This window comes from Phaethon lepturus, unplaced genomic scaffold (genome assembly GCF_000687285.1).
Source record: "Phaethon lepturus isolate BGI_N335 unplaced genomic scaffold, ASM68728v1 scaffold6712, whole genome shotgun sequence".
Classification (NCBI taxonomy): domain Eukaryota; kingdom Metazoa; phylum Chordata; class Aves; order Phaethontiformes; family Phaethontidae; genus Phaethon; species Phaethon lepturus.
The window spans coordinates 1-64331 of NW_010522505.1; the positions used below are offsets into that span (position 1 = coordinate 1).

General features: G+C 39.7%; 2 protein-coding genes across 2 annotated transcripts; one reads left to right on the forward strand and one right to left on the reverse strand.

Annotated features, from left to right (window-relative positions):
* The first annotated feature begins 11195 nt into the window (after nt 1–11195).
* Nucleotides 11196–11984, forward strand: SOD3 (superoxide dismutase 3, extracellular). Its single transcript, XM_010281819.1, has one exon. The coding sequence runs from the start codon at nt 11210–11212 to the stop codon at nt 11933–11935; it is 726 nt and encodes a 241-aa protein (XP_010280121.1). The 5' UTR covers nt 11196–11209; the 3' UTR covers nt 11936–11984.
* Nucleotides 11985–16478: 4494 nt separating this feature from the next.
* CCDC149 (coiled-coil domain containing 149) lies at nt 16479–55523 on the reverse strand (the record flags this gene model as incomplete). The annotated part of the gene is made up of 11 exons (XM_010281820.1): nt 16479–17062; nt 21581–21703; nt 26776–26852; nt 32504–32648; nt 33947–34031; nt 35329–35401; nt 36883–37055; nt 38530–38646; nt 44139–44246; nt 54781–54819; nt 55362–55523. Coding segments are annotated over 11 exons (1686 nt in total), but the record flags the coding sequence as incomplete, so codon positions are not given.
* Nucleotides 55524–64331: the final 8808 nt, after the last annotated feature.

Sequence of the window (64331 nt, forward strand, 5' to 3'; positions counted from 1 at the left end):
GATAAAGATATTGAAGAAGACCGGATGGTGGCTCTAAGGTCAGATTTTTTTTTAGCGTTGATGTTGTCCTCCGATTTCTTGCTTTAGGCTCACTAGCTTCAGTTAGTCCTTCACTCACAAAGACACCAATATATTGATGTTAAGAGAGTTATAAGGCATGAGATTATGATGACCTTAAGAGCAATAAGATTGCTTAAGTGCCTACTTCTGTGTACTAGGTTAATGCAAGTAATAAAAAGCTATGAGAAGTATTAGATATTCTAACAATATTTAAAACTAACACTGAAGCACATACTTCATATGCTTATTTTATTTTGTTGCCTATAAAGTGTTCCAGCAGTGGAAAAGGAATGTGAAAAAGACATTGGGATATTTGGCATTCTGTGGTAGGGGAGATACTTTCTGCCAAGACCACTACACTTTTTGCAGTGAAACCATTATACATCATTTGCAATCATCTAGCTTTACACATCACAAACATGACTGTCCACGGCACGGTTAGAGAACTGGGCCTGGCAAAGGTGCAGCTCTGTATCTGCTATGGGACCAGATGTTTCATAATGAGCATGGCAGAGCTTCCAGTGGGGTTATTCAGGCACACTCCTATTAACAAAATTTGGTAATCCTCTAATAAAAACATCCAATCTGTATCTGGCTTCTACCACGTACTACATAACCTTATAATCCCCAGTTTTAATAACATCTGCAGGTTTTGAGAATAAAATCTTGCAAATGACAAAACAGCTGACAGCTCATGGGAGGAAAACACAGAGGCTGAAGATGGAAGGTAGGTTTGTAACAAAAGGACAAAGAAAACAGATTATTCTCTTTGGTTTTTGTTTGTTGTTCCCCCCCCCTGCATCTATTAGAACAATTTCTGATACATTTGAAGGATTGCTTTCCCTTCAGCAAGGCCACAGTGAAATATTTCTGTGTTTTTATTCTTTTTTTTGCAGGCATCCCAATGCCAAGAGTAGGAACAAAAACCAATCCAAGGATTTCTCCACATGCCCTGGAAAACAGCTGGTTATCCTATTTAACTGGAACTGAAAGACTCCACATTCATAAAACAGGCCAGCAGGAGCCTTATTTTGTGCAAATGTGTACTAACTTCATGGGGGAAATCTGCACCAGCACACCTCATTATATCTAATGGAATACTATTAAGAACTCCATGCCCCGCGAGTTGAAAACCTTTCTGTAAGCAGGTGGCATTCTCAGTCTTGCTTATTAATGCGTACATTGGAGCCGGTAAAAACATAGTCACTTCACGTGTTTCGCCTCCTATCTATTCCCTGTTTTTCCAGAGCCAAACACCTGGCTTCAGAGAAGCTCAAGTCCTTCGTGCTGCTGGGTTGGAACTAATGGGATTCACCTGGTCCGAATCCGAATCTGCAGAACCACGCTGCATCTCTGCAGAGATCCTAAAACCTGACACCATTTGGGGAAACTTTGTTCCACAGCACAGTTGGGGGCGGGGGGGTGGAAGGAAAAAAAATTAAAAAGAGGAATGCAAATGCCAATATAAACAATACTGAGACTCTCTTCAGCTAGAAGTGACCATTCCTCCTGGCTTTAGTTTTTCACTTAGGTGGGAAATAATCTGCCCTGGGGGAGAATTCAGGTGCAAATATCTACCTCAGATAAAAACTTCAGAGTGTGCCAAATAATGATGTTAGAATTCTTACAAGTGAGTCATTTGGAAATTAAAATGTTTTTATTTGATTTTCCTAAAAATGCTTCACCCATATTGTGGCCCATTTGACAGTCCAAGAAAACAACCTTAATGACTTACACTAAAATGTCAAAATGATTTTAAACAAGGTAGAAAACCTCTTGTGTTCCTAATCCCTGAACATCAGATCTCCAAAACCATTCTCCACAGGGGAACTTAAAATATGTGCACAGGCTTACAAAAGCTGCATGAAACTAAGAGATGTTAAGGTCAGATGAGGGGCCTGGAACCTCTGAAATTTCAGATTATAAATAGGATTTAGGATCCCGTGTTTTCACTGAGACAACAAAAGTGGATATAATTAACACACACTGTTAAACTTCATTAGTCTCCCAGGGTTTCAGTTATGCTTACAAAAATCAACTCACTAGAATAAATATGGCTAAAAAGGTGGGGAGCCACTTTACCATGAAAACAATTTTTACTCTACAGAAAAACACATGGGTGTTCTCTTTCTGCTGTTCTAAAAGATACAAATACAATGGCTTTTACCCCAAACTGCTTTGAAAAGTACTTAGAGATTCAGGCCCTGAACTGCTCCTCACAATTTTCAAAGGAGGTGGGCATCCAACAGTAAGCCCTGCCTTTTTTTTTTTTTTTTAAAGAGTAATATACCACAACATCTGTGGTGAAATACCTGCTTTGTGAAAACCTCCAGGACCTCAACCTGCCGTCCCGTAGCGTTCAAGGATGAGGAACCACCCCAGGAACCTCCCAGGTGCTGCTGAGTGTTGCCTTCAGCGGCCAGCAAGAGCTGGCGCCTTCCGTAGCCGCTGGTCGGCAGGACCCGCACGCAACGCTTGCAGCTGGGCTCCTATCAGAGCGGGCACAGCTGTCTGCCTTCAAAGCCAGGTGGGCTTTTGCCTTCGTAAAACATGATTGCCCTCAGCTTCTGCTGAGCTCTAGCTTGCCCTTGTGCAAAGCAGTGCCAGCAAGAATTTAAATCGTAAGGAGAGGCTTCATGTCTGTGGTATGGGAGCACCAGGATCCTGCTGAGTTTGTAAATAAAACCTCGTAATTTTTCACTTTATTTTAGTAACTTGACATGCACATATGATTCTGCATTAAAATGCAAACTTAGGAATGGGCGTAGCTTTCCTGGTGTTGGTGAGTTGTGCCTTACTCTACTGGCAATCATCATGAAGGTGGTAGGGAATGTGGACACACTGGGAGACTTTTACAGAATCACAGAATCATTAAGGTTGGAAAAGATCTTTAAGGTCATCAAGTCCAACCATCAACCCAACATCACTAAACCATGTCCTAAAGTGTCACATCCACACGTTTTTTGAACACTTCCAGTGATGGTGACTCCACCACCCCCCTGGGCAGCCTGTTCCAATGCTTGACCACTCTCTCGGTGAGAGCTATTTTCCTAATATCCAATCTAAACCTCCCCTGGCGCAACTTGAGGCCATTTCCTCTCCCATTGCTGGTTACTTGGGAGAAGACACCAACACCCACCTCACCACAACGCCCTTTCAGGTAGTTGTAGAGGGTGATAAAGTCTCCCCTCAGCAAAACAGCTGCTGCTTGCAAGAAGGAAAAGGGTCAGAAATGTGAACCTTTGTAAATGTACTTTGTCTACTTAGCATGAGTTAACGTCATTTTTGCTTCCATAGCTGATGGGACCCGTTGTATTTTAGTGTTACATCGACTGTTTTTGGCAAAGGGAGATAGCAGTGTGGGGGTGTGCACATAAAAGGTGGCTTTTCATTAGTTTTTGGATGCCTAAGGTTTCAGGCACCACTTAGGGTCAGGCAGCACTTCAAAGACACTTTGCCTCTCCCAGGGGAATAATGGTAATCCAGATACATTGAGATAGGACCAGTAACTGATTTTGGTCCCTATGAAGCCTGAGGATTCAGGGAGGATTGGTGAAGCTCAATCCAGGAGTCACAGCCAGAGAAAAGCCACTAAAAGACGCAAACTTTCTGTATTCACCTGAAAGCCTGAAAGGGAAATAAATAAAAGTCATCAGGAACTTTTTATTCTCTATGAGAGAATAACAAGTCTTGCATATAGAGAAGTAGATGTTTATCTTAACTTTGCTTACTTTACTAAATACCTTAACTATTATCCCACACGACATACTTACACACAAGCTAGGGGAAAAAATGGTCTTGATCACACTCCTATAAAGCAGGTACAGAGACGACGGGAACCTGCACCCAGTCCGGTAACCAGTCAGTTCCCAATGGGGAGGACAGCCTGCCTCGGGTGCAGAAGTTTGTCTGTGATTTGGTTTTATTCAGCCCTTCTGTTAACGACTTGGATGATGGAACAAAAAGTAAACTGATTAAATTCACAGCTGACACCAAGCTGGAAGGGCTGTAAATACACCATGGGGAAGGATTAGAATTGAAAATGTTTGTGACAAGCTGGAGAAACAATAAGGGGTGGGAGAAATAAAAAAAAAGGAGGTAACTCAATTAAGACAAAGGTAAAATCCTACGCTTGGCAGGAATAGCCAACTAACGAAATATAAAATGGAAACAATTGCTCAGACAGCAGCTCTGCAGGAAAGGATCAGGCGGAGATGGCACCACGATAGAGAGTAATACAATCTGCAAGACAAGAGCAGTAGTAGTCCACGCTGGTGGGCTGACGCGCTGTGGTGTTCGTGCGCTTCTCCTCCAGAAAGAGGTGTACGGTCCACAGGCAAAGGCGGTCTACTCGACACAGGAGCCTACAAAATTCAGGAGGAAAGCTGAAAAGAATTGAGACTGTTTAGCTGAAAGAGGGAAGGGCCATTGGTGCGGAGTTAAAGTCTCAAGTTTGCACAAGGCTGTTGCAAAGAAGAGAAGACTCCGTCCCCCATGTCTGTAGTGGATACAGCCAAGCCAACGGGTTTAACCTGCAGCGAGAACCAGGCGAGAGAGTGGAAGACCCGTAAGGGAAAGGATAGTCAAGCCATGGGTGATGGTAGATTCTTCATCAGTGATGAGTTTTAAGAACAGGATAGACAAGCTTAAGTCATGATTTACGTTGGTACGGCTGGGTACGCTGTCTCTAAACCCCTTTCAGGCCTTAGCACAAATACAAAGCAAGGGGTCATGAGTGAACACACCACCGCTTTCCCAGCATTCTTTAAAACAAGTTGTATTTCTTTACACAGTTTGTTTTACACCTAGTCTTTAACTGCCTTGGGTATCCATGATAGTCCATATCCCTTCAAATAAATTTTGGAGGTTATTTAAAGAGGACTCTGGGTTATATTTTGTTGCAGTACAGCAAAGTGTATCTGTATTGCAATACATAAATCAAAAGAGTTTAAACTCTCTTATTTGAAATACCGTCTGCTCCTTAAGTGAAACTGGCCCAATCCTTTACAGATAAACGTAACAGAAGTTAAACTGATGTGAAGAAGGATCAGGCCAGTTTTAGGACTCTTAAACTTCCCGCCTGCAGACGTATCTGTAATCCTTCCTTTCCTGCCTGCTTCCATCCCTGCTTCGTGCAGCGGCTCTTACCTGCCCTCTCGCACTTTGCTGGCACGCTCCTGAGGACAGGGGCGAGCCTGGGCCAGGACCAAGCTTGTTCCTGTGGAAGGGACTCAGCTTCCCATTTTTGGTCCTGGAAAGTCCTGGTGCCTCCTACTCAAGTAGGAGGCCTCAAGCCTACCACTCCCAGAAGGACCTGGCCGCTGTCGGTACCCAGAAACCCATCTCCTGCCCCAGTGGTGACGTCAAAAGCATCGCCGCATACTCAAGCAGAAGGCAGGGATTAACCTGTTATCAATGGTTGTGTCTCTTCAGTACACTAGGATAGAAAGATCTGAAAATCACGGTCAGATGTTTAACCTGAAACTACACACAGTGTTGAAGTTGTGCAAATACACACAATGTAAATGTACACACAAGAAAAACCCCAAGATAATTCCATTTATGGCTATTGGTCGCTGAACTTGAAAAGAATCTTGTGTTTATTTCTTGTCTTCTGTCAAACAGCAAACCCCTCTCCAGATTAATGCTACGCAACAGAAAGGATAAACATTTAATAAAGGATCAGGGAATTAATGCAAACACTAATAATAACCTAAATTATCTAGTAGTTGGGTTCCATGCCTACTTTTTACATTATATATTTACATTTTATATCCACATTTGAAGATGAAGTTCTGTTAGGTTGACAGACCTAAAATGAGTTTCTGAAAGCAGCTTTTTCAAAAAGCTTACTTACAGTTCATCTCTCCCTCACTCTTATAAAATGATTTCTTCTCAAGCTATTGAAGAGGAAGAATTTCAAGAATTTTTCAAATTGGCTGATGTAGAGTAGTTTGACAGTTGCATGATCTTCTATTTTCAAGAGAAATTAGTCCCCAGAGAGAACAGCGTTCTTTCCCTTTTGTATATTTATTCAACTTGATTTTTTTATGGGTAATGCCCTGAAAAGCTGGAAATGCATATAGCTCTTTTGCAAGAATATTATAAATGGATGCTTATCTCAGGCAGTAAATATCTTTATTTCTTTAAATAGAAACACCAAGTCAAGGAACAGGAATAAACAGGAAGAGTAAGACTAGGCCAGCGACAGATTTTCCATTGGCTACAGCAAGATTTTTCATTTTCTTTTCTTCTTTTTTCTCCTTACAGCAATTGCAGACGAGTTCCTCCACCTTGATTTCTGCAGGACGAGGTGCCACTTGCAGTCCAGCGCCAGCCCTGTGCTGGCTAACGCCGCTCTCGTGTGCACCGGGGCTCCGCTAGACATCAACAAGCTGTGTCGGACAACACAACGGGCAGTAAATAGCCGAAGTCACTGCATCTTTCTGGACACCCTGACAGCATTTCTGCTTTCTAAATCCTGCCTGACTCGGCAGCACTGCTCATAGCTCTACAGATGAAAATCAGCACTGCTGGCTTTGCCCGCAGACCCACAGGCAGGTACCGGGACATGCCAGGCATCACGCGGGGCTGGTGCTGTGCTCACAGGCAAGTGCGGCGTGGAGCACGTGCGATACCACACCAAATTCAACGCATGGAAGGTCTTGGTGCCCCGCAGTCTCTATACAGCAAGCGGGTAACTCCCACAACACCAACAAAAGCCAGACACGCCTGCAGCTGCCTGATGCCCCACCAGTGTAACTGGCTTCCAGGCTGGGACCGTAACTCAGAAATGGCAGAAAGTGCCCTGAACCGAAGGAGCAGATTAGGTTCCCAAAGATCTTGACTCTGCTTCCCTCGGGCTACAAAATCTCCCTTCTTTTAGTGGCACCAGCCTCAGCAGTACATGTAGAAAAGCAGTCAGCTCCATCACAGAATCACAGAATCACTAGGTTGGAAAGGACCTTCAAGATCATCAAGTCCAACCATTAATCCAGCGCCACCATGTCCCCTAAACCATGTCCTGAAGTGCCACATCCACACGTTTCTTGAACACTTCCAGAGATGGCGACTCCACCACCTCCCTGGGCAGCCTGTTCCAATGCCTGACCACCCTCTCAGTGAAGAAATTTTTCCTAATATCCAATATAAACCTCCCCTGGCACAACTTGAGGCCATTTCCTCTTGTCCTATCACTAGTTACTTGGGAGAAGAGGTCAACACCCTCGTCGCCACAACCCCCTTTCAGGTAGTTGTAGAGAGCGGTAAGGTCTCCCCTCAGTCTCCTCTTCTCCAGACTAAACAAGCCCAGTTCCCTCAGCCGCTCTTCATAAGACTTGTGCTCCAGATCCCTCACCAGTTTTGTTGCCCTTCTCTGGACACACTCCAGCACCTCAACGTCCTTCTTGTAGTGAGGGGCCCAAAACTGAACACAGTATTCAAGGTGCGGCCTCACCAGTGCCGAGTACAGGGGCACAAGCACTTCCCTACTCCTGCTGGCCACACTATTTCTGATACAGGTCAGGATGCTGTTGGCCATCTTGACACCCGGACACACTGCCAGCTCATGTTCAGCCGGCTGTCAACCAGCACCCCCAACCGCAGAAGCATCACCTACCGCAGAAGATGAAAAACCTGCCTTCTCTGGGTGTAACTTTTATGGAGAAGTCCATAAAACCACTGAGAGCAGATTCAAGTGCTGGAGACACAAAACAAAGCAACAAAACAAGACACAAAACAAATCAAATGATGTTAAGTAAGTCAAACAGCAGGGTGATGCAATAGGATGATGTCACTGCAAAACAAACCCACCGACAACCCAGAAGGTCATAGCGTGGATTGAGAGTTTGTGAGCAGAGCCTGGTATAAAGACCATTGTAAAGCCCATGAGTAAAGCCAAGTCTATTCTTGCTATGCGGTCTGGAGAGCCTTGCAGAAGTTGTTTTTACGACTCTGTCTTGTACAGCCCAGGAGACTCTGGGACATTGCATGAAATTCATGATATGACAGATCCTGTACAACTGGGACAAAAGCAGAGCTCTATTTAAAAAATAGGGATTGTAACACAAGCACAAGTGCATGGTCAGGTCACTGTGGGCTTTCCTCCCATTAACCGCTGTCTGCTTTAAAGGCTGTTAGCCCATTATTCAGCATCTCTCTTTAAACCAGAAAACTAAAACATAGGCAGTGGGTAACAATAGACTTTAATGATATACCTGGTTAGTACTTAGCGACTTCCATCTTTCAGACCCAGACTGAATGCCAAATCACCCTGGCAATTGCATTTCTTGCAGTTATGAGCCCTTCTCCTTTTTAAAATACATCTTTCTGACAGCAGCCCACAGCTAGCATTTCCTTTTCATTCTCTGAAGTGCAGAGCACTACAAATACATCATTTAGCTTTGCTGCAGTCCTTTCTGTCCCTTTGATCATCTCCTTTACATCCTTCTGCATCTCTGCTTCATTCCCGCATGTGCAGTACATCAAAAAAGAGCTTTGCAGCAAGTACCTTGGGCTCTTTGGGGCAGGTTTTTTCAGGGACAGAATCCCAGCTGGTGTAAAATGGCACAAACGCCACTGAAGTCAGCAGCATTACTGTATTTAAACTAGCTAAAATTCTGACTCTAGTTCTTATTTCAAAATGCCTTATAATTCAACTAAAGCTTTAAAATTATTTTCTTAGAGCGCTGACTGCTGGCTCGGAAATTTCCTCGTTGAACTGTTGAACTCAGTTGGAGTCCACTACTTTGGCACTCAAGGAGTAAACCATGAACGATGCTCCCTTCTTCCTTCCGTTCATCGTGTCCCCTTAAAAATGGTTTATGATGCTAAGAAATAGTTTTTCTAATAGAAAAGCATCTAGACTGGACGCTTGCTTCTTGCATTTTACAAACTTAAGTCATTCCCCTTTGCATTTGGCTAATTGTTAGCTGAACATTTTTTGCATATATTTATAAAACTTCATTATAAAACATTTCACTTCTTTCACATGCTTTAAAACCAAGCAGTTTCATAGTATTACCATATCACAAGTATGGCTTTCCCCAGCTCAGAGACTGCCAGTGAATGAACCTGGGAAAAGGCTATGAAGGAGGTAGCGTAAGGCCTGGGGTGACGGGCAATCCTGGCTCTACGCCTTAGAGTTCAGCTTCCGCTGAACACTGCATGGTTCCCACGAGCACAGTAATCTGAACCAACTCATGAACACCCTGAAGAAAGGAGTGCTAGTTGCCCTATTTCACAGATTAGATTCATTGGACGGGTTCTGGGCAGCCTGATCTAGTTGAAGATGTCCCTGTTCATTGCAGGGGGTTGGACTAGATGGTCTTTAAAGGTCCCTTCCAACCCAAACTATTCTATGATGCTATGATTGGGAACCGGAGCCCAGGGCTAAAGTAACACCTCCAATATCCCAAGCAGAAGTGAACTCTGTATTCCAGTCCCTGGCTAATGATCCCCTTTAGCTCTACTCTTCCTTATACAGAAAGGAAAAAAAAAAATCAGCTCTCAGATAACTGAGTATCTCAGATCTGATGTAGAATATGGTAGTAGTAAGATGAACACATAGAATTTTACCGTTCCAGAAGCTGACAGTCACATTCCTTACCCAGCTGACAGTAGACATGAACCGGGAAAAAAAGATTTTCTTTTCAGTTTTCTTGCACTGAGAATTGCTCCTGAGTAACAAGAGCTACTCTTTTCTCTCTACAGAAATCTCAGCCTGTTAAACTGCTCTTGTGATGGCTGAATCCACATTTCAGCGACAACAGTGGGAAGCGCTGCAGGCAGGGCAATGCCCCATGAGGAGAGCGCTTCTCAGTTCACGGGATGATGAAACACATGTGAACTCTCCGTGCTCCAGCCAGCTTCTGGGAAACAATTTCTCTGTGCCTCAGTCTGATGTTGCACTGCCTCAGTACTGCTTACTTCTTCTCCCTCTGGGAAGGAATCACTGCTGTCTCAAAAAAAGAAAGAAAAATTTACTGTGGCGTAGCAGGTAAGCTGGCAAGTAAAGTAGCAGGCAGTAGCTCTAAAACTTTACAGAGAAGCATCGCTGAAACGTACCTCAACATCTGACAGTTTGAATTGTGCCCTTCGGGTTTTAAAACCACAGAAACTTTGGTACACATCCATGCGGAACACTTTGCGTTGCTCAAGCACCACTTTCTATTTTGGCTAACAAAGAAATAAAAATGCAAACCGGCTCCGTGACAACCAGCACATAAGTGAGCGAACTGCCCGACTGTGCCTTAATAAAGCGCTTTCCTCTCCCCTCACTGCATGTTGAAGGTCGCTTGGTTTAGGTAAGCACATGAAGTCATCAAAAGGAAGATTAATTTAAAAGCTTGATAACTTTTTTTCCTTTTTTTGGGAACGTCAGTGAGGACCGAGCACCAGACTATCTAACTAACCGAGAAAGGACAAAGTGTTCATCCTGCCCAAAATGAAAATGCCTGAAAACTTTTTCCCCTTCTTTCCCTCCCTCCCCCGCTCCCTCCCTCCCCTCCCACGGTTCTCCGGCTGACGCCTCCCCTGAGCCAGCATTACCTAACTTTTACACAAACACGCAGTTCCCATAAGCATCAGCTTCAAACAGCTCTGGCTTTCTGCCTGATCACATCTCGGTTTAGGGGAGCAAAGAGCTACTACCAAGGGGTTCGCCAGCAACTCTGCAAGGTAACCAACTTGTTGGATTTTTACTTTTTGTTTGTAATGCCTAACTAGTGGTTACGTAGATGGACCAAAAAAAAAAGCCTCCTGGCAAACTGGCTTGCTGGAATTTGTAGTAGGAGAGAAGTCTCAATACGAACTCAAAAATAGATTAAACACCACTTTGGCTTACTTGCTTCCTGCAGGGAAAAAGAGGCAGTTTTAAAAATCAAGATCTAGCGTAAAATATGAAATCACTAGTATTTCTCTTAGTCATGGGTGCCAACTATATGTGTTTAAACATGTGTATGCATGCTGACTTAGTTTCAATTCATCACATCAGGCAGATTTAGAAAGCAGCTGTCCTCTGGGACCATGCTCCAGCTCTTTCGCTCAGCGCTGCCGCAGGCTGCACGCCTTTCTCTCCAGCCACGTCGCTGCAAAAAGCCCTTAATCCTTTGTAGCTTCTCGTACTTTTTGCAGGCTCTGAATTGCCAAGATGCTTCTGCTTCTTTCTCTGGTCACTGGGCTCGCCCTGTCTGCCTCTGGTGTCATGACAGACAAAGGAACGGATCCAAGCCCAGAGTCCTTTCATGACATGCAGAAAAAAGTGAATGACCTCTGGCAGAAGTTGCTCTATCCGGTAATGCCTGGTAATGAGACTGATGGGATGATTTACGCCACTTGTGAAATGAAGCCCAGCTCCAAAATAGATGCTGACAAGCCACAAGTGACTGGGCAAGTCTTATTCAGACAGTGTTACTCATATGGAAGATTAGAAGCCATTTTTTACTTGGATGGGTTTCCGCTGGATAATAATCAATCTGGTAGAGCTATACACATCCACGAGCTTGGGGATCTCAGCAACGGCTGCGATTCTACAGCAGGACACTATAACCCGTTCAGCATGAATCACCCCCGTCACCCAGGGGATTTCGGCAACTTTTTTCCTAAAGAAGGTAAAATCAGAAAATACAAAACAAACCTCTCTGCCACTGTGTTTGGTCCATATTCCATCATGGGAAGATCTGTTGTCATCCACGAGCAGGAAGATGACATGGGCAAGGGCAACAATAAGGCCAGTTTGGAAAATGGAAATGCTGGGAAACGTCTGGCTTGCTGCGTGATTGGGATATGCAACAAGAACTTGTGGGAAGAGAAACTGCCCGAGGTTACCGAGAAGAAGAAGAGAGGGCTCAAACAACGAACACAGAACCAGGCTTAAGTGAAGACCAACAAGCTGGCTACAGCCTGGGCAGCACAAAGTACCTTAGCCTGTGCCAGGATTCCCATATCCATTTGCTTGCTCCTGTAAGAAATGTGTATCACTTTGTAGAGCCTCCTTTCTGTAAGCCCATCAATAAAAACAGCATCAACTCAACATTGTGATGGATTTTCTTGAAGAGAAAAGATTCCCTTTCATGCAGTTTGGGAGTTGAATGCATGTGAATAGGAGTGCTAACAGATAGGGTCTGTAAAGAGTCTGTGTGTTGTAAAGGGCTCTTAAGGGATCATAAATTCGATACCAGAGGAAAAAAAAGTTAGTAAGTAAGAAATTGCATCTCATTAGATGCTATCCTGTATTAAGCTGCAAATCTGAAAGGTAAAGAGATCTCTATGCTTTCAACAATGTTGGAGGTTGTGTTGCAAGACCTGGATGGTGGACTTCCCCTAAAAATAATGGAAAGTACAGACTCTTCTGTTTCAAACTGCAGATCCATTACATTATTCTATTTGGATTTTCAGGTTTTATTCTCAAGCAGGCATAAGCTTCTTAGCTATTTTAAATTGTCCACATGACTATGGCTGAGTCACACTGTTTACATCTGAAAGCAGACTTAAAAAATTCTAGTTTACCATCACTCCCCTGAATTCCCTAAAGCCTCTAATTTGTGCCTGTTCATAACTAGGTTGTATACAAAAGTTTTACTGCTGCTTAGACAATGATGATAAAGTTAGTAGGTCAGAGAGAAATATTATCTTTAAAAGCCAAAAAATACTGAGTGTGTTTCTTCATACAGAAAAGTAGGAAGTAAATCAGTCAATTTAGACTGGGAGAAGTGACAGTGAAAAGATTGAAGTCAGATAATATTCAAACATAAACTCTCAACTCAATAACGCTCTACTTTTCTAATTTAGCACAACTCACTGAAAATACTAAAACACTACCTCATAACTATCATTCATCTGACACTGAGAAAAGGAAACAAGCAGGTAGAACAAGCGTATCAGGAAACGTTTTTATTAAATATGACAAAATGTATTAATATAGTTGAACCATGGTGCGCAGTTAATCCAGGCAGCAACAAAAGAGAGGTTTGCAAATAAATTAAACTGCGTAATTTATAAAGTAAAACTACAGAACAGAAGCCGGTAAACAAAATCCTATCTTTTAGAAATGTAGCAGACTTTCAACTTAATCTCAGTTAAGATTTTTAAATACATTCCTGAGCTTATATGGATTAAAGAAATTCCACAGTCTTCATTATACAAATTCCCATATGCTTAAAAATAGTCTACCTTAGAAAAGAAGCAGCATTCTAAAAGACGCTTCTTAATCTGTCATTTTCACACACTTATTTTACAAATTCAGTGAATATTGTTTTTCAAATAACCAGAACATCGTTCTTTCCTTCTCACAGATAATGCATGAATTCACTTTTAGCTGAGACAACCTCCTTAGAATCAGTTTGCAAAATGCATCTTCTCCATGTCCCTGCCACAATGTTCCCTTCCCAGTTTGCTTCCCCAGAGCCCAACACCAAAAAGGCTTATATGTCCGGATGCAATTTTATGCATTTCTGAAGTTCTAGAAAGAGGGAACACAAGTCTAAGAAAAAAAAAAAAAAAAAAAAAAAGCCAAACCCAAACACCCACTCCTCACCCCCACAAAAAACCTAAAGTAGTGTTGACTCCACAACAAAACACTAATTAATTTACTGGGGGAAAAAAAAAATCGTTCTAATAGCACAACAATATCAATTAAAGCACTATTCAAGGAAGATACTGACAAGAATATTAAATTAGTGCAGCAAAGATGTCTTACTTTTACAAGTATCCTGGCTTTGAAGTCTTGTGCTCCTGGGAGAAGGCTAAAACCATAGCTAGAATACACATTCACTAGGGCAAGAAAGAAGAGGGACAATATTGCAGCACTAAAAATGAGGTTTCCAGAGATCTAGCTATCTCACTGGAATTTAATGATTGCAAAGATATAAAAATCTGAGAGGGAGAATGGTGTGAGGATAACTACCAAGATGTCCTAATTGTTGGGCTGTACATCACTATGTTCTCAGAGAAAAAAAAAACAAAACTAAAAAGAATTAACAAATGAGGCACTAAAAAGCTGTAGGTCCAGCACTGCTTCTACCTGCTCGAATTTTTGCACCAAGCTCTTCATTAATTAATGGCATTAACTGGCTGTTAAGGGACCAGGAGCAAAATGCTAACTCACACAACCGTGGGTGAGGAAAGACAGAGGACAGGGAAACAATATAACACCTTGAATATTTCAGAGCTCAGCTACATGAAATCTTCACCTTCTTACTTCTCCTGCCTCAGTTCTGACTGCATTGATATTTAGCTCTGCGCAGGATTAGTCTGTGAAAGATGGAAAAGAATACATCTTGAATAAAATGCTACTTCATGTGACATTCAGACATTAAAGGAAAAAATCCTGCCACATTCTCCCGGAGATCTCAGTTTCTGCAGCTATTTCTCTTCTGACTTGTCAGTACTGTCATATAAATGAGTCAATAATGCAGTCAGTAACAATTAATGGGAGCAGCATTAACAATCTTTCAAACACTTAAACTCTTCCTGGTTTTTCAGGTGATGAGGAACTTAAATGGTGATCAGGATAATGAAAGAAAAACTTTTTACTGCTTCATGTCCCTAACATGCTTAAATATACAGATGGCTTTTGTTCCTAAGGGCTGCTGCCTAATATCAGTGAAATGCTGCAATGTCAAATTACCTTTAAAGAGGAAGGAGACATATTTGAAGAGCACTGTGAGTATGGCTTTACTGCCCGCAGACAGACACTGAAAGGGTTACATGAATGCACCTGCTAGGGAAAACACAGGAGAACAGAGACAAGCCACATTTTTCACCTTCCCACTATCATTCCTTATATTTATACGTAATCATTTACATACAGCCTTTCTCCTGCCGAATACAAACTGTTCATGGACTCTGACACCTTGATTATGGCAGCACCTGCTAGCTCATCTTCCATATACTGAAGAGTTTGTCAGTATTGCTAATGTAAACTCTGTTTATTCAGTAGCTGACAAGTGGGCTGTAAAAATTTGCAGCTGGCAGTTATTTGTCAAAGGAGGACTCAATCTGGGAGGGATTTTCCTTTTTATTAGTAGTATTTTATTAAATTTGGGTTAATTCTCTCTGATTGGTTTCAAGTTCTAGGAGTGAGAAATGAACATTTACAGACAATTAGGTCCCAAGCCAGCAGAAAAATTGCCTTGACGGCTGCTGGCCCATAGAAGCTCCACAGCTGCAGAGACTATTCCTTATGCTACAAACAGGAGAGGAAGGACATGCCTCCTCTTCTCCAACAGCTGCTAACTTCAACGTTAAGTATTCCCTTGTTGCTGCCTTCCTAGGAGCAGAGTGGCACAGCTCCAGCATCAGGAGTGAGCTAGGGAATGACACAGCAGCCTCCCTTTTCCCCAGTTATTATACAGGAATATTTTCCTATGACTAAACATCAACAAAGGAAGAAATTTAAGAAAGCAGCAACAATGCAAATAAACCTTCTACTACACCACAGACTGGTGAAATGAGGAGGAAAGGAAGAGTTACCCTTAATTCCAAAACATAAGAAAATAAAAAAGACACAGAGTCCTTTAAAAGGGATTGCACAGATGGAGTAGGCTGCAATCTACCACCTGTTACTCAGCCCGAGGGCAGTTCCAGCTCCTGGAGGTTGAGGAATTCAATTCCAGTAACAGAGAGCCAAGCAGGTGGACAGGGTATCACCGGTTCTCCTCTTGCTGTTCTCCTCACTCTGGAACAGCATTGCCACTTCTCACAGAAAGACTTCTGGCTTCTCTGACGATGTTTCCTTCAGAGCTTCATTAAATTTGTTTCTCAGTTTCTGGTGAAATAACTCCCCGTATTTTCATGAGATGAGCTGGGAGAGGAAAAGGAAAAATTGGATACAGTTTAGAACATATAAAGGTTTGTAATAGGAGAACTATATACATGCAGGGATGGTTTTCAGAAACTTCCTATAAGGGAATAGTGATTTTATTCTAAGGATGTACTTACAGTCACTATATGTAAAGAGAAATAGAACACAATCTGACAAACAAGCAAAAGCTTGCAGCCTTAAGATGCTTCTCAATTTATCACACCAAATTTTTCATCCTTGGAAGACACTTCTAACCATTAAAATACAGTCCAGCACTAGGACATTACACGTTACAGAAGCCTAGTGATAACATGATAAATCAGTATCATTCATCTCTCTGCTACACTCCTGTAACAGGCATCAATCTATGTAGAAACGTCCAATCTTTACAAAAAACCAACATGATTAAACCTCATCACTAATACTTTCCCTTAGGTAATTTACATTTTTGGTACACTGCAGCCAAAACTAACAGGAAAACACTCTTATTAGACAAATATTAGCAGATCAATGTAAAAACCAATCTACGGCATACTGTTTCACCAATCACATTCGCAGCAGCGCGGACTCTGCAAAAGGATTACAGTGAGATGCTTGAGGGCCTGGATTTCATACCTCAAACCAAACTGTTATCCAAATATTCAGAGTTTTCAGCAGAATTGAATCGTTTCTGGTTTTCAGATTCAGGGAGCTCCTCAAAGCTGTTATTTTTGCATGCAGTTGTAACACTGAGCCCTCCACACCTTCCAGGCTCCTCAGTATGCACCACAGCCACGGTGCTGCTGTTTCGATCCCCTGTTTCGTTTGTAATTTCACAGTCACTCTCTGAAGTTCCGTCTTTCAGGGCCTCAGTTTCAGCTGTTTGTTCGTTTTCTGAGTTCAAGGGATCTGTGGGGTCGGATGGGTCGGGGCTGGAAAGTGGCAACTCTCCCTCAGATGAACCATTAAGCTCTGCTCCAGCCACCGTGTTCTGCCCCCCTGCAGAAGCGCCTGCTCTTTTCCCTTCCAGTTCTGCAACTGCCTGCTCTGTCAGTTTAATTATCTGACTTCCAGGCGTGTTTATTTCTTCTTCCTTGGAAGGTAACTGGGGTAATGAAGGATAAAAATGTTTATTTTGGTTTCTGTTATTTAAGTTTGTTCCCTCTGGAGCCAGGGACTCACTTGCGACAGCACAAGTTTCATCACATTCTCCCTTCTGTTCTGCTGAAAGAGAAACGGAACAGTGAGATGCTCCAGTCAGTCACAGGTATTTATGATATATCTGACCCAAAGACCATCACCACCAGTGCCAGGCCACAGAGATGTTTTTACCTCAGTAAGGAATTTCTAAGCGTGATTGCCTATCCCATGCCAAGCCCGTTTCTTAGATGATAAGCAATCAACATGAAGTTTCTTGCTGGATCCGGCATGGTTTCAGAGCCTGTCTTTCCCCAACACTGACAACTCTGAGTGAGTCTCAGTTGATACCATACTGTAGAACAGCAGCGTCAGGCAAACTTTTTCAAAGGAGTATGAACTCTAAGCAAGGCACTCAGCTACAGAAATTTCTGGCACTGCCTAACGTTAATCCCCACATCACTACCACTTTCAGGGGTTAACACAAGCTCCATTTATTTGGAGCTTTTCACAGGCTTTCACCAAATAAGGAAGTTTCGTTATTGGTCCTGCAACATCTCCCCTAACATAAAAGATTATTCTAATTCGGGTAACAGCATAAAACAAAGAAGCAGTGGAAGAATTTTAAATATACCATTATACCAAAAGGCAAACACTGAACAAAGTCAGAATAGAGAAAACAGCAATGTGTAAACAAACAGCTTTGTGAAAGAGAGAATTTGTCCTCGTCTTAGTTAAGGACAAAAAGCCTCATTGAAAATAAGCTTGCGAAGTCAAGTAAGAAAAATTAGGAAATGCCAGAAGTATGGCTGCACTGGCAGCTTAAAATGACTCTTGTCGTGCATATATGTGCATTCCCTTTTAGTGTATAAGCATTTATTCTATTCCCGTAGGAATCCTGCCTCACACACTGCACAGGAGAGCCTGGCTGCAGGGACGGATCAGAGCCACACGATGCAGGAGCCTACAGTCTCTATCAATCAGATCCGCCTCATTTATGGTTTGGGAGCTGCTGAGTGAGTGAGACAAAGGTTGGCATGGAGGGAATAGACACTCTTACTATCATTAAGGAAGCTAGGAATGCTACTCTGAAGAGCTGGAATTTAAGTCTGTGGAAAAGGCAGGGATAAATTAACTTTCAAAAGATGATCACCCACTGGATCTAATCCTCATTATCTGAGCGCTCAGCTGGAAACCTAGGAGCTTGATCCTGCTCTGCTCACGTTGTATATCTGAACACACATACTCAAAGTGCTCCAAAAAGAGCCAGAACTTCTGTACCTCAAATTGGCACTTGAAATTAGCAGGGACTCTACCTTATTCTTTGCATGCTTCAGTTTCCTCCCTCTACAGTGGGATAACACCATCCCATCACCATGCTGCAATTTTCTGAAGACAAATTGTTTCAAAGCACTAGAATACCAGAGAAAAGTTCACAGAAAAACAGTGTTTTTGTCTTCAAGGAAGGCTTGAAATAGCGCACAGGCAATCGAGCAGGAACACACAGCCCTCAACAATGAAGGAGAAAAAGCCCTGAATAGCTGTTCATTAGCAGCTGTGATGCTCAAGTACAATCTATCCCATAACACTATCCATCCTGTGCATTGGATAAAGTGATTTTTGGTGGCACAAGACAGTCTTTAATTCATAGGACTGTACTATGTCATTATGCATTTTCACACAGGAGCTGCACAGCTTTCTACCATCCAGTTTAACTGAAACAATTATAACTACAGACAAAAACAGGCCTTGATGAGACCAGGGTAAGCAGATAGATTAGATAAAAGCAGCCTGAAAAAGCCCTCTGATTATCTGTAGATCTTGCTAGAGCAACATTTGATGTGTTATAGAACGTTCTGATAAAGAATGTATATTAGTGCAAAAGCTGAAAATGTTTCCTGGGCCAAACAGGCATCAAATATCAATGGTACTATTTAAAGGACCATAGCTGACCGACATGACACCAGGCCTACTATTTAAAGATAAGTAAGAATTTCATTGCTATTCTGCTTATCAACTGTTTTCACTCAACTGGTCATTCAACTAATAGGAAAATAAAAGTGGTTTTGTTTTTATTTCTGGAATACTTTTAAACCAAGGGCACACGTGCTTGGTAAACGAAGGCAAATGAACACTTTCCTATGTTCCTCCCAGTTGCCAAGCTCCCCCAGATTTTGGAGGTACACTGTATAGATGAAAATTTGCAATATGCACCAAGGTCCTAAAACTCAACAACTGACAGTCATTCTCTATGCAGAGTGGCACAAAGGCTGACTCAGTGTATCCCTCCCATATAGTTGCTGACTGCAGAGGAGCTGTGTGACTCCAAGCACAGGCACATGCCCTACAGCTGAAAACACACTGCTTCCTTTCCAGGCTTCAAAGGGAAGATCGCAGCCCCAAAAGTCCTCCAGAAAAAGGATCTGGAGCAATGGAAGAAGTTATGGTTGCTCCACCTACTGCTAGAAGCTATGGCATCCCCCCGCACAGCTGGTAGTATATGTGAGCTCATCTGTGTCACTGAAAAGCTGGTCCGGTTTATTTAAACCATCACAGAGGTGAGTTGTGTCCGAATTCTCATTGCAGGTTATCAGGTATAGTGAGCCACATGCAAAGGAATAAAACAAGCTGTTTGTGCAGGCAGAACAGTAGTTTCTTAACTTACTCATGACAGGATTTCTGTGATTGATCTTGGCTCTCTTACGGTTATAGGATGGGGAGGGGGAAAGAGGGTGTTGACCCACTGGGAGCAGATTCTTCTCATGACTGCCACAGGCCTAATCCTTGTCTGCCTTTTCTTCTCCAAGGCTGTTTTATTCTACTCCTCTCTTCCTCTGCCTAGCTCTTTGCTCCGGCCCTATATCCCTTTGTCTACCCAGCCCCTACACTCACTCTGTCCATTTCTCATCCACCTTTCAATCTTTTTTATGACACCTTGCTTTCACTGGCAGCATTTATATTCCTTGCTCCTGTGCTCTGACCTCTGCTCAGCCAGATACAAGTCCCCCCTCACTCAGACTTCCTTTGACTCTCAAAATCCCCCTCTACTCTAGTCTTCCCACCACTTGAGAGTCCTGATCCCAGCCTTCCTTTCCTCTCTGCTTTTTTCCCCTCTAGGTTTACGTTATCTTCAAGATACGGTGCACGCAGAGTTTTACTGGTGTTGGTGGCACAAAGCAAGCTCAACAGAATCACTGATTTGTTCTTTGTTGTTATTAGCAGATGAGATTTGGAAGTGAATGGTTTAGAATGGGGTGGAAACTCCAACCTGTTTTCTCAGGGTGGAAATTCCCCCCGATTTCAAATTCCTTTCAATTATAGGTATACTAAATGTTTGCCTGTTTAAAAAAAAAAAAAAAAAAAAGACAAAGAAAAAACCCCACAAAACAAAAAAACCCCGTGGTCATCAGAACTTAACACAAAAAAGTGATTTGGCTGACATTAAAAAAATCAGCTGAAGTAGAAAACATAGCATGGAAATCTTCAGCCCAGAGCTGAAGTTTGGCAGTGTTACGAAGCAACAGTAACAGGGTCTGATGAGATCTGACAGGCAGCTTTAACCAAAATTGTAATACCAACCTCACCTAGGTCAAACAGGTAAAGGAAAGAGCATAATGTCACCAAGTAAATACTTTCAGTAAATGCAGATTTAATTAAAAATCAATGATTAAGCAGGCAAAAAATTAATATTTATGAGTTACTATTACTCACCGGAGAACTATTTATTATAGTTTCACTTCTTATTTTTAGCAAAAATATCAGCTGATCAAGATTATAAAAAACTATCAGTCTGGCCGTCAAGTTTTATCAGATGATGACATGGATAATAAAGTAAAAATTAAGCCACAATTTATTTAGTTTCAGAACTAACAAATAATTTGTTTACGTTGCTTCATCGTTAGCTGAGTAAGATCTGGGCATACCAAAATGTTATGCCCATTAAAGAGCTTATCCAAATGCCGACAGGCAAGCATAATAATCCATCTCCCTTCCATTATGAAAAACTAAGGGAAAAAAAAAAATCAAGGTTATCAGCAAAACAATATTGTCTCCAACTGTCAAATAAAGTTAAGCTTGACTTTGGAGAGATGTTAAAGCTTGCTACCAGGGAAGGATTTTTAACAAAACACATGCAAGACTATAAAAAAAGCAGTCAATTTTTCTGGGAAAACGAGTCGGGTATTTCAATTTACTGGGTGCAATCAGGAAGCCTTTCATCTAGATATCAGCTATAATGCAGGAAAGTGCTAAGCCGGTTCCACAGACTGCTTTCCTACTGTGCATTTTAACCACAGGAAAAAGAGCAGGAGGCAGTTAACTGTAACATAGATGGCATGAATAACTTCTCACAGTATCAAGTTATCTGGCAGGAAAATTCTTTGAGGTGTAAGACCTGATCCCTGGCCCTGTGTAATCTATGCAACAGTCATTTTTCAGTCGTTTCTTTGCTATTTGTACTGGGACCATCTATCTATTTTAGTTGTGGATGATTTGTTCAATCTCTGTGACCACTGAAACTTTGCCTTCTGCTATCCCAGCATGAAAATTTATTACTTTTTATTTGGAAAGAAATGAGTGCTTGGCTCTCATCATGTTCCTTACGTTCCAGGTGCTCACCTTGTACTTCAGTTTTCTGTGGCTTATCAGTAAACGCTAACAACGGTGACCTGGACCGCTGTACAACAGGCAAGGTTGGGTCACTGAACGTTATGGTATCCTTTCCACCTGAAACAATCAAAGTGTTAGAACTATTAATTCACCAGTTACATCCATTGTGCACTAATGATATTCAAACATATCCTACAATTTTTTTGCAATGTTATTGAAAAGTACAGAACAGGAAAAGCATCTCAAATGATCCTTTTACCACATGGGAAAAAATACTCTGTACTGTAGCTGTACTGAGTAAAGGACAGATTTTGAAAGAAGACCAGGTGCTGTATGCAGCAAACTGTATTAGCAATTAGCATTCAATTCAGAACGTTAATAATCAGACCAAAAGTTTTACAAAGAGTAATGGATCATTTGCATGCTATTAACCAGCAAGTGTTCAATACGGACTCTCTACTCCCTATTACTCTGCCTCAGTGATGAACCTGCTCATATCTCATATGTAAGTTTATACTACAGAATCACACACATACTATCCTACAACGCTCCCTTAAAAAAAAAAAAAAAATCGCAAAAGCTTAGCATAGCTAAGAACTGAGGGTGCAAACAAGCATACATTGCTGGGGAACAGGAGGGATTTTAATCCGAAAATTCGAAAAACATTTCTGAGCATTTTCGCTCTAAGAAAATGGAAAAAGGCAATTTTCCAGCTCTTTTTCAGACAAAATAGTGCAAGAAACTCTTCAGCTGAGGACTCTGCTGAGGATGCCTAGTCCTTACATATTTTAGCAATACAGAAAGCAACACCTGCAGATCCTTTAGGAAGTCCTCCACTATTCAGGATGCTCATGTTTTTAGTGACTGACACTACCTTAATCCCAGAGGGGAAATGGCAGGAAATGTGCAAGATCAGCTAAGCGTGGTATTTGTGTGGCCTCCAGAACAACTGCCAAGCGGTAAGTAATGGCTGGGGAGGCGGCAAGCTACTGTTCTATTTATCTCCATAAGAACGGACGTGTGTGTAACTACCACTTCTCCCCTCTAAATCTGTTTGTACGTTTCACCTTAAGGCAACATCCTAAATCTAATCACCCATCCAAGACAAAGACTTTCAAAAGAGCACCAGGTCAGGAGATACCCGGAATAAATCCAGCTCTGCGAAAGTTCTGGTACCTACTGAGAAATAATGAACCTCAAGCTGTTTCCATGGAGGCTACCTGGACTACCCCAATCCCTAACTACTTTTGAAAGCACTGGCTGTAAATGCCTTGATCCTGAAGGTATTAATGACACTTTTATATCCTTAACGTATTAGGGTATATACTGCAGCAATATGAATGCAATTAATGCTTTCAAAATATGGATCTTGCCAAGCTTTGATCCCCCTGTCAAGTATACATCAGAATTCTGCCCTCACTATAGCAAATAATAAAAAAATAGTATTAACTAACAGCAGAGAGCCCCCCCACAGTGTAAGGCAAAATTAATTAAAATAAAAAAAAAAAGGCAAAATAAATCTGATGGCTATTTCAAAATGCAAAAGTCCCTGGAAGAATGCACTTTCCTTTAACAGCGAAGGACTTTTGCGTTGGAAGAAAAACTAAATCATACAGGGAACTAGAAGTATGAAAACATCTGATAGATATTCATACACAGTCAAAAGTAGCCACATACCCAAAAAGATATAAAAGAATCCAACGGAAGAAGTAAAATGAAAAAAGGTGATGAATAAAGAAGCGGGGGGGGGGGGCTTGGCCAGGAAAGAAAAAAGCGGAATTGTTTTCCTTTTTTTTTTTTTTTTTTTTTAAATAAAAAAAGTAAAGTCTGAGCTAAAGTCCCTGCATATGCAAGACAAGCTTCAAAAAATAAACTTCTTGATTTCCAGCCAGCATTTACACAGTAACATATTCACTTTCACATTTTTCTCTGAAAACCAACCTGGTTACAGAAAATAGAGCTAAGCTCAGTATCCACACATCTAAGCAACAGATGTGGCCCAAAGAACCCGATGCATATTTATTTAATAACAGTGACTCACATCGATTCATGAAGAAGGGACATGGGGGTATTGCTGCACTACATTCTGTGAATCATGATCTAAAGTTGGATTACACACAGGGAATTTCAATTAGCTGCTGTGTAAGCTCAATTTTATAATTTATATAGCTTTGTGTTCCTCTATTTAATGAATTTTTCAAGGACTTTAGTGAAAAATATACAGATCTCAAAATAAGCAGACAAGTTTTCAGTAGTAGTAAATTGTTCATTTTCTTCTCCAGGGTTGGACATCCTCTTATAACCTCTGCTGCACCCTACACCACTATAACTGGCTATACCCCCAGCAGCTGCTGAGTCCATTAATTCTACCTCGTCTCTGCTCCACGCTGACTACTGCAGAGCAAGAGGCAGCACTGAAAATTTCTTATCATCCCAGACAGAAAAAGGCTAAGTCATGATCAGCTTTTTTCCTAGGCTTTTTTCAGTGGAAATCTGGAATTTTCAGGAAATGATAGATTCTAAAAAAATACAGAATTACTTATCTGAAATGTCTAGTGACATCAAATTGTGAGAGGAATAAGGTGCTGTTTACTATATACTATTACTGAATACACTTGTTATACATGCATAGTTGAACCACAACATACCTAAGACAAAGCAAAGAATTCAATACTGCTGCAAACATCACATTCTCTGTTCCCTTCTCAAGGCAAGTGGGCTCATAAAAAGAAAATCAAGAGCCAAATCTATGCCCAAGCTTGCTTTCTTTTCAGCGATGAACCTCTCAAGAGATGAATTTAATTAAAGCCCATTTTCCAAACAGGAGAAGCTAGTTTATGGTAGGCAGAACTTCTACAGAAAATGAACTGTACTACCAGTTTCACCATGTCAAAAATTAAATATGCACTTCCTCTTGATTTAGCTACCCCATAGTTCATTCATGCACTGCTCAAAAAGCAGGTGACATATGTCACCTAACAAAAAATCAGAAGCGGTCAAGCTTGTTCTTCAATAGGATAAAGTTTATTAACATTTATTAACACCATTTGGAAGATATTAATATCACAGTGACAGCGTATGTTATAAATGTGTATGGACAATGATGCCTAAATAGGAACATTAACTTCAGATTAAAAATCTCCAATTTATAATGTGCGTTTCTTTCAGTGCTACACTGAACATCAGCTTTCATCTGTGTATTTTTTCCAGTGACAAAAAAGTTCAACTTGCAACTTTTTTCTCTCTGGATTTAAGACTGACTAGATGAGATACTCTCCATGTTCTGCCCCTCACCTGAGCCAACATTCAGCTGCAGAGTCCACTGTGGTAGTTCCCACACTATTTGTTACATGCTGCTGTTTTATGGAGCGAAAGCTTTCCACGCTCTGAAAAGAAAATTGGTGACCCACCAGGGCTCTTTCTGGTGACCTTGGGACTAGAGTGCACTTGGAAATAAAAGTGCACTCTTGATTTAAAAGGGAAGCAGCAAATCAACAAACCTTGGGGCTCAACAGAACTCACAATCCAGTGTAAAATTCCTTTACAACTATTTTAGATCATCCTTTCTTACTATTTTCCTCAATTTAAAGGAATTGTCTCATAGAGCAGTCTCTGTTTCTCTTGTGGTCATCTAACTCACTTGACTGAACATCTCAATCTGCCAGATATAAAAATGTTCAGATAACATTTCCATTTATTTACATGCAGTGACAATATTTAATGTACTGCTAAAATCAGTTACTAAAAATATACATCAAGCAGAACCTACTCCCAAATCCCACTGAGACATTGTAGCTCAGGCCTTCAGGCAGCAGAAGAAAGGAAGGAAAGAGACAGTTGTTATTGTATAAACATTAATTTGATGTCTTACCTACATAGATCAACAATGGTACAAGAAGTTCCCACTGTTCCATTTTTTTAAATACATTTTGCAAAGATTAGAAACTCTGCATTTATTAGTGTATGAATTTCATGGAACACTATTTTTGAAAAAAAACCAAAAAACCAAAACAACTACAGTACCTTAAAGAAGTGAGTTTATGATACACATTTTACTAACGTACAAAACCAGTTTAGAAGAATGTAGAACCACATTTGTCTTAGACAAATATTTCACCTGCATCTTTTGAAGAATGTGGGGAGGGACAAATGCACCAAGTACACTGTGTATGTTAGGTGACTAACTGAAGAGTAATCCATGGAAACAAATTTGGGACCTTCAGTTCTGGAAAGCATCAGCAAGAGAGCCAGTTCCAGAAAGTTGATTGAGAATGCCTACAACGGGCAAGCTAAAATGGAAATAGCCCACATCAGGCCACATGGTTGAACAGCATAAGTATGTCACAAGGTCTCTTCAGCTTTGTCAGATGTTTTCTTCTAGATGGAAAGGTTAGGTGGAAAACACACAGAGCCAAAAAACTAGAAGCCTAAACCACACTATCTCCCACCCGCAGTAGCACTGATAGGAAGCTGTAAGCAACAAAGCTTAATGATGCGAATGCCAACAATGGAGTAGCATAATTTACAGTGGTTAAAGACGACACAATTAGGTGTAATGCGAAGAAAAGAAGCAAAATGTAACTGTAAATTAAATATTGCAAATTTTTCTAACAGTGATGTCTGTTAGGAAGCAGATTAATCTCCCATTACTTGAGTAATTCAAAAACCAAATACAATACTTAAGATGCTACAGGGAATAAGCCTGTTCTGGAGACATGGACTAGAAAATTTAAGATCATTTACATTTCCAATTTCTCAGAGTTTATGATTCTACAGAAAAACATTAAAAATACAGTGATAAAATCCATTTAAGTTACAAGAAGTACAAAATTAATAAATAAAATTTGCTGAAAAACATAATGGCCAATATCTTATGTATAATTTTATGCAACTTTTTAATTAAAATAGTTCAATTTTTTTTGCCTGCAGACTATGGAGACAATTTGATTATTTCTAGTATTTAAAACTTCTTTTTTTCCCAGTATATATATTTAACTTAGCATTTAAAGAGTCTAGTGATTTTTTATTTCAACTTAACGTTTATTAGAGGTTTCTAATTTTGCAAATGTGCTGAATGGCATATTTGCAAAATAACTGTCATTAAAAAAATTATAGTCAGGCTTTTCTTAAATGTAAATATACCCTCGAAAACTAAATAATGCAAGCTCTTCTCTTGAGTTTTTACTAACCTGGAAGACTCCATAGGCCAGCAATTTCCAAAGTTCTTAATTTCTTTTCTAGTTCTGCCACTCGATTACCTAGAATTCTTTGGAAAAAGAAAACAAAAACAGAAGCCAGGAAGAGTCAGCTGAGATGAGATTCCTTGTTATACTAAGGTAACCAAAGCCCCATTGCTTACATGACAAGAGTTGAATTTTTAACTTGTTACTTAGCTAGTGCAGTAAACCTGTATACGGTCATCTCTTTTCACGAATGGCAATGGACAACCTCCTCCACAGTTATAGGAAAATGACACATAGTTGTCTAATCTATCCCATGGTTTTAAACAAACAAGCAAACAAACAAAAAAGTCTAGGATGTACTGGACATTAAACCTTTGCCCTTTGGTAAAGACAAAGAATAGCAACTCATAATATTTCTATTTCCTTGCCCACAAATATCTCTTCCCAGTTACTTTTACTTTCTCTACAGCTAAAGCTAGAAGGTAAAAGCTAGGCAGACAAAATATGGAAAACTCAAGACAGCATCTAGATTGATTTTGCAGTTCTAAGACACAATTCTGGCCTAGTCCATCATTCACACAGGTTTCTCTATCACTAAGATTGTTTCAAATGGCAAGGAATATCTTTTTACACTACGCCTTTTCTTTTAGCGCTGAACTCTCTTTTCTACTTTACTAAAAAGCCTCAAGCTCTTTAGTGCCTTTATCACCCAACTCTTAGCTTTCACAGCATTCCTTGGGCCATTTCTTCTTTTGCATCTGATTCCCACTCAAATACTATTTGCAGTTAGCTCTCCTGCAGGATTTAACTTTGTCTTAATTCTCTCCCAAGATCAAATGAGAGATTTCTACCTTGCAAGGAGCGCTCTTTTTCCAATGAATTCTTCAAAGTGTTTCTCTCACAGGCACAGCAAGTCTCCTAGAGTTAAAAGTCTTTAAATAAATCCCAAACAATGCTCAACGGAGTGGGAAACTTAAACAGGGCAGCAATTCTAAACATGACAGCAGAGATAATGGACAGCAAGTTTTAGTCATCGAATTACAGCAACGGGATAAGTTAGTTTAAGTTTGAACTGAATGCTGAGAAGCAACATATCACAACACAGCAAGGCAACAGTATCTTCCCACGCTCATGAGAGCTGCGTAATACTGCACTGCATGCTCTCCAGCGAGGGTTTTATGCTGCAGACATTTGAGCATACTAGGAATGTCGTTACTGACAAGATGGCAGAATCTAGGAAGGATGTGAAGAATAGCAAGCCCAGCAAATACCAAAGGGACTAGAAAAATTGATTAACAAGGACTAAGTATTTTTTAAATCTCTGATGTGGCCAATGATTGTCACCACAAACGGGTCACAAAAAAAGAAAAAAATCCTTATTATTTTCATAACTAGTTCACCAGTAGTTCCAGGGCAGACAAGGGGAAAGATACTGCCCTCCCTGTCGGCTAGCTGTATCATAGAAGGAAACTCAACCCTCTGCATTAAGTTCAGTTATTGCAACTGCTCTTGTTATTCAGACAACAATAGCAAAGTCACTTTTCTCTTACTTCTCTTAAATTTTATAATTAATCAGCTGTACCACACTATTTCTAAAGGTTTTGGAGCAAATCTATCCTGGTAATTCCTATTGGATCCTCAGAAGAGGCACTGAGCTATTTTTTAATTTTGCTGCAGGTTCTCACATAGAAGGATCATTCTGTGGCTCTGAACAACGGTTGGCAAAAAGAGAGAACAATACTTAAGCCTGCTCCTTTCAATCAGCAAGACAGCAAAATACATTCAGTGATGAGTATGACTCTAGTTTGCTCCAAACCACATTATCTGAAGACAGGTATGGGAGAAATGACCCCTACACAAAGCTGTGAGTTCTTATAGAAACATTTTTTTGAAAAATAAATGTGTAAGCAATCCTGAACACAGCATGGTTTACCCTATTCCTTCCTCTCCCTTGTGACCTCCAGATAATCTGCCACCTCTGTATGTGCTGTGGAAAGACTGAGCTGTGGCGGCCTGGAACAGTAGGTATTTTTAAAGGGGCTGCATGGGTTGGTAGCATCAAATTCCCTAATCTATTTTTTTATCTCTAGTCATAGTGGACCAGATCCTTTGACAAAAACAGAAGGATCATGTCATAGACAAAGGTGCTGACAGCTGTTTCTGTTGTCCTCTGGTCATGAGTCTAATGCAACAAGGGAGTTAGTCTAAACCTCCCTCTGGGATAAGGTTTTACAGAAATCTGTTGTTCACGTAACAGTGGCAATGCTGCCCCCTGAATTTAGAAGCTCCCTCTGGCTCTCCCATGCTTCCCAACATACATGGCCATAATCCGAAGGGAGCTGTGCTGATTTACAGCACCTGAGCTCCATTCACCTCACTTTCAATTGAGATCTCGCTACAGAAGACATATACCCTCACACAAATACAATCACCCAAATGTCTGCAAATAGGGTCTGTCACAGTCACATACCTAGTTCTGTACATCACATGGAAACATTTACTCAGTTACAGACTGACACAATGCTTTTAGTAATTTTGGTCATGACCGAGCTTGCCCAAGTTAGAAATGTTAAAATTAGTGCAACATGTCTAAGCAGCAGAGCAGCTTCTATGCTCATCCGGCTTGCATGGGTACTGGCAATTTCAGGAACAAATTGCACTAACAAGAACATCTAATAAATGGTTTATTGCTGGCAGAAGAAAAAAAGATTTTTATCCACTTGCTAGGCAGGGTTAGGACTGTTTATTTTTGCATTTCTGTAACTATTTAATCTTGCAACACGTTACCGCATACAGAATTCATTTACAACTGCCTTTTCAAATTAACCTTATGTGCTTGTGAGGAAAAACACAGGATGTTACTTAAACTTAGCAGTAGTAGCTACCAATCACCTGGGGAAAATCACCTGTTTTCTTCCCAAACAAGTTCTTTTTTTCTTAAAAGTCGGGCAAAAAAAATAAAGGCTGGATTTAGCCTACTCATTCCTAGGCACATATTCCCACAGTTCCTTTTATCATGCCACATACTTAGAAAAGCAGCAATAATAGTGTGTCTGTTCCAGGAGCAAGTGGCAATGGATGTTTTTAACAACAGTATAACAGCAGAAAGTCAACTTCAACTGCACACACAAATTCTAATCTATGTAAAAGAATTGACTGTCTTGTTATTGTTTCAGTCAATCAGAAAGCAAATCTACCATTCTGCTACTGTAAACTTATATAGCCATATCTCAATCTGCAAGCCACAAAAAAACTTTAGAGTAGGTTAACCATTTGGAGGAAAGTAAGTTCATATGGTCTGAAAAGTCTCACTTACTGATAACAGAATCAGTAATAGGTCAATCATCTACCAAATATCAAAAGCAGAACTTCCCTGAATAAAACCACCACCCCAAAATCTCACATTCTTTACTCAGTAATTCTCACTTTCTTCACACATCTCAAAAAGTGTATCCTCCAAACATGTTCTTTGTTCAGGGAAAGCCAGGCAAACAGAACAGAGGGTGAAGAAGACTTCTACCTTCTGATTTATGTAAAACCTTTTGTCGTTACCATTCTCTCTAACACCACAACCTTCTCAACTTCCTACTTTGAATGGAGAAATGTCTTCAACAAAAGAATGCATTTTCTACCAGTACCAGTTTATGGACCTGTCCGTGCACTGACCTCACTCTCGACTCTAACCTTCTCCAATAGGTGGGCAGTTTCTTCCCCATTTTCAGAAGTCAGCAGTCTTTACTTGTAGCTTTTTACATGGCAAGCAAGTGCCCCCAACAACCAGCTAATGCACCTCAAATAAAGGATGTTTTTCCCCCCGATGTCCTACCTGCATTTCCCTTTTTCACTTTAACTCTTTCGAGTCTTAGGCATTTCTACTTGAAGTAGCTCCCATTCCTCCTAGCTCTTTAAAAGCTTCTTTAATCCAACTAAAGCGGAAGGTGACAAAAAGAATGAGCATACCATATAGGAGTGTCGCTGAGGCTCTTCACTCAACTTGTCCAGGATTTATCTTTCTTTTTTTTCCCTGGAAGCAGCCTGAACTGAATACAACACTACAGTTCTGAGCACACTCCTGACCTGGGAGAGACGTGGGCTGTCACCTCTCTCTAAGACCTGATTTTCTACTGGGCATAGAATACTAGTTTGTGCATGCATCCAATCTCTACTCCTATGGCTAGGTAGGACCAGCTGGGCATGCAGATAAAAGAATCCTATCTCCTTGCGAAGGCTTAACACAAGAAAACCCATACTCAATAGTTGAATGCAGAGACAGTGGTATCGGAAAGTAAAGTCATCATCACAATGATACACCTGAGAGATGAAAGAGACTGCACGTCATCAAAGAAAGATAGAAAATTAAGAAAGAAGTTTGCTACAGTTATATGCAAGAGTATGCAAACTAGAACACCAGGTAATGATACAGTATCAGGATGTAAAAGGCAAAGGCTGGTTATATCTGGAATAACAAAAGTTACTCTCTGGATGTTTTCCTTCTGATGCTACATTAGCAGTACAAAGGGAGTAAGCAGGTGTTAGCCCTTCATTAGCACTGCTCAGTGCAGGAACTCCTCTGGCACTACATGACAGGGACATGAATTTAACTGAGCTGCCAACAGTTAGATCTAGGCTACATTTTCACCACTTTAGTCTCCCTTTAGCTGATTAGGCATTTGCTTTCTCAAGGGTATTAAGAGTGGCTATAAGCTGATCCTCCACTTCTGTTGCCACATCACTAAGAATTATGCAACGGAGTCTGCCTCGTATCACAGTTATCAATTTTCAAAATGAATCATCTATTCTAGTGCAATACAGTTGACTTCAGTACCACTCCTTCCTTTCATAAAAGATGTCTGCCTGTTTCTGGCATCTGGTCCTGATGTGCTTTTGAGAAGCCTGAATAACCTCTGATTACCAGTAGTGACTCAGTGTTTAAAAAAAAAAAAAAAAAAGGAAAAAAACTGAGCACAGAATCAAGGAACACCTCCTAGCTCTGATTGTCATACACTGTATAAGGACAATAATATCAGAATGTCAGAAAATGTGTCAAAAATGATTACATTCTGCCATGATAGGGGCTGTGCAAGACACAAAGAATTCTACTGATGAGTAGAACAGCTAAGAGTAAACAAATTCTCCTTGAAAGTTCAGTTCAGATTTTTAAAAAAATCATACAGTAGCAATTCAACTGTTTATCTCTTACAACTTTTGGCGAAGTAACTATAGGAGCAACAGCTACCATTTGTACGACGCATAGGCTGCTAAGCCTGTGACAAGTGTTACACCAAATCTTTTCAGATCCTTTCCTAGGTGCAACATTTACTATGCCCACCAGTGTTTGTTAGCAAATTCCTACATTAACGATCAATTATCACACATGTTCTCTTCCAGTTAAAGGGTGTCCTTTCTCCCGGCAGCTTTTCTTCAGCCCTCCCTACAGACTACCTGCTAGAAGTCCCTCCTGTGTTATTATGGTTTGTCTTAAATCTGAGCAGCAAATCAATCCTTGCCTAGCAGATGCAGACAGGACTCTGTCAAACCCAGGTTTTACTTTAAAAATGTAATTTTTCTCTAAACACATACCTGATCTTAAAAACTAAATAACCCACCAGTTAACAATGACAATGAATTTTCTGTGAAAACGGACTTTCCTTCCCATGTCCCTGGAACTCCCCCAAAACTATGACTTTTCCATAGCTTGCTAAGTTCTATTTTACTTAGAAGTCATGCTACCTACTTGTTGGTTTGCCTTTGGTGTTGTATGACCATGTTTTTTTCATGGATAGTTTCCAGCAATGCAGTGGCCAGTGATTTGAGATCTGAAATGGACTGTGGAGTGGCTGGTAGGCTACATCCATGATCCTCCGACAACAATTCTTGGACTATAATGTTAAAAACACAAATGAGTTTCGGCTTCTCATGCACAGAGATGTGACACAAACATCTACTTAGCATTAAAGAACTATTCTTGTTACTTAAGTAAATACATATTTTTTTCCTTCAACTAAGAAATAAAGCCAGAAGACCAGAAATATAACCCCTAGCTGGCATAAAGATGGTGGCTTTCTAAGCTGATCATTATTCCACAGCAATTGCCAGAACAAGTATAGGCAGGCACATTTTATGTTAACTTAATTCTGCTTTTGGAAAATTATTTTTGTTCAGAAGGAAAGAAACTCATTCTTCTACAGGCCTACAGATTGGTAAATCCACAAGGAAGCTTTTATATTACTTTTTAGAATTATTATATTCTTCAGGTTATTTAAGACTGATGTGAAAATACAGTCACCCATGAACTCTTCCTCTGCAGCTTAGAACATGTACCTCTCAACACATCAGGAAGTTCACTAGTACCATTAACTTCTGGAACTAGAATCTGGCTCTGCCTCTTTATTTTTTTTTTTTTATATATATATCTCTCTATAATGTACTTGCATACATATATATAATGTATATATCTATAATGTACTTGCATATTATATATAATGTATGCAAGTACATGGAGAAAAGGATGGAAGACAAGTCAAAAACAGAAACACGAGTTTTGACCTACTGTGACAAATATTACTGATCTCATGTGTGTGTATGAATACACCAACATCTAAATGGTAGGGTTCCAGGTATACTGTTTGGCTGAAAGAATTTTATCTTCCCCTTTCTTTCCTAATCTTGTTATATTCTTTGAAGGGGGAAAAAAAGAGATTACACCATTTTGCTACCCATGAAGAAACATGGGACAAAAGGATTTCTTGCAAAACATTTGAATGTAAAAGCTTCCAAGAACAGTAGTAGAAAACCTGACTTAGTGTCCCTCTTCTACCACCCTATTTTTCATTGGAATATGAATTGTGGTTGCTATTGTTAGCAGAGCAAAGAGATGAATAAAGAAATTATTTGTCAGGTTCAAAATTGCAAAGGTGTTTAGTGATTTTAAAAAAAAGATAAAAATGACAGGGGAGAGAATGAACGGCAACAGGGTAACAAAAGGATAAGCAGTACTCAAGAGGCAAATTTTATATTGTCAAGTCAACTGAAAAGGACAAAAATTGGCACATGATAATAAACAGGAAAGAGAAGAAAGATTTTGGTTTGGTTGGTGAGGAACGGGTTACTGAAATTAAGAGGTAAAATGGAAGGAATTCAATGAGATATGCAACACCATGCTGCATTTATGTAATACCTTGTTTTGCAGACAGGACTCCAGTCAGAGCACTGCTACTGGATCTACTATGAGTCTTTGAATTTTTTCGTCTCTCTAGTGCATTCTAAGAAAACAACAAATATCTTATTTAGAAAAACAGTAGCCAACAAATCCTTTCATTAGGACTAAAGAATCTGGGACTTTGGATTTTGGTCTCAGAACAACTCTGCAGAGCCTGGAGCTTACATCCATAGTAACCTATGGGAGTGTGACTCTCCTGGAGTATAATTCTCCAGCCAAAGCAGTCTTTGCTATGTTATGAAGACTCGTTCTGTCTCACTGCAATCACTTTATTCTATTCTCTCCCACTGACTCCCCCAATGCATTTTTAAGACTTGCCTATTCTTTAATAATCTGCTGAGTGCCAGTGAAGATACTCCAGTATCCTGTAGAGAATATCAGTTGGGAACAAAAATCAGACTTTCCCCAGCATTTCTCTGAATAGGCTTCAAAGGGAAAGCTCAAACTCCTCTATCAGAGTTTCTAGAAGCCCTGTTAGTAGCAAATACCGACTTTCACGAATTAGCAGCAGAATGATCCTGCTACAGAAGTCCAGCTCTTCCAAAATAATTACAGTTCTGTGAAACCCACCAGACCACCAAGATGCTCAGTTCTCACCAATAAACTAACTCACACTCTGAGAGACCCAGGTTGTAAGTGTGAATAGACACTGAAATGAACTTCGGACTTTGAGGAGCTTTGCTCATGCACAAAAAGCAATTAGTGCTGTCACTGCTTCACAGTGACCTAAATAGTTAAGAAGTCCTATTGACAGTCATAAGGCAACCCTTGTCATGCCCTGACAGCAGCCCTCCCCTCCCACATCCCAAAAATCACTTGCAGAAGAAAATGGAGTGCTTGACTTCAGGGAAGAGCAAGAATATTTTGCCCTCAGGATTCAGTCATGAAGGTTTCATGCAAAACAGCACATATCTTAACCCAAGAATGGAAGAACAATGAAGACTTCGCAATCATTAAGGCACATGAAGAAAGGGAACAGGGAGACAAGACCTGCTTGTAACAGCAACACAGGTGTCACCTGCTAATTTTCACCAACCAGCAGGCTGGGAAGCTGATCATCCTCCCCAACAGAAGGTTCCCCCACAGAACTTAAAAAAAGGTATTTAATTGATTTTTCAAAATATTCTTAATGGATACCCCTTTGTACTACATCAGCTAAGAAGCCTACAAGGAAGACTGAGCACGTAATATGTATACATACTAATATTGTCAAAATGTTAATGGTGGATTTTCCTTTGAAGACACCATTTTGTTCTTTAAATGCATATGAACATGAGAATGAACAATAACCTCCATGAGCAACAAAACACAGTTTAGATGATACAGTGAGAGGATCTTACCTTATATTTAGTAATAGTAGACTTAAGAAGGTTGACTTCCTCTTGAAGTTGTTTTAATCTCTCTTGAAGATACCTGAAAAAGAAACGTAATCCATTACCTCATGTTACCTTCAAGTACTGCCTCAAGTGCTCCTCTTTACTATTTAGCATGTCATCTCTTTGAACTACTAAGAGTTCTTTTCCCTCTGCAGTTTTGTCAGGGGTAAAATAACAAAATCTTACTGCTCTTGACCCCATAAAACTTTAAGTAGGGAAACAAATTGCATCAGAAAAGGAGGCTGCCCTTCTGTTAGATTTGTCAAGCATGCTGCACAACCATTTTATATCACTCCTCAGGTTTTTTGGGAGGGAAGCTAAAAGGATATATTTACATCTAGAGGAAATAGTCAGGAAGCATTTACTCATGTCCTCCGTACTTGAAGCTCTGTGAGATGGACACATGAAGATTTGTATATATGTCAACAGAAGACTCAACTAAGCAGAATTTTTGCATTGCAATATCCATCACTTACATGGCACTTCTCATTAGTAATCACAAAGTAGAAAATTTAACAGTACAGTTGAAAAATGGTATACAGTTAACTACAACAGTACAGTTCTTCCTAACAGAGTTTATGCACTTGGATTAGATGGCTATTTCCACATAGGAATATATCTTTTTCGTTTATAAAAGGTTTATAAAATACCCTCTTTCATATAGTGTAACCGCAGCTGTATTTGGGTTTGTGAAAATTTAACTATTTTAGAGAAAAAAAATCGTATCACTGTCAGGAGAGCAGGGGACATAAATTGACACAGTACTCTGTAGGCCATGCGAAACAGAAAAAAACCCCTGGAGTTGCTGGGAGGAGGTAATGCCTTTGTTACTACACTTTCCTACCTGAAGCATAAGTCTCTGAAAATGGAAAGTGTCTTACAAGATCTATTTCACTTTAAGGTAATTGTTGACATTAAGGGAGGTACCTGCTATGGCTCTGTCAGTGACTCCTCTCTGTCGTCCTTAGCAGAAACCATTAAACACATTCTTTTCCCAAGGCAGTGGCAAGAAAATCTACACAGGTGATTTCACCAGCAACTTTTGCTGGCAAATCACCCCATGTTGACAACCTCGTTCTGTGGTGAGAATTATGTCCAAAACGGTTAACTCAGGGTACTCAAAGTCCCTGTTTCCAATCCAAGATTAGCCCATTACAGCTCACTATGAGTTTCTGAAGACACCAATTTTTAATATTCTTGCTTTTGGTGCCATACAGTGATGGGGGTAAGAAGTTCTGCACTTCCCTTCCTTTTCCTCATTTAGCTCTATTTGGGAATATCACTGACATCTCTGTAGCCAAATAAAACACTGGTAATTTCCTGCAGCCTAACTTTCTCAATATTATTTGATGGTTAGCTACAGTACAAACAAAGCAGACAAAACAAATTACCAAAATATTTTAACTCCTATTCTTGGATACATTTTCTTTAAAGTTTTGTTGTAACTGACTTCCGGGAGCTCCTGTTAAAGCAATAAAGCTTGTTCTCGGGAAACAGTAAGGTTTGCAATGCACTCACCCGTTCTCCATACACAGAGCATCTACATCGATGATACGGTTTTCATGTCCTCCTAAGACATGATTAAGTTCTTGGTTTAGTCTGTCAGACTTATCTTGGTAAAAAGAGCGCTCCTCTTTCACATCCTGTAACTCATCCAGTGCAGCCTGTAGATCGTATCTCAGAGTCTCGATCTGAGAAGAAAGGAGAGCTGTATGACTATTTTTAAGTTTAATCAAAAGATTACATAGCACCCAAACTGAAAACAGCACGAAGCACTGCATAAAGTGATAGAATCTCTGGGTTGGAAGGGACCTTTAAAGGTCACCTAGTGCAAAACCCCTGCAATGAGCAGCGACAGCTTCAACACAACCACAGTGCTCAGAGCCCCATCCAACCTGACCTTCAATGTTTCCAGCAATGGGGTATCTACCACCTCTCTGGGCAACCTGTGCCAGTAGTTCACCACACTCACCGTGAAACATTTCTGCCTTCTAGTCAAAATCTACACTCTTAGTTTAAAACCATTACCCCTTGTCCTATCACAACAGGCCCTGCTAAAAAGTCTCTCCCCATCTTTCCTATAAGTCCCCTTTAAGTACTGGAAGGCTGCAATAAGGTCTCCCCGGAGTCTTCTCTTCTCCAGGCTAAACCACCTCAACTCTCTCAGCCTTGCTTCATAGGAGAGGTGTTCCATCCCTCTGATAATTTCTGTGGCCCTCCTCTGGATCCTCTCCAACAGGTCCATGTCTGAACAAGATGGATTTCGGACAGTCAAAAATCTTTCCAAGGCTCATAGTGCCTGGTACTTTTAATCTATTTTGGTATTATTTCATTAATTTGAAGTTAAGTAACTTTAGCAGGTATGACTTGTTTTACAAAATTTCTAGAAAACAACTAAAATGTAACAGCAAGAGAAACTTTTACCCATACTACAATTCTGCTACAAACATTAAGCTGTTTTTAGCACGTAATTTCTACGACTCCAGGAATGAACTCAACTGAATAAGAGTTTGGCAAATTTGGAGGATGAAGTGAAAATCTGTAAAGGGAAATATACACCAATAATGGGACTTTCAGCAATGAAGCGCTACAGAACAGGAAGAAGAACTGAGAAAAGTACCAAGTAATCCAGCATGGAGTTGACACGGTGAGTTTTGCTACTAAGCAAAAGGGTGAAGGACTCCAGTATGAAAGATACCCAAGGACAAAGAGCTTCAAACTTTCAAGGAGAGGAAACAGAGTGTGAGAAGAGTCTGCAGTTAGTTGAAAAGTCTCTATTGGCACCTCAGAAAATACTGATAAGCCAAGAAGGATAACAGAAGACGGTATGAAAAGAGGCCAGGTGACAAACAGAGAGCGTGTGAGCTTGGGAACAGAGATACCAGAGAGAATCACACTGGAAGAAGAAGTCAGCAGGCCTTCTAGTAAACTAAAATAGCACTGCACTTGAGTGAAAACTGAAAAACAAGAAATATGCGCCTCTTCCTGGATCCCAAGTTTAAATTACTGTTTAGTAAGAACTGTATCAGTAAAAATCCCAACACCTTCACCACTATTCACAACGTTAATCAGCTACCACCCCTCCAAACACAACAGAACCAGTCATTTACTTGCTACTGCACTAGCTCTGTAAAACATGACAGTATATGCCCATTTAGTTATTACTTGTTCTCGAGCCTTCTCCAACTGTCGAACAAGGTCCTCCCGTTCATGTGCTGCAAAGTGGCGAGCCCCAACTTCATCATCTCCAAGTCTTTGCTTTGCTATTGTCATTCGAAGGAGCTGCAATTACAAAAACAGATTCAGTAAGCAAGAGAACACAGGCTGTAGGTCAGGGTACATCTGCATTAGAAAGAGTAAAGCTGTCACAGATTTCATCTCTTCCAGGCCAAAGAGCTGGTATTAGTTAAACCAGAGGGAATTTTCTGAGCTTAGGGCTCAATCCTGTTCTCAGTGAAGAATTCCAGTAGAACACTCAAAGCATCAAGAGGAGCTGAATTAGACCTTGCAATAACAGTCACCAGAGTATACAATTAATGAAAGACTAGGTAAACACAGACACATGGTCAATGTTTTTTAGGAGTGACAGGAACTAATTCCGGTCAGACTAAAACTAGAGAATTCTCAGGAAGCCATTTTCGTACGTAAATCTTAACATTCTCTGCAGCAGAGAACTCTTCCTAGTTAAGAATAAAAAGGCATGAAGTGGCTTGCCCAGCTTCATTTTACTGATACCGCTTAAAATCTCACTGCAGTACATAAGTGCAGAATTTGCCTTAACAGCTGCTAACACATTTGCTTGTGCATTTTATTTACTTACAAAAGTTAATTCCTGTTAAAAACAAAAAAACAGGCCAACAACAAAAAGACTGGGCCAAAATGCTCAAACAGCTAATGAGCTTTGTGACTGCTAAAAACAGTCTGACTTGAATTAATACAGTTATATCCAATATCCAAAGCAAAAAGCAACTACCTTCCAAGAACCACTGAGTATTAAAATAACAGTACATAAGGCATTCAGCATTTAAAGTTGTTTATGCTGAGTACAACTAGACAAAAGTGTTGCTTCTCCATGGTCTCATCTGTAGGAGCTCCACAGAGACTAGAGAAACCCCACAATAACCAGCCTGACTTTCCCCATATCTTTGACTGCACCAAGGAATTAATGTACATCATTATATTGCAGAGTTAGGCAAAAATCAATCTTCTGAAGTAGAAGATTGTACATTAAAATCTATCTTTGGTATTTATGGGATGCCAGTCACCATAGCTTCAATGTGCCAATTAAAATCCTGCTGATGCAAGACAGACTACCAAAATCATCCTCCCCACTTATTTCAGCTCCATTTCAGTGCGAGTCACTGAAGCTAGTACAACTTGTTCTGATAAGCAGTTCACTTGTTCAGGGGAAGCTCTGCCCCCAAAAGTAACTGTTTTTGGCAAACTACATTTCCTTATCCCCACAGGGAAAGTACAAACCACTGCACAGTTAGTAAAGCTGAATGGATCTTAAGAGATGTAATTCCTATTAATTTCTTTATCCAAACAAATAAGTCAAAAAGGCAACTAGCAAATCCCAAATGGCTTCATAGCTAAGGGACTGTTTTTTTTTTTTTAAATGCTAAAAGGCTGATGAACAAAAGACATGGTAATGTGATTTAATTCAGGTAGATTAATTTAATGTCTAGAATCTCTTGCTAGTGAGAAAGGCAGTAAGAAACAAATGCAATAACATTTTGGGGACTCATTTTTGTTCAGAAAAACTGGATACAGGGAGGGGAATCACACTTTACTAATGTCTTCAATGCCTGCAGCAGAGCAGAACTCCTGCGTAACACTCAGCACCAGGCTGGGAACTGGATCAGAGCTGTGACTCATGCACTATGACCAGCCCTCCTCCAGCCCAGGAGGGGGTGAGGCATAAGATGTAATTTTAACTGCAAGCAATTATTACTTGCAAGGTCAAACAGTCTGCCAATAAATGGAGAACTCTTAATTTATGGCTAATTTTGAGGTAGAAAAAAAAATAGTATGAGGTCTTACAAAAAGAATGCTTCAGAAATCCAAATCCAACCAATAAAGCAGCATTATAAACATACATAAAATAAAGTAAAACACCAATCCATAAAACGACAGAGTGCTTCTTCCAGACAGTTGGCCAATCAGAGAGTTGACAGGGCAGAACAGGCCAAGTCCTTTAATTCTGCATTGCAAATGTCTCATGAGGCAGCACCACCTGCTATAAAATTCCTCCCTGAAAATGCTGTGACCCAAAGAGACACTAAGTATTATGCCAGAGGGTTAAGGGTTTATTCATACATTAGTGCTTTGTTATAAACTTTATACACCTGCCCTCTGGCTGCTGTATTTTTATTTCTGTCATTCAGAAATCACTGAGGAAAGGACTGCACAACTTCATTTTGCAGCTAGAGAACAGGTTCATGCTACCCCTCAGGATTCTGTGAACAGCACTCGCAGCAGAGTGGATTTAAATTATGGGCACCTTATCAGAGATAGCTCCTGTTTGTCAAGAACCCATAGACTGTTAACCAAAACAATCCAGTGCTGCAAGTCTTTATTATTTTAATATCACAGTTTTTTCTTAATCAGTGTCAGCTAAAATAATTATTCATAAAGTAGCAACTCTGTAGCAGCCTCACAATGCCCCAAACAGGCTTCACTGCAGTAGCTGCTGTGCAGGCTAGGAGTCCACAGACAATGCCTGAGCCAAAGCTGTACATTCCTGATTATTGATAAAACATGCAGAAGGAAAAGAGAAACAAGCACAACCAGTACATTCTTAATGGAAGGCAGAAACTGTCATGTTTAGCCACAGTTACTGACGGCAACTGTCTTCACCATGTTGTCTACAAAATCTTAAAAAGTGGACCAGAACTATGCAAATTTGCTACCTTACGTCCCAGTTCTGCCAAAACATACGCATCACATTTAACATTTTGAACTGTTGCTGCATGAATGATTGTCTGCCTTATAATAATGAACTGTCAGTAATACCGCAGCCATTGTTCCATGCATCTTCCTCTCACTTAGCACTGCCCTCGACAGCTTACAAAACCATTTCTTTGCATGGGCAGGAATTCAAGTGAAGGCAACTGAGTCATCTAGTCTTCCAGAAGCCTCCAGTTTCTCTTATGCTTTCCATTTGCACCCTTTTACAAGAGAGAATTAGATTTCTCAGCTATCCTCTTCTATGATTCAGTAATTGTTCTCCAGGCATTGCTGCCAGAATGTTAGGAAGGAAAAAGATTTACAAATAACTATCATAAACATAGAATAGTTTTCATGTGTCAAGGCTGATAAGAGATTGTGATCAATCATAAAAATAAATAGTCTTAGATATCTGTTGCTGGAGCACTGCAGTCTAGCTGTTGCTGTATTTCTCAAACTGCAGCAACAAATCCTTCCAAAGACTGCCTGAAGAAGTTTTATTACTTGTGCCAATGGAATTCTAGCTGAAATTAAAGGAAAAAATTAGTCCAGTTAAGCCAAATGCAAGTAATTTGTTATTGCCTAACTGATGACGTACTTAACATGATTTCAACAGCAAGTAAAATGTCACCAGTCTTCTTGCTAATCCAAGTGACTGTATCCTACTAGTAGAAAGCATTAAAGCGGTGAAAAACAAGTCAAGCCATCAAAACATTTCTTTATCAATGGAGCTAATGTGTGATATTTAAAGACTTTTTTTTCTTTTTTAGCCCTACAAAGCTCTTGCCACTCAGTGACAAAGCCTGCATGAGTCACCCCTGCTCAGACACAGGCAGAACTGTTCATCCATAAGCAGCTTCACTTGCTGCAAAAGCAGCTGTTTGTTCATCTCTTGCCAGAAGTAAGGTTGACGTAGACCAGCTGGGCAGGATGCCCTCCCTCACTTTAGAAAAAGCAGAGAGAAGAATGCAGGGGAAAAATGTAAGAACAAGCAAATTATTACAGTTCTTTATTTTTATATATACCATGCATTATCTGGGCTCCAGTGCCTGAAGTAACCCAGCTGCCAATACAGGAGAACTGATGAGCAGAACAGAATGGCTTTGGGAACAAGCCTAGAATTTTATCACCAAAGCTAGGAGGGAGCAAAATCTGACACAGGAGGAGAGTGTTAAATCCCTCAGAGAGATGGCAATGCTTTTTTAGGCACTTCAAAAACAGCAACCTGACTCTAAAATAAGCTCTATTTTTCATTTACTGGGAAAGTGAAGAATGTGTTCCAAAATGAAAATCCTAGTCTATATTAATCCCTGTCTGATGCAGCTCTTTCCTCCCCCTCTTTATTTAGTGATGCACTATTTTGCACCTTTTGGAGAGGGGCATGGTGGGCAGAACGACTCTTTTTGTATTTTTCCATTTGTTAGGAGGATCGTGAATTTAAATACATGCTGAGAATACAGATGTCACAAAAATGACCAGCTAATATCAAGTTAACCCACAAAGGCAAATCTAAACAAAGCCAGTTCAAGCACAAAGAAGTAGGCTGTGTTACCAAGATCATATTGTTATAAGGGATTAGAATAGGTATATAACCTCAATATTTAAATATGTTGTAGTTTTACTACCTTTGTATTCTGTTTGTACTTACAAACCCTTGTTATCTGTTTAGGACAGGCTTGGGAAGGGCTGCATGGCATAATCCTGGCAGTGCAGAACTGCAAGGCACTGTCTTCTACACTGTAATACAGTTCAAACAATAACATGCAAATGAAAAGAAACACTGGGAAAGTTGGTCTTTGAAGACTTGAGCAAATTACACTGAATGCTGTGCATACTACAAGTTCAAGACTCATTTGACACTTTCCCAGCTCCCTGCACACCTTCAAGGAAGTCCTTTGTGATAAACAATGAATAAAACTGCATTATCACAGTATACGTATGTTTAAAATAAAATAAATAAAATTAACTTGAATTAATGGAAAGAAAAAACCACCTGAATAATTAAAAGCTACATCATTTTTACTCACATTTTTAAATCCTGTAACTTTAAAACTGTAGTTGAGGGAAGTTATCATTCATTATTTGTTTCATTTTTTACTTCGTTAACCACCTCAACTCTCAAAATCAACCTCTCACTAGTTTGATCTCTGAATGTACTTTTGCATACAGCTCCAGCTGCGAATGTTACACTCATTTGGCTTGAGTTTAAATATTTCAATTAACAGAGACAACAGGAGTTTGATTAATACCAAATGGCAGATTTTGAGCAATGTTCCATGTAACTTGTTAAATTTAGCAATAAAATAAATTTGTTATGTAAGGGTAATAGGATGAGGGCTTAATACAAAGCTCACTATATATATTTGTGATCAACTGCTCCATATTTTTGAAAGGAAGAATTATGCCTTCCCTGGTTTTATCATTTACTAAAATTTTGCATTTTAATTGAAAAAAACTTGAAAATTAACGCATGATGAAGAACACATGCTTATCTGTAGTTATTTGTAAGAGGAAATACCACTAATAAAATATATTTTAAAAAAAGAAAAAAAGAAAGTCTGAGATCATTAAAGCAAGGCTAGATGCAAAAGACATAGTTAAGGACAACTGAGCAAAAGTAGCATACAAAAATAGGTAATAACCTGCACTTACTGGTATCCTGTACAAGCTGCTTTTGTTCTACTTTTTTGAGCATTTATTGTAATCAAAGTATTCTATAAGTTCTGTAACCCATTGTTTTAGTTGTTTTCCTAAGAAGTAAATGCAAAACTCCAGCCCAGTTTACACATTCCATGCCATTTATTGACAACAAAAGTTTATAATACCTTATTGTCCCCTTGTACTTCTCCCAGTCTCTGCTGAAGCTCTCTAATCTCTTCTCCAAGATGTTTATTTCGATCTTGAGCTTCGCTCAATAGCTGAGCAAGATTTGCCTAGAAAAGGAGTAAGTATCAGTCAGAAGTTAGTGCCTATGCAGAGCAGTGTAGGTGGTGATTGAAAAGAAACCCTAGACTCACTCCTTATCTGCCAACAGTCTTTGCTTTTATTGTTGTTGGGACCCAGACTTCATGCTTCATTAGAGAGATAACAACAAAAGTCACCAGGGTTCCCTTATCTTTAATAGTAGGAAATACATACAGCGCGTGTGCATACACACTCCCACAGCAGCACACAAAACCCAAACACGACGAAGTGGAAACATCTACGCTAGTTCTGGTATCTTGGCTAGTGGGAAGAGCGAAATGCAGAGCACTTTGACAATATTTATACAAAGTTGACAAAATAAGTTTTAAACTTACATACAATTAGACAAAAGGTATAGCTGAGAAATAATTATGATATAATTATATTCCCTAATAGTGTTTAGAGCAGATTCCTAGCCGGTAAAGAGGAGGCCAGCCAGAGTCTCTACCCCTGTACAGTTGTACAATGGATATCTAGTACCACAAAACGTCAAATGTGACCTGACTTGTGCTGTTAGGTAGTACATAGACTTCTAGAAAAACAGAGGTGAAAGCTTGAGATTAAAAACAAACAGCTCACCCCAAAGTAATCCAGGTCAAAACTTATCATTCACATTAACGTATTAAGTCAGCAGGGCAAGCAGTGTGGTCTATAATTTTACAATTAAATTCCACCAGCTTGATCACTAACCAAAAAATAATGCAATCTCCTCCTTTACTATCTATGATATCAGAAAATGAGCAAATACTACAGATAAATTTATTATATTTTTACCCTAAAAATATCTCATGAATACACAAACATCAACTCAGCACAGGAAAAGCCTACCAATGACAACTCTTTTAAGAGAGTTATAATCATAGTGGCTAATGTGCAGCCTTTCAAGACATTGCCTATGGACAGCTAGGTGTGTCATCCATTCCCATAAATCTGAAGATTAAAAAAAGGAATAAAAAAAGAATTTTCAAATCTTCTAGGCATGACTTGCTAAAGGCCCATTAATCAATATTTCTAAACTACCCTTACACGTACTCCTTGGGTTTGAGGTCAGTGCATTAACTCACTGTTCCTAATTCTCTCTTGGTATTATAGGTTTAGTTTTAGATTCCCTATTTGCTGTGTTTCACTTTCAACCTCTCCATTTCTCTATTTTGATGTATCTCTTTCTTTTTCAGTCCTGCTCTTTTACAGTCATTCTCACTACCACTTGACAGTCTCACAGCATGTTTGTAAGTTTTATCTTTAAAACTCATACACTATCAAACCAACAAGGTGTCTGACAGCCATTCCTGCAACCTTTCCCCTTGTTTACTAACAACTGCTATTTCCACACATCCGGTTTTGTATTTAAGAGAACTACTAACATGAATATTAACATGAATATAGTTATGCATGCATCTGACCATTTGCAGGATTAGACTACTAAACTATTAAACTATAATAACTGAAACTTTGGTATGCTACTATATGAAGAAGCCAGCTCCAAATTCCAATTGGTCTAAAATAGCAATAGCTTCAAACTTTTAAACAGGAAAAATAACTCAAGAAACTGATATATCCTACTTGATGAACAACAAGTCTAATTCACTGCTACAGCTTTTGTAGTTCTGGTGCTCTGAAATCAAAGGTTCAGAAGTAAGGTAGGTTTCCCACACTTTTGGATGAGATTAAAGCATTTTTAAACTACTGATAAACCTGAACACTGCAAATAAATAATTTGGGAAGAGTGTAATAGCAAAAAATATAAATAGCCAGTTATAGGGCCAAAATTAAGCTGCCTCTAATTTTATTTTCAAGACAGCAACCATTCAAGCAATGCAAAAGGTTCCTCAAGTATGCTTTGGTAGATGACTTTTTTTCTCTACAGGTTAAACAATGTGTAATAGTCATTCATACATTGAAGGAATCAAGGAGCTTCAGAACACATTCAGTCAATAGTTTTGAGAGATACTTCTTAATGGCTGTTTAAAAGAAAGAAAACTAAGAACCCATGTTTGCAGGAAATTGTATTTAAAGTGAAGTATCTATGGCTACTGCTCAGATGCAATTATTTTTTTTTTTTTAAAAAGCTGACTTCAATAAAGGCTATCCAACCACACCAGTCTGAGTTAGTTAAAAGGAACAAACCTCTCTGAAACACTTCTATTTATAAAGTCCCTTTTTATGGTGAATTTGAACAACTCCTAACGCTGCAATAGCACATGTAATTTCAACACCTGGGAAGAACTCAAGCTCACTAATCAGTGTTTACAGCCACACCACCAGGATTCTAGCAGTCTGTAGTCAAAACCCAGCTCCCAGTAACTGCAGGAAAGGTATTACCATGCCTATACTAAATCTTCCTGTTCAGATTTATTTCCTTTAAAACCATTTCTCTGGGATTGCAATTCTATGCTGAATTTTATTTGTCAGTCATATAAATGACTTAACGTGACAAAAACCTTTATACTCAAGATACGGCTTTTGTAAGAAACTTTAAATGAAGAATTTTAAACACCAAAATAAAACAGCCTTGTTTAAGCATGCTAAGAGCATTACAATGAGCTAAGTATAGACTTGCTCCTTAATGCAAAGCTTCCATTATACTTCTTTTAAACTAAAACAACCAAGCTATGTCACTGAATTAGTCTCCAGCAATTATTCATTTCCCTGGCGTAGAGGTTCCATACAATGTATAATTTAGATTGTTAAGAGTTTTAAAGGTTTTGGCAAGACCTCATTAAAGCTCTCAGTTAAATGTGGATAGAAGGAGAATTATTTGATTTTCCAAAGTGCTCTACTGGGCTTAAAGAGAGCCAGCCAAGAGGATATGTTGAACAACACCTGGACTTGGTACCATTTCTTTGGCATATATTAGAAAACATACCATATGGTTGAAAGATGATAAAACTAACAATGGAGGACTGACTTCGTGAACCTGTAAGCATGTATTTTTTTGAAGAAAGGGGAGAAATCTATGCATGGAGAAAGGCGATTAATTTTTCCACCTGGCAACTTCTTTTCAATATTCATAGAACAAAAACAGAATTCACTTAAGAGATTCAAGACAAATTACTTCAGCAGACAATAAAGCTCGTATCATTTACCCGTGCAACAGAGAACAACTCTCTGAAAATTAGCCAAATTCAGCTTCTCTAGACTCAATTTCTTCAACAGTTTCTTTTAATTCTAGGTGAAGTCTTTTTAAGATTCCTGTAACTATCAGAGACTTTACTTCTTTCACTCACACTATTCAAAACTAACTCCAAAGTACTGATGAAGAGAGATTTCTGAGCCATGGGTAATGGAAAGATGCAGAGATCTACAACTTTATGCTGCCTCATCTTGTCTCGCCTCTGCAACAACCCACAGCAGTGCAAAATGTTTGTTTCTCCTACCCTCTCAATGCAGCTGTTTCTGATATGAAATAACAGATAGTGCTTCATTCAAGTCTCTGATTAACTGCCCAGTATCAGGCAATCCTTCTAGAGCTCTGTCCACCTCTGGCAACGTGCAGTTTCTGGCAGGTATTCTTGAGCCTCTGCAGCATGACAAGGTATTTGTTTTACATCTGTCTGTCACAGGAAGCTTGCATGTATCACAGAATCATAGAATATCTCAAGTTGGATGGGACCTATAAGGATCATCAAGTCCAACTCCCTGCTTCTCGCAGGACTACCTAAAACTAAACAATATGACTAAGAACATCATCCAGACAGTCCTTGAATTCCAGCAGGCTTGGAATTCACATTCCTGGGGAGCCTGTTCTAGTGACTGACCACCATCTCAGTGAAGTACGATTTGAGTGCAGTCCAAACCCCCATTGCAGTACTAGACATAAGAAACTGTCCCCATATTCCTTCTTCCTCTGACCAAAAGCAAACGTGACCATAGCCAACAATCCCACCAGACACTAGGAAGAAAGGGGAAAAAGATTGATGTGAAAGTGCCGAGTGGGAAGTGCCTACCTTTATCACACAGGGGAAAAAAAGCACCCTAAATCAGAACAGACCAGAGCGTGAAAGATTCAATGGGATGGGATCACAGACCTCACCCTTTTCCACTTAGACTTTGTTAAAATTTGCAAGAGCGTTTTTTGGGATAGAAAGTGGAAGACAACCTTACTTGTAGCTACAGGTGAGCATCTGAAATGACTGACAAAAATACCTATAAATATTTATTAACATATGCCAGCGAATACCTGTCGGACAGCATCAGATCTTTGCTCACTACTGACCAATGACCCAAGAAAAAGGGGGAGAAAGTAACTCCAAATAGCCATCCCTGGCATTACGCACTACACTTAAATTTGGCTCCTTTAACAATTTTGCAAATCTAGCCACACATACACAGTGTTATTTTTCTCCACACCACTTTAAAAATGATGGATAGTAACAGAGTCTTTAATATAGCTCTCAATTCTCTTGCACATAAATCTTATCCGACACTTAAAAAAAAAAGAATTAAAAAAAAAAAAGGACTTTCTGCCTTTACATACTGCCTGAAGAAGTAATTTGGCAAGGTGGAAGACGGGGAAACTTTCAACATATCTTTACAGTTAAAAAATATTTAAAAATACAAACACGCATTTCTATACTGCAGTTTACAGTCTTTTACGTTTGTTTCAGCCACACCTTGAAACGAAGAACACTGAATTATAGGGCTGGCAGAAAAAAAAGCTTGATGAAACATTAAGCACACTTGATGGGTGTGACTGATAGCAAATTTAATTGCACTTTCTCCTCCAATGCGTTCACATGATTGCAATGGCTGAATTAATACAGGAAAACCTGCTTTGCTTACCAACTACCACTGTTCACTCCAAGGTAGAAGAACTGATGATCCCCCCTAGCACTAGCTTCCCTACAATAAAAACCAAAAGTCATTGTATTTTTCTCTTTAAGTTGAAAAACCATGTAGAGAAAACTTCTGAAATTATAGGTCCTGGGCATACTAAACAAAATACACTTAATATGGGTCATGTTTCCCCACAGAAAAACAACAGCAAAAAATCAAAGCCTTGACAAGCAGTCACTTGACATAAAACAAGCGAAGAAAATCCTCTCCTCCTCTGAATACCTGCCGCTTTGAGAATCAGGCAGGAATCCCACCACAGAAGCACACCAGTCAAAACTTGACAAGGCTCTGCAAAACAAGAAAGAGTCGCTCGCGCTCACATACCTTCAAGACACTCAGCGATTGGAATTTTTACAGAGTGGATTAACAGAACTGAAAAGCCATTTGAGCAGTAGACATATAAAATTAATAATTTTTCCCTCCTTTTCAACCAGTCTTGCATGTGTTAGATTAGCATAGTGACTATCACACCCATTAGAATCAGCATTTCTTCTCTCCTAGCCTCATGTTTACTGCAGAACCTACATGTTGAAGAAACAACAGTGTCACTTCACAAAGCATGACTCATAGCATGGCTAAGAAGTTCTGGGTTTTGTGTACTGCCACCTTCTCCTACCAATGGAACAGCAAATTTCAGTGCGCAGAAACCAAAATCCCTCTACCAGCTATGCTCTCAGAGCAGGTATATTTTGAAATCCATGGGAATATTGCTCTCTGATGCGTTGCAAGGGCAAACAATCTCACCATTTTCCATCTGCTACCTCACACTGGGAATCAAACATACCTACAAACCACAGCAAAGAGCGCAGGTCTAAGTTTGGCATATGTGTAATGTTTTTAATCTTCAGACCCTCTGAAGAGAGGAGGAAATCACATTAATCTTCACAGCACCCTTGTGAGATAAATACAAAATGATTGCTTACCCCGCAGTCTATTTTATCTGAAGATTTTATCTCATAGGACTCTGAATGCAGCTTTTGTGCCTTAGCACAAGACTAGCAAAACTTCCCAAATTCATTAATTAACAAGAAATAGTCACACTATAGTCGCATAGTCACACTAGTCTTTTTTTCTGACGATGTCAAAAATGGTCATAAGGTAATCCCTGAAGTTGGTTTCAAAAGTGAGTTGTGACAGCTGAGTACATTAGGCTGGAAGCAAAAGGGATCAAAATGGGTCCATTTCTGGTATGTCACAACATATTCCTGCCTGGTACCTCCAGTCCTTCTGATGTTCTGCTTGCCCCAATGAGCCACGCTCATGAACTTACTCATTCGCAGAAGTCAAGCTATCTGACCAACATCTTGGTGAGTGGGTAGCATGCTGCTGTGATGCCAATGATTGCTGAAGCAGTCAGAGTCTTGATCTGAATGAACCACCTTGGGACACCTACAGATAACTGTAACAAGAGTTAAGGACCACCTTCAGGCAAGATGCACACGGGATCTCTGATGAGACTTTTTGCCTGGCAAAAAGAGTAGCTATCAAGCTATGCTCCATACTAGGACTATGTCATCATTATGTTATGAGGCTCATTATTAGAAGCCTCAAATAGGTTTTTATGACCACAGCACTCTCTCTAAAGCTCAACAGCTTCTTGGAAGACACAGGATCCACTTGACTACATGAGGGAAAAGCATCTTTGCCAACAGGCCGTCCAACTTCATAAGGAGAGCTTTAAACTAGAAATTATGGAGGAAGGAACACGGAGGCTTGGGATAGGGCAGGCAAGCGAAGAGCCAGGGATGATGGGAAGAGAAGGACATAGCAATTCACAAAGCAACTGAGCTGAAGTGCAATTCCTTTGAGCCTAGGCATGTAAAGAAGGAAGTGCCTGCAGAACAGCCTTGTGGGGAAAGCTCTCAAGCCTGTACTGCCAAACCACCACACCTGGATGCCCCTCTGAGGCCTCTAATGCATGCAGCATGGGGAACACACAGGACGAGTTCGAAGACTGTGTGCAGTTACAGGGCTACAATCTCACTGGGATCATGCAGAAACAGTGGGATAGTTCACACAGCTGGAGTGCTGTGACGGAGGGATACAGGCTTTTTAGGAAGGACAGCAGAAAGGTGAGGAGGGGTGTTGCACTTTATGTGAGAGTAGCTGGAATGCATGGAGCTCTGCCTTCAGACAGGTCAGAAGTCAGCTGAAAGCTTTTGAGTCAAGATTAGTGGGCAGATCAACATGTGTGCTGTTGTACTGAGCATCTGCTATAGACCTCCTGATCAGGAAGAAGTAGTAGATAAGGCCTTCTTCACACAACTGGAAGAAGCTTCATGATCATAGGCCCTGGTCCTCATGAGGGACTTTAGCCACCCCAATACCTGCAGGTATCTGAACACCATCCCCTCCCCTTTTTTACTGTAAGAATGGTCAAGTGCTGGAACAGGTTACCCAGAGAGGCTGTGGAGTCTCCATCCTTGCAGATATTCAAAACCTGACTGGACATGGTCAAGGGCAACCTGTTCTAGGCGACCCTGCTTGAGGAGGGGGATTAGACTAGTTGATCTCAAGAGCTGCCTTCCCACCTTAACGATTCTGTCATCTTGTGATGTTTAGCTCCATTCAGTTAGGTTCCTCATACATGTAAAATACAAATATAAGCCCTCACCAGTGAACATATGCGTTGTGACTTTATTCTTGACACACAGCCCCACTGCAAACCCATTATCTCCAACTGAGTGGTCTCACTAAGATCAAATTAAGCAAAGCATATTTAGGACTGTGGCCCAGCACAGTCATTTTCCTAACCATGCATTTTACTTCACTTTTGTTTATTCAAAGGATCTCATTTGTATTAAAAGAACTTCCCTTTCATATAGAAGGTCAGAGGATTCACTGATCTGTTACTTCAACAACAAAGCTCCTCCCAAACTGAAGTTATACTGAAAATGTAAGCAATGCAGACAAAAGTAATAGTCAGTATAAATCAAGTTAGAAATCTCATCTATGTTTTTTTCTTTAAGTTTCCCAGCATGGAAACACTGTCCAACAGATATCCAGTAGTTGTTTGCCAATGTCATAAAAAAGTCATATCACAGCAAACGCATATAAATGTACACCACTGCAAAATGGTAGAGTTTCTATCTATCTAGCATGCACAACAAAGGCTATGTAGACATTTTAATATGCCTTTCAAAATGGGGAGTCCCTACTGTTTATTATCTCTGGTTAATTTTAACATCAAAATCAACTCTTCATTATTCCTACCCTCCTGAAACATTTCACCCCTCCATTACTTATCCAAAGGTTACCCTACGCCTGTTACCACAAGACATAAAACTACCTTCAAGCACAGCATTTAATTGTGAATGTTTGGTAAGAGAGGCCAGGAAAGCACTGACAGCTCACAGGCTGTGGTAACAATGCTAATGGTAAAACACCTACTGCAGGAAAAGAGATTTCAGTAGCACAGTTTCTCATTTCCTGCTTTTGTTGGTTGGCAGAAGGCAATACACATGGAGCAACCTTTGGATTATGTCAGAGATGCGTTCCACTGCACACACAGCTTTGAGAGGGAAAACACTGCAGAGCACTGCATGTTAAGATACCTTTAAGTAACACCAATTTTACAAAAACACATTCTGAGTTAACCTCTTGCTGATAGAAATTGCCTGGTTACATGATATTTCCATATAAAACATGAAAATTCTGTGTTGCAAAACAGGGAGAGAAGGCACGGTGTGGAAAACAAGGTATTTTAAGAAGTCACAAAGTGTAACTGATAATAAAGGTGAAAATGAAGAGATGAAGGAGAAGAAAGTAGCAATTCCAACCCAGCTATTACAATTAAGGTTCTAGATTGCAATTACAACAATAATTTCTCAGTTGCGGTAAAGAAAAGTAACAGATAGCAAATTGTTCAGCATATAATGTTTTCATCTCATTTCTGACCATGAGAACAGCATGCACTTTTGTGTCACACAAAATTCATTATAGGATCAGGGTCTCTCTTTTTATAAAGTGACTTGAGGTCACAAACTTCTCCCAGAAGGCAACTAGGCTGCTGGGCAAAAAGGGGATGGAAAAAGTACAAAACAGCACAGAGAACTTCACTCTTTCTTAGATAAGAAAATACTAAGAAATGTACGTACAGTAATAATGGCAAAATATTAATAACTTTATTTTATTATTCTTTGATGCATTTCTCAAAGCAAAACTATACTCTTCTTCAGAAAGGTTGCCCTAAATACTCCATATTATCCACCCTGTATGCTACAGGCACACTTCTCAGGAAAATGAAAACTCAAGAAGTGCATTAACAGTCTATTACTGTACAACCTAACATAAACATTGTCCTTAGGGACACCTATAAATGACCCCATTTGACAAGAAGATTTTATTTCTTTCACTGTCACCTAGCATGAATATATAACTTTTTCAGAAAAAAGAAGACTCCTGGCTAGATTATTAAATGGTTTTCCAGGCACTTACCATGGTAAGATTTGCCAAAACTTAATATAATCACAGGTTCTGAGTTTACACTAAATTTTGCTAGTATTTTAGAAAACAAGTGTCAGATTTATTTGTTTTGAAGGATGGAAGATGAATTAGAACAACATCCATGGGATGACAAATCTCCCTTCCTATTTAACTCTGTAATGACCCATATACTACATCGTTGTTTTTTTCCTTTTAATTGTATATTCTTCAGCTCCAATTTTAGTAGTCAGAATGCACAAACCTGTATCTGGTCATAAGCTTTTATTAGAACTCTGTTGAAATAACAGAATTTCAAATAAATTATGCTAAATAATGATGAAGTTAAATGATTCTACACTGAGCCACTGACTTCTTGGAAGCTACTTGTTTAATTGCCTGAAGGAATAATTATATTGCCTCTGAAAGTTTAGTTTAAAACAACCAAAATCCTAAGCCCCTAAAATTTTAAGAAAACAGCAAGTACTATATGCAAACTCCCAGGGAAAGGATGATAACTAGAACTTCCAATCCATTATGAGAACACAATAACCATGATTTAAACATGGTTAAAAGACTTTCAGGACTGGCAATTACAGTAACAATTTTTGTTCTTTTGGGTTGTCCTCCTCTCCCTGCTCACACATTGTGTTTTGGGTGTCATTTTCTCTAAAAACTAAGCTAGTTTTAAGATGTGACAACCAACACTCAAGAACAAGGACACACTACATGGATCTCCAGAACAAACAAACAAACAAAAAAATCTGTGAATAGGCAAAAATAAAATGCAATTACCATTGTTCTTACCGTTTATAACTCATAGAGCCCAAGTGACCTGTAAGAGTACCTAATGGAAAACAGTACTAACAACAATAAATTAACAGTTATGGAATGCAGACAATGCATTCCCAGATTGCTTTTAAGTATGAGAAGTCCTGTCATGAACCCATTTTAGGACTCAATACAAGAAGGATAAACAACAAGAACAGTCTCAAGTCTCTGTACACTGACCAATTTCAGTCTCAGGTGAACATAAAAGCAATAGCCATATATTCTAATTAATGATAGTTCAGGTATTTCAGTGTAAGACATTTAGAGAAAAGCACAAGAAGCCACAGTTTAAAGACTGAGCTTTTCAACAGACAGAAACGCTCACTTTTTACCAGATTTCTAGTTAGTATTTTCACACTTTTGCAAAGTACTTTCACAGCAGATAAAAAATGTCAACTGAAAAATAAATCCTACCTGTTTCCTCTTTTCAGGTGGAAGGGATGGATCCCCATCCTACAAATAAATAAATGGACATACTTTATTGGCAACTTATTTCTGAAGCCAGCAACTATATTAAGTTTGTGTATCAAATTCTAAAACACGTATTCTAACTAAAATGTTATCAAAATTGTTTCTAAAATACTGCATGTTGATTAATACTAGTAATATTAATTTCAACTCAAAAAATTGTCTTAGGCTGAAGATTTGTTTACATTTCTAGAACAGCAGGTCATTACAAATTTATGTTGCGTTATTTTTCATAACAGTACATTAAGTTGCTGTGGAATAATAATACCGCAGTCAGTTTTTAAATGGAATTATGACTGAAACTAATTTCCTCAGAGCATGCACTGTCTTTCTGTGTCTTACATAACAGGCACTACCTCATCAATGCGGAACAAATGAGTAATAATATGATCAGGGCTGTACAACTGCAGGACTACCGTAAACAAGTACCTAAACGTTTTTACAGCAGTCATTATGGACTTCTTTCCATTTTTTTTGAGGTTCATCATTGTCCCCGAAATATACAGTATTCATAAAGAACAACCTACAATCAGGTCCCGATACTTCTTTTTCAGAGACTGGTGTCGTTCCCGCAACTGGTTGGCCATAAGCTTGTACTGGTCTCTTTCCTGTTGACAGGTGTCCAGCTCTTTGGAAAGGATTAGCAATGCCTCCTTTTTACTTTCAAGCTTCCTTTTGCACACCAGATACTGAAGAAGAGAACAAAACCAAAATAATTTTAACAAGCCATTTCTACCCCAGCCAGCACTGGATTTTCTCTGGAAAGACAGAGGAAGACTGTCTGCACGAGACCAAAGTCTGCCACAACTCATCTTAGCCTATTAATAACAATCACAAGAAAGAAATCTGTTGTATCAGAAGCCTGAAATCCATTTGTAAGGCCACATGCTCACCTGAATTCAGCAATTCAAGTTTCTCCTCTTTTTCCTCATATGCAATAGTATGAGGAACCTCAGAATTTAACCCACAACCCTGGGAAAACTGCTAGAAGGAAGAAGCCTTTGAAAACTCCCTTTTCTACTTCTGTCCACAACACTCAGCTTTCAATTAGCAAGCAGCATTTCCCACATCATGCCCCCTTCCCTCATCCTCCTCCTCGCTACCAGCAATGTCCTCTGGGCTCAGCCTCCCACCTGGACAGTGAAACAGGAACATGTTTCAGCAGAAGGGGTAGCATGAGTGGCAACCAAAATTTACCTTGAGTCTGAAACAATTACAGTATGATACCCTTTTGGCACAGGTAAAAGCTAATTCAGCTGTGATAATATACACACCTGCTTGCTGAGTCAAAAGAATGGGAAATAATGCAGGAATATTGCAAACACCTGAACAGGGAGGGAATGCAGAGGTGAGCCTTCCCCTCCAGCCACCGCCTCTTATTGCGTAGGGCTCATGCACAAAGCAAAGCAGAACTTGCAGATCTTAGCTGTTCTGCGTTAGTCTGATCTGCTTCGTTGCCTTTCCCCACTAAGAGGCAGAGAGAGTAACGTGCACATCATCCTTTCCTGCAGTGGCCAAATGTTACCTATCAGAAGTTTCAGGCAACTTTTTTCATTTAATATGATGTTCAATCAGCAGATTCTTCTTACCCATCACTTGACTCTGCTCATGCTAAAGCATATATTTCTATTTCTGATGTTATTCACATAAGACATGGCACTAAATACTTTCTGAATGTGCTCTGCAAGAGACCAAATATCACAGCAGTCATGAAAACAATTTATAGTTTCATTATATACTTTGACAAGAATACTTTGTCATTATGGGCTCTTGCACAAAGCAAGAGCATCAGCACTTCCATACTGTTCAAGTCAGTGCTGTTCTTTGGGACAAAAATCGTTACTCGTATGTACTACTTGCTTGGAATTGACTTTGTTAATCTCAATTTCAAGTCAATAAGAAAGGAAAAAGCAAGTTTGGTATATTAGTATAGCCAACGTTTTCCAAAAATGGTAGACGCTTAGTTGCAAAAAAGCAGGAAGGGAATGAGAAAAGCAATCCCAGGAAGGATCTGAACTCTCAGAAAGGACACTTCCACCTTGGATTAATTTTATTTCTGGCAATACTGAAGTTGAAATCCTGCCATAAATTTTCTGGATTATGATGCCTTGGCATCAACAAAGGCAACTGTACCTATGTACTTATGTCCTTACTGATACCTTACACAAATGACAAGTCCCCTGATAAAGCACTGAAAGGTATCAGAAGCTAAACTTTAATATTGCCAGCAAGTGATTATAGTGACATGGTAAACTGCTTCAAACTTGATAAAATAATTCCTTCCCTTACGATGAAATATTTGCCTCTGACAATCTCTCTCCTTTTTTTCCAGTTTCATCTCATGTCTTAGTCAATTCTAAAATACGCCTTCACTAAATTGTTTTAATCAATTTAAAAAAAGAAACAACAGCCCAAACCCCTGAACCAAGTAGACTGTCCTGTTCCTTTGACAGCCAAGAAGAATGAAGCTGGCCCATCCAGCCAGCGCCTACGTGGAGCAGAACAGCCTACCCAATGTATGCAGTGGGAAGGGAGCAAAGCTGAACATCTCGCCTTAGGACACCCAGACCCGCAGCAGGTGCCTCCAAGTCTTGCCACAAGTGCCGGTACATGCAACAGCGTACAAAAGAGTCGGAAGCTAACTGGAGCATGTGGATAAGACTATAAAAAATAATACTTATCAGGTAGGAAATGCAGACCTAGTGCTAAACAAATCTTGCTTCCGCCATGAGTCATAACTCTCCGCAAAGGACACGCTCAAAGCATAAAAGAAGGCTTCACCTTTCATAGCAGCTCTGGCAGAGGCAAGGGAATTCTCCATTATCTATTAGGTTGAGGATAATGAACCATAAACAGATTGTGGGGACAGTTGTATTCAGGGTCTAAATGAAAAGGAATAGTGATCCCCTTGTTTGAAGTATATTTTAACTTGATCTTACATATAAAAATGATAAACTATAGATAAACATATATTTTAACTTACTTTAACTTACATACTCATAATGTGCCATACAGAAGAAAGGGTCTTAGCATCTCTCATCAATGTACTGTTTGGATTTTACTATAAAAATGACTAACTAGAAAACTTTTTGAGACCATTTTTGCCTTTTGCGTATATTGACTTTCCCAAACGAATGGGATACAAATAATAATAATGTATAGTAATTTGTTTCCATGGGCTTATGGTAGAAGAAACAAATAAAGTCACAGCATTTATGTGGAATTTGATTATTCAACAGAGCTATGTTTCCAATTCCCATTACCATTTTGGAAGGAAAAACAAATCATACAAAGACAGACCTCAAAGAGATTATTCAATATATATGCTTCTGATTGTTAAAAAAAAAAAAAAAAGTACTAATAAACTGACCTAACAACTGTACATCAGAAATGGATTCTACTCAGGGAAAGGACTGAGTCCCACTAACAATTTCCCATATATGGACAAATAAGTGCAGCAAAATTGATACGCTGTCAAAAGGAACATAGGAAACATAGGAGTTTGACAGCCTTTTCAGAGCACTGCAAGCAAAAGGGAAAATTTTCTCATATAGTCTGAGAAAAAGCATTCAATAGATGCTCCTGGCATTCATACAGATTTCTTCCTCTGCAACTGAAGGAAAGCCTACATCTCACGTACTGTCTATCAGTGAGACAAACAAGTGAATTCTGTTATGCACTGCAGTTACTAGAAAATATTCTTATTGTCTCTTGTTTCTTTTTATTTGATGTTCCAAAATAATATTTGAGTTTAAAAAACAAGGTTAACCAAGAACCAGCTGCTATACTTTCAATCTAAAAGCTAGAACGCACAACTTTTCATATCTGTCTAGTGACTTTTATCTACCAATTCACTGTTATCTGCAATAAAGCAAATTATAATTGCTACAAGGAAGATCATAATAATTAAAGGAATATATACGACATCCTACATTACTGCCTGAACTGCTTTACAGCCAGATAACTACTTTAGTGAAATTGAGTAAAAAGAGACTGACATTACAGGAGAGTGTAACTGCTCCAAGGTGACCCTCTACATCGAACACTTCCTATTTGTCCATTGCTATTTTTAGTGACAAATCTGGATAGATCTCATTAACAACGCCATAGACATGGTCTAATAATCTGATGAAGCTGGGACACTGTCAAGGTTTTAGACTTGCTTTTTTTAAACCAATAAACACACCAAATTCCTATCACAAAATCATTTCTTTTAAACATTAGCAAATTACTGGCCTATACTTGGGTTTTTAATGGCAATTAGTGCCAAGAAGAAAAATATCTTATTTTCTGAGGGTAAAAGTAGAGATACTATCTCCAAACTGTGCTTTGGAATCACTGTGGATCATATTCTGCATTCTTTCAATACTCCAGGACCTAGCGTCCCCCCAAATGACGATGGGCCACCACACTGTACGTGGGCATGGAAATGTATCATCCACCATGCTTTCAGGGAAACCAGGAGCTCTGCTCACCATCTTTTGGACAAGAGATCCAACTGCTACTGAACTGCCTTAAGTTTTACCAAATTTCTCCTCACTGTACTCTTGGAGGCAATTTTGTTGTGGAAATGACAAACTGAAGAGTCCCAAAACACATTTGTTGACTGTATTTCAGTAAAGTTGCTGCCCTTGAGTTCAGATTAAACTGTTGAACTTATCTGAAAGAGTCAAGCACTCAAACGCAGAGAAATACACGATTACTGGCCATTTGCCTGCCATCTCATGTCCTCATCTCTGATAAAACCTGAGATAATGCAGTGTCCTTGGTTTTATCCCACAGTATCAACCCTGCTTTTCCTGCTGCCCAGCACTTGCTTCATTACCTACCTCCTGACTGCTGAACACAAAGCAGGCTGGTGTCACTCACTGATGAAGTAAGTGATATAAGCAGCTCCCCAGACACCAAGTCTTGTCTTGATGACAGTATTACACCACTGGTCATTTAGGAATTACCATCATTTGATTTGATTAGTCAAAATAACACTATTTTGTGATGTGGCCCAGCCCCTAAAAGTTTTGTATGCTGTGCTTCAGATTACATTCTTAATTTCTCCACGTTTGTTCCTCAACATCCCTGTGGGTATCTTAGTCCAACCTGGAGCACGGGAACATGAGAAGCAAATGCTCGTTTTGCTGCCTGAAAACCCAGCATGCAGGTCTCTGCAGCACCTTTGCCATAGCTCCTGACAACTCTGGAGAGCAGTAAGTCACAGCGCCAGCTGTTTTAGCCCTTCCACTCCCTTTTCCAAATGACAAAGCCATTACGATGCCAACCCAATAACCTAGGGACCGCAGAGCATCTGTTGCACTTTGTTCTTCCCTATAGCCACTGGCATTTGCCTGCATTTAGAAAAGCTCTGAAATTAGTGGCTCCAAAGCCTGTCAGGTGCCCTCATATAGGTTTGGTGAATTACATTTCATGCTCTGTTTGAAAAGGCAACAGGACAGAAAGTTAGAGATATACTATAAACATGAAAATCTCACTAATTTTCTTTCCACTTCTCTCTTGTCCATATTAAAAAAAAAGTGCAACTAATGGGAAAGGCATGTTCTGCCAATAACAAGCAGGTTAGGTTTCTCACATGTCTGGAACATTTAGCTGTTTCAACTAGAACCACTGCTCAACAGTTGTGTGTTTGATAAGTAATTCCCCAAAACTCTTTCTCCAATTTTTTAATTTTCTCCTGGCAATTACTAGGAAAGGGAGCTCAAGAGCACAAGCATATCACTTCCCTCTGTGGTGCTGAAGACCATACACAGTTAATAATCAAGAAATAGCCTCTGGAGAATGACAAATTAAATGGAGACTAAATTTCTTCAAACTAATTTTAGGAGGCACAATCACATATGAGTAGCTGTAAATAGCATACAGTAAATGCTCTAATGTGTGGGAGGTGACAAGGAAAAGAGAAGCATTTTGACATTGGATTTAATGCTAGAAGTTGGCAAATCTGAGGGAGAAGCTAGCAGAAAGGACAGAGGACAACCACTCTAGTCTTACGGGTTTCCTAGGAAACCTTTCTTGCTTCCAGTGGAAAACACTGCCAAAGAGTACATGTTCTCTGAGCAATATTAAATTTGGACTAGTGCCAAAGAAGTGAATGGAAGCACTCACTGACTTCAGCAGAAAGGGGACCGAACTGGTTAGAAGTCAGCTCTCTCAAGCAAGGACAGTGGTGGTCTTGCAGGTTATGTAAAAGTGTTCTTTCCCTACCACACATGATCTTCCAGCATTGTTCAACTCATCCTGCCACCTCAAGATCATGCTATGACCTACTCCTTTCTTCATCACTGATTCTGTCATCACCCCTAGATCAAATGATTCCAAGACAGATTACATGGAATTCAGGCAAAAACTGAAATCACACCCTTCTCCACAGCAGAACATACAGAGTTGGAAGCATCTACAACCTTCCAAAAAGACGACCCCAACTACACTTGAACAAAGTTCATATATTGTGGTTTTTATTCATATTCATGGGATTTGGTTATGTTTCATCTCCCTTATAGAGACATGAAAACTGAGCCACTAAGGAGTTGCGACTCACATGAGTTTGTGTAAGTCAACAGCTTCACATATCCATAAATATGGCTACATGGCTGTCGGACTAAGAAGTAAGCACGGACATTTGAAAACACTGAAAAGCAAAAAACCAAAACTCTGCAATCAAGATTTTGGTGACCAAAATCATTTTCAAGAATTCTGTTCTATGCAGTGAACAGTACAGTATAACCACCTTTCCATGACTGCTTTCTAGCAGTGCACTCCCCAAAGCAACTAATAACTGTCACACTTTCCTCTCTTTATCCTCTTCTAGGTAGGAGAGGTATTCTGCTTGCACCCAGGATTTTATTTTTTTTAGAATAAGAGACATTTGAAGGCACATTCAAAGCAATGGGCTCTTGGGATAGTATTCTGAGATGAAGAATTTTCTTTATGAAATTTCTTTATGAAGATCACTTGTTTTTTCAGGCCACCATCTCAGTCCAGCCAGCAAGAAAGTTCTTGCTATGGCTCAGTTTCATTTGTATCAAACGAGCAGTCATTGACCAGGCCTTCATCCTACAGCTTTACACAGGATTTTAAATATCCTAAACATGGGTCATTCAGTGGGGTAAATGTTGGACAAAAACCCAGACTCCAAGCAAAAATTGTGTGGTAACCCAACAGAGTACTTTTTATATATACTCATCCACCATCAATACTTGAACTCAGCTTAAGAATGAGCAAAATTTATATGGATTCTTACTCCTGAAGCTTGTTGGTGTGCATTCTGTTTGTGAGATTATCCATGGAAACAATGACTCTTTCTGCTCCTTCAAGTATTTGCTAAGTTGGCTTTGTCCCAGTATTCCTTCCTATGTTATCCTATTCAGAGTTAGTTTAAAGAATGTTCAAGGTACATGTGGTGCAAAGATTGTTCAGAGTACCTTATGCACACTAGGCCTGAAATGCATGTAGAGTAAGTGGAAAAATACATAAACATGGAAGCAAAAGAACAAGCAACTAGTTGGTAATGAGCACAGTAAAAGCAGAGAAAGAGATGTGAAAGGGTACACAGCAAAAGGCACTGAAATTGAACAAAATCAAACAGAAAAAAAAAAAGTAAATCTAGAAGAAGACTGGAACACACCAAAAAAACCAAGCATTCTTTTTATCTAATGAAGAATGAAAAGCCAAACTACAAAAATATACAGCTGCATGTACAAGTGTTTGTGTGTATATATATATAAGGACCAAAACTACATCCTACTGCTTTTCTTAAGACCTGCAATACCAGACTTTTAAAAATATTACAGTTGTTTTGATGAGTATTTTAATTACTCCTAGCTTTCAAATTTGGAGGACTGAGCTTGTGGAAATTAAAAAGAACATGACGATGGATCTGAACCCATCGGCCTCTGGTCTTTTATACGAAGATTTTGTACCCCATTCTATGTTTTAACTGTCCAGCATCAGCAATGTCAGAGTATTCACTTAGACAGGGAAAGACATGGTAGCTCTATGTTATCATATATTTTGAAAGCACATGAAAATGCTTATGAAATGCATAGGGAATATAACTTAAATTACCTAGGAGACACAGAAGTGAAGAGGCCTGAAGAAGCTCTGTACCAAGGGATACAGTAAACTGGAAAAACTTATCACACGTTACTTCAGAAGTTAGAGCCACTTTCTCACAGACCCATTAGGATTTGGCAGTTAATGGGTAAATTGCGGGAAGTTAATCATAACAGCCAAAGGAAGAGGACGGCAAAAGAGGGAAGCCCATACCCTGATAGCATGTGCTACAGAATTCATGCAGAAAAACAGGCTGTAACCCTGCTGCAGGAACAGAGAGAAAGGAAGGAAAAATGGAATATAAATCACTAGGCCTCTAATTGTTCCTGAAAAAAAATGAATTGTATGCTTAAATATTTGCAAGAATGTAGCTTAGCACAGCCACTACAACTTCACTACAATCAGGAAGCCCCTAAACCAGAAATAAGTTCTCAATTTCAGGATAAAGTTTTTAGGTTAAATCATATCAAAAGTAAAAAAGTTCCAAAGTAATTCGAAATCATTTTTTAAAGCCGAGAATAGGGACATTTCCTTTAAACACACCTCGTGAATTGTCTCTATCTCTTACCCTTCCGTGTCATGTGACACCACCCCCACCCCAAATAAAACTCCATTTGGAAAATGAGGTGTCAGATGCGACACTGCACGATCAGGATACTACGAAGAGTACACTTTTCACTTTCTTCCAGATTATTTTGTGTGTTTGCAAGCACTTTGTGCACAGGTAGACTCCAATTCTGGATGTACTGTACTAGCATGGATCTGGGCCCATACAAGCTCGCACTGCAATCACTGGGAGAAGGGACAGGTTCAGGACCCTGAACTCATGCATCTTTTTGACAGGTCAGGGCCTTAAGCCATGCTCACATAATGTAACAGAGGCAAAGGCCTCCTAAAATCAGAGGAATTCACCCATGTGCATCGTACTCTAGGCCAGCAGACTCGGTCAGGTTGATCTAGGCCCACGCCATTTGCACAGAAGTTTTGTTTGCTAGCTGTAAACATAAAAATACTATTTTTATCAATACGCAAAATTAATGCAATGCAAAAAAATCAGCATGCCAACCTACTTCAAACCTCATGGTTCTGCCCATTAAACAGACTTGACTTTGAAGATATTACTTTAAATTCTACTGACCTCAAGTTGTTTTGAGTTTGGTAACTTATCCTACATGAAAATGTGTACCTGTAAACATTGTGGATCTTTTAATGTGGACAAAATTTTCTGCTCTTGTATTCTGAAAATCCTCCACCTGTTGAAGCTGATGGCCCCTGTGCCATTACAGATTCTTCTCCCATTTTATAAATGACACCACAGGTCTCAAACCCCTTTCATTTCTGATTCAAGTGCAGTACGAAAACCACGTATAAGCCAGAGGAGCGAGCGCACAGAGGCAGACCCGCCGCCCACGCTGGCTGCCGGGCAGCTGCTG

Bases quoted from the DNA above. Each gene is read 5' to 3' on its own strand.
- SOD3 (XM_010281819.1), top strand. From the start codon at position 11,210: ATGCTTCTGCTTCTTTCTCTGGTCACTGGGCTCGCCCTGTCTGCCTCT.